Raw genomic sequence first — 62126 nt, forward strand, 5'->3', positions numbered from 1 at the left:
ACGGGGACTATAGTTAAAACTGTATTGCGTATTTGAAAGTTGCTAAGAGAGTAGATCTTGAAAGTTCTCATCACAGGAAAAAAAATTTTGTAACTATATATGGTGTCAGATATTAACTAGCCTTATTGTGATCATTTTGCAGTCTATACAAATATCAAATCATTATGTTGTATACCTGAAACTAATGTTATATGTCAATTATATCTCAATAAAAGAAAGCAAACAAGTCAATTAAAAAAATGGGCAAAACACCTGAACACCCCACCAAGGATGTACAGATGGCAAATAAGCATAGGAAAAGATATTCAACATCGTATGTCATTAGAGAATTGCAAATTAAAACAGCAAGGAAGTACCACTACACACTTATAAGAATGGCCAAAATCCAAAATACTGACAACACCAAAAGCTAGTGAGGAGGTGTAACAAGAACGCTCATTCACTGCTGATGGGAGTGCAAAATGCTACAGCCACTTTAGAAGACTGTTTGGAGGTTTCTTACAGAGCTAAACATACTCTTTGCATACAGTCCAGCAATGGTATTCCTTGGTATTTACTCAAAGTAGCTGAAAACTTATGTCCACAGAAAACCTGCACACAAATGATTATACCATCTTTAATCATAATTGCAAAAACTTGAAAGCAACCAAGATGTCCTCCAGTAGGTGGATGGATAAATTGTGAAATATCTGGACAATGGAATATTATTCAGCACTAAATAGAAATGATCTATCAAGCCTGAGAAGACATGGAGGAACCTTAAATGCCTATTGCTAATTCAAAGAAGCCAAGCAGAAGAGGCTATAGACTGTGTGATTCCAACTATAAGACATTCTTTTTTTTTTTTTGGGGGGGGAAGATTGGCCCTGAGCTCACATCTGTTGGCAATATTTCTTTCTTTCTTTTTTTTTTTTTTTTGCTGAGGAAGATTGGCCCTGGGCTAACATCCATGCCCATCTTCCTCTACTTTATATGGGACACCACCACAGCATGGCTTGAAAAGAGGTGCGTAGGTCTGCGCCCGGGATCCGAACCTGCGAACTCCGGGCCACTGGAGTGGAGTGCACAAATCCAGCTATAAGACATTCTGGAAAGGGCAAAACGCAAAACTATGGAGACAATAAAAAGATTAGTGGTTGTGAGGGGAGGAGGAGGGAACAAATGAATAGGCAGAGCACAGAGGATTTAGGATTTTTAAGGCAGTGCAAATCCTCTGTATGATATTATATATATATAATATGTATTATACTACTTCGATATATGTCATTATGTATGAATAATATATAATTATGGGTTGAGAAACTATGGGTTTATAATGACATACTTATGTCATAATGTGTATTATATTTAATAATATGTATATTATATTTAATATGTGTTATTATAATATGTATAATATATATTATGTATGTCATAATAAACCCATAGAATGTGCAACACCAAATGTTACTTTACCTGGTATTTCAAGCATACAGGCCAGTGGTGTGGCCAGGGCCCAGGCCCACTTCTGAAGGACCCTGCACAATCTAACCCTCTTGCTTCTGTTTGAGATATGCTCTTTACAAAATATGACTAAGCAAGCTCACCTCCTTGTGAGGGAGCACAGAATCCTCACTCTGCCTGACCATGGGTCAGGTATTTCCAATTTATTTGTTGCTTCCCCATGCTTATATTTGAAACTTGAAAGGGCGAGTTTAGATGTTTCCTTTTTTCTGTTTAACCTGACTAAAATGTAATGGATGCCTCTTGGCTTGTTGCTAAAAGCAGGAGTTTCTTCATTAGTGGAAAGAGCTGAAGGGAAATTTCATTGATAATTCATCATTATATTATCATCACACACATGGAATTCGTTAAGGATGCTAATGAGGAGATTGGGGTGACCTATTAAAAAGTATAGAGGATGCTCAACTGAGAAAAATGAAGCTACAGAAATTCATTATGAAAAACAGTGGAGCATGAAAATTCATCTATAGATTCAGGGCATGAAGTGAGTTAAGGGGAAAAAAGAGAAGTCATCAACATTTTATAGGTTATTTCATGCCTAATTATATTGAATCCCACTTAATATTAGAGATTAAATATAATATATAATTAACTGTTTACTGGAGAAAGGGAGTAGTTTATTGAGCATCTATTGTTAACCAAACATTCTGACTTCCACTTTTCATTTATCCTCTGATTCAATATGCAAATGCCCCAACTGTATAGTGTTCATTATCAATAAAATCTTGCAGTGAAAGTGACTGTTTTGTGGAGATGTAGGATATCACAGACGGTAGGCATAATCTGTTTCAGTAGTTCTGACTTCCATGCCAGGCATAAGATTCAGCTTTCATAATTACTGGAATGAACAATCTCTTCTATAACATTTTTTTCCTTTATACGCTTTTGAAATATCTTTGGTACATTTTGAAATATCTTTGTGATAATTTCTGGTGATGTAATTCATGTAGGAATTCAATATCCTGTGGAACAACTTAAATATTCCCTCCACCATGATACATTAATATTTTTTTCCTGTGTGCTTTCGTATATTGTTTTGTTTTTGGAGAGTGAAATCACATTAACTTAAATAAGGAGACAATTAAGAATCACTCAGTTTGCAAAAGGAATCCGTGAGTTTCATTACATATCTGGGTATGAGCATGGATGAGGTCAGTAAGAATCAGCTACTTATTTGAAAAACCTTCTAGACAGTTTAAAGGGTAGAAGTACCATCAATTTAACTAACAGGGCACCAAAATATCAGATAAGACAAAAATGTTTCAGTCTTTCAGAATAAAATTTTTAAAAAGAGATTTATGGTTAGTTTTATAAAGCTTTGCAATAATCTCTGGTTTTTAGGTATCCTCCAAATAAATTTCCAGGAATAATATATCATGAAACAGAGAATAAGTAATATTTATACACATCTTTTTATTGTACAAAATAAGGGTAGTGAGCCTCTTGTTAACGTTCTCTATTTGATACTTGAACAGACAGATTCTTTCAGCAGTTTATGATTCTAAACACTGCCTGACTGTGCTGAAAAGGGTTAACTCAGGCAGCTGAAATACTATACATTCTAAAGAAAGGTCTGTGTTCAGGACTGGACCTTTGCTGGCTCCTGGGAGATAACCTCTGAGTTCTTGGCATATCCGGCTTGATATTCTGTATTAGTTTAGCCAGCTAGTTTATGATAATGATGTGACTTATGGTGAATGCCTGTTTTTGTAAGCTTTGAGGCCCTGGGCCATGCTGTATCACTTTGACCTCTGTGGTGCTGAAGACTGAGTAGCTAAGTTTAGTAACTAAGGTCAGTGAAAGGGATGGTGCAGGCCTCTAAGACCCTGAATAAAAACCCTGCACACTACAGTTCTGATGAACTTCCCTGTTTGGCACTATTTTGCATAGGTAGTCATACATCATTGCTGAAGGAATTAAGCATCTCCATGTTACTCCACCGGGTTGACACCTGAAAGCTTTTGCCTGGTTTCTCCTCAACTTTGTCCATGTGACTTTTCCCTCTGCTGATTTAATCTGTATCTTTCAATGTAATAAACCTTAAGTCTGATTCTAGCAGCTCTTCTGAATGCCTCTTGAGTCCTCTTTATGAATCATAGGGCCTGAGAGTGGTCTTGGAGCCCTCTGGTGCACCTCTGTTCAAGATTATTGTTTCATTTCCAAATCACTAAAATGTACTTCTAGACAAAGTCACTGCTTTCCGGGGCGGGGGTCGGGGGTCGGGGGCCTGGGGGGATGGAACACGGATGACCAATTTCTATTTTGTTTACTAATCATTAAGGTCCAATTCTCCAGTTGTATTAATTGTTGACATATTTTAGCTTAAGGTTTGTTATATTATTAGCATTTTATATTGAATGCTTTTGCATTATTTTGTCATTTTTATCAGTGCCTACTAATTAACGCATTGAATAAGGTTCTCGGGATAGAGTGGTGAACAGAAACAAAGTTCTATCGTTTGTGAAAATAAATAAAGGAAACTCATTAAAATAGAGACGGGCAGCCCTGGAGGGGGAGTTCTCACATGCTACCTACCACTCACTGCCCCTTGCAGAAGCCAGCAGAAAGCAGGGTAGCCTGCATCCGCCAGCAGTTAAAAGCTTCTTCATTGAAATACCCCAGCAGGAGGAAGGAAGATCTTCTTGCCCAGCAACAGCCCAGCCAATGAGAAGCTGCCACAACCCCTGAACTCTCGCTCTCCTCCAATGGACTTTGGTTCTAAACAGCCCCTCCCAACTTCCTCCTTTCCTCCGTAAAAGAACACTCCTCCCCTTTGGTCTGTGGACTTGCCTATGGTTGGCCATAGTTTGCATGTTCCAAATTGCACAATTTCTCTCCTATTTCCAAATAAACTCAATTTTGATGGCTAAACCACTTACCTTTTTAAAGGTTGACACATTCATTCACAGTATCCTGAATACACTGAAGAATACCAAATTTCTAAACAAGAGATGATTTGTAACATCCCAAGGTTCTGATACACAGATGTTATGGACTGAATTATGTCCCCAAAATTCATATACTGAAGCCCTAATACCTATTGTAACTGTATTTGAAGATAGGGACTTTAAGGAGGTAATTAAAGTTAAATGAGGTCATAAGGGTAGGGTGCTAATATGAAAACTGTGGTGTTCTTATAGGAGGAAGAGACACCAGAGGTCTCTCTCCATGCACACAGAGGAAAGCTCATGTGAGGGCACAGTGAGAAGGCAGGTGCTTACAAACTAGGTGGACAGGCTGCACCAGAAATCAACCTTGCCAGCACATTATCTTCTAGAACTGTGAGAACATAAGTTTCTGTTTTTTAGGCTACCCAGTCTGTGGTATTTTCTTACGGAAGACTCAGCAGACTAATACAATAAGCATTTCATTATCATTCCTTGCTGAATAGTCTTTAATTTTAATTTTAATTTTGTATCTAATTCAAGACATATGAGAGTATAAATCTCCAAAGGAAGGTTAACAAAACATCACTAAACAGATTAATAACTGGAAAATGAATCTCTACAGTGGAGAGATCTGGTGGTCACCGTTATAACCAAGGGATAACATTTAGCACCATTAATATTGGGAAAACCCAACAGTATATGCTTTTTAATGTACATCATATCACCTATGAAGCATTCTTGCCTAAAATTCTTAAACCTAACAAAACCTCCAGATTTAACATCAAATTTACTGTAACTATGAAGATTAAGAAAACATAAAATAAGGAAGAATTAAACACTCCACAACAAAAGATAAAAAAATCCAGAATGTGAGGACATTCTCTAAGACAACTTTCGTGTACTCTTCACAAAGCCAAAGTCATGCTGCCTAAATAGAATAAGTTAGGGAGTGTTCCCCTCACTTCAGTCTTTTGGAAAAGTTAGAAAAAGACTGGTGTTAGTTCTCTAAATGGCTTGTTGAATTCCCCAGTAAAGCTATCCAATTCTTTGTCAGGAGATTTTTGCTTGCTGATTCAATCTCTAGGAATTTCTCCATTTCATCTAGGTTATCCTACTTGTGGGCACACAATAACCCATAGTACTCTCACAGTCATTTTTATTGCTGTAGAATTGGCAGTAACGTCACCACATTCATTTCTGATTTTAGTAATTTGAGTCTAATTTATTTTCTTCTTAGTTCATTTAGATAAAGTTTGTCAATTCTGTTGATCTTTTCCAACAACCAAATTTTGATTTTGCTTATTTTCTCTATTATTTTTCTATTCTCTATTTCATTTTTCTCTGCTCTAATGTTTTTATTTCCTTTTATCTACTAGCTTTGGATTTAGTTCTTTTTTCTAGCTCTTTAATTTGTAAATATAGGTTGTGCATCTATTTTTTTAATAGAGATCTTATTTTTTTAATAAAGGTGATAATAGCTATAAATCTCCCCCCACAGCACTACTTTTGTTGCATCCCCTAAGTATGGTTATATGTTGTTTTATCGTTTTCTTTCATCTCTGAGGATTTTCTAATTTCTCTTGTGATTTCTTTGATCTACTGGTTGTTTAAGATTGTGTTGTTTAGTTTCCAGAACTTTGTGAATTTTCCAGGTTTTCTTCTGTTGTTGATTTCTAACTTATCCCATTATGGTCAGACAAAATACTTAGTATGACATCTATCTTTTTAAAATCTATTGAGACTTACTTACTTTGTGCCCATCCATATGGTCTCATCTGAAAAATGTCTGATGTGCACTTGAGAAGAATGTGCATTATGGTACCAAAGCCAGATAAAGACACTACAAGAAAACTACAGATCAATATCCCTTAATGTTAATGTAAAAACCCTCAACAAAGTACTAGCACACCAAATTCAGCAGCATATTAAAAGGATTATACAACATGACCAACTAGGATTTATTCTAGGAATGCAAGAATAATTCAACATTCAAAAATAGATCAATGTAATATGTCACATTACCAGAATGAAGGGAAAAAACCACATCACCATCCTAATTGATGGAGGAAAAGCATTTGACAAAATTCAACATCCTTTAATAATAAAATATTCAACAAATTAGGAGTAGAAAGAAACTACCTCAAAATAATAAAAGTCATATATGAAAAACCCATAGTGAATCTCATACTCAATGGTGAAAGACTGAAAGCTGTTCCTCTAAGATCAGGAACAAGACAGGATGCCTGCTTTTAGCACTTCTATTCAACATAGTACTGAAAGTCCTAGTCAGAGCAGTTAGGCAAAAAACAAACAAAACATCCTAATTGGAGAGGAATAAGTAAAATCTGTTTGCAGATGATATAATCATATATGTAGATAACCCTAAAGATTCCACAAAAAAACTTACAATAAGCAAATTCAACAGTATAACAGAATACAAAGTTAACCTCAAAAATCAGTTGCATTGCAATACACTAACAAAGAATAAACTGAAAGGAAATTAAGAAACCAGTCCCATTTATAATGGCATCAAAAAAGAATAGAATACTTATGAATTAACCAAGGAGGTGAAGACTTGTATAATGAAAACTATAAAACATTTCTGAAAGATATTAAACAGACATAAATAAGTGGAAAACACCCCATGTTCATGGATTGGAAGATAATATTGTTAACATTTTAATATCCAGAGTGATCTACAAATTTAATGCAATCTCTATCAAAATACCAATGATGTTTTTTGAAGAAACAGAAAAACCTATCTTAAAATCCATATGGAATTTCAAAGGACCCCAAATAGCTAAAACAACCATTCAGATAAACAACAAAGTAGAACTCACAATTCTTGATTTCAAAACTTACTACAAAGCAAAAGTAATCAATACAGTGTGATACTGAAATAAAGACAGACATATAGACCAATGGAATAGAAGAGAGTTCAGAAATAAACCCTCACATATATGGTCAAATGATTTCCCACAAGGGCATCAAGACCATTCAACAGGGGAAAAAGACAGACTTTTCAACAAATGGTACTGAGAAAACAGGATAACCACACGCAAAAGAATGAAGTTGGATTCTTACCTAACACCATGTACAAAAATTAAATCTTTACAACAACATGGATGGACCTTGAGGGCATCATGCTAAGTGAAATAAGTCAGACAGAGAAAGACAAATACTGCATGATATCACTTACATATAGAATCTAAAAAAGATGAACTCATAGAAACAGAGTAGAAGGGTGGTTGCCATGGGATGAGGGAGTGGGGGAAAAAAGGAGATGCTGGTCAAAGGGTACAAACTTCCAGTTATAAGATGAATAAGTTCTGGGGATCTAACGGATACAGCATGATGACTATACTCACCTATATGCTTGAAAGAGACTGACTTATACTTGCTAAGAGAGCAGATCTAAGATGTTCTCACCACAAAAAAGAAATGGCAATTATGTGAGGTGATGGAGGTGTTAACTAACCCTACTGTGGTAATCACTTTGCAATATATAAGTGTACACACCTTAAACTTAGACAATGTCATATGTCAATTATATCTCTATAAAGCTGGGGGAAAAAAGAAAAACATTAAATCAAAATGAATCCATGATCTAAATTAGGAAGACCTAAAACTTTATTATAAAACTCTTAGAAGAAAATGTGGGGCAAAAGATTTACAACACTGGATTTTGCAATGATATGAAAGACACAGGCAACTAAAGAAAAAATAGACAAATTGAAATTCATGAATATTAAAAAATCTTGTACATCAAAACACACTGTTGAGAGCCCAGAAATAAAACCACACATCTATGGACAGCTAATTTTGGACAAAGGAACCAAGAACATATAGTGGAGAAAGCAAAGTCTCTTCAATAAATGATGTTGGGAAAACTGAACAGCCACATGCAAAAGAATGAAAGTAGACCACTGTCTTACACCATACACAAAAAAACTCAAAGTGGATTAAAGACTTGAATGTAAGACCTGAAACCATAAAAATTCTAGAAGAAAACATAGGCAGTATACTCTTTGACACCAGTCTTAGCAGTATCTTTTCAAATACCATGTCTACTCAGGCAAGGGAAACAAAAAATAAACAAATGGGACTACATCAGACTAAAAAGCTTCCACATGGCAAAGGAAACCATCAACAAAACAAAAAGATAATCCACCAACTGGGAGAAAATATTTGTAAATCATATATCCAACAAGGGGTGAATTTCCAAACTACATAAAGAACTCACACAACAACAAAAAAATGAACAACCCAATCAAAAAATGGGCAGAGGATACGAACAGACATTTTTCCAGAGATATACAGATGGCCTCCAGGCACATGAAAAGATGTTAAACATCACCAATTATTAGGGAAATGCAAATCAAAACTACAGGGGCTGGCCCAGTGGCCTAGTGGTTAAGTTCGGCACGCTCTGCTTCAGCAGCCTGGGTTTGGTTCCTGAGCCTGGACCTACACCACTTGTCAGTGGCAATGCTCTGGCAGCAACCCACATGCAAAAGAGACGAAGGTTGGCAACAGATATTAGCTCAGGGCAAATTTCCCTTAAGCAACAACAACAACAACAAAAGAGCAAGATTGGTGACAGATGTTAGCTCAGAGTGACTTCCTAAGCAAAAAGAGAAAAAAAGGAAACTACAATGAAATATCACCTCACACCCATCAGAATGGCTATAATTAACAAGACAAGAAATAAGTGTTGGGGAGGATGTCAAGAAAAGGAAAGCCTGGTACACTGCTAGTGGGAATGCAAACTAGTGTAGCCACTATGGAAAATAGTATGGAGATTCCTCAGAAAATTAAAAATAGAAATACCATATGATCCAGCTATTCCACTACAGAGTGTTTATCCAAAAAATATGAAATAAATAATTCAAAAACATGTATGTGCCCCTATGTTCATTGCAGCAGCATTCACAATAGCCAAGATGTGGTAGCACCCCAAGTGCCCGTCAACGGATGAATGAATAAAGAAGATGTGGTATATACACACAACAGAACACTACTCAGCCATAAACAAATACAGAGTCTTGCCATTTGCAATATGGATGGACCTTGAGGGTATTATGCTAAGCCAAATAAGTCAGTGAGAGAAAGACAAACACTGTATGATTTCACTCATATGTGGATGATAAACAAACAAACACAAAGATAAGGAGAACAGACTAGTGGTTACCAGAGGACAAGGGGGTGGGGGGGAGGGCGAGAGGGTTAAAGGGGCACATATGTATGGTGACAGATAATAACTAGACTTTGGTGAACACGATGCAGTCTATACAGAAACTGAAATATTATAATGTACTCCTGAAATTTACACATTATAAGCCAGTATGACCTCAATAAAATAATTCTAAAACAGCCACACAGTATTAACACAGTAAAATGGTAGAAAATATTTGTAAATCATATATTGATAAGGGATTAATATCCAAAATATATAGAGAACCCCTAAAACTCAACAAAAATCAAAAAAGAACCCAATTCATAAATGGGCAAAGGACTTTGGATAGATATACTAGTGGACATAAGTACATGAAAAGCTGTTTAACATCACTAATCATTAGGGAAATGCAAATCAAAACTCCTGTGAGATACCATCTCACACCCATTAGGATGACTACTAGCAAAAAAAATAAAATAACAAGTCTTCATGAGGATGTAGAGAAACTATAACCCTTTTGCACTGTTGGTAGGAGTGAAAAAAGGTACAGTCCCTGAGGAAAACAGTATGGTGGTTCCTCAAAAGATTAAAAATAGACTAACATATGATCCAGCAATTCAATTTCTAGTTATATGCTCAAAATCATTGAAAGCAAGGATTTGAAGAGATATTTGTACATCCATATTCATAGCAGTGTTTTTCACAATAGCTAAAACGTGGAAGCAACCCATGTGTATATATGAATGAATGGATAAGCCAAATGTGATCTATACATTCAATGGAATATCATTCACCCTTGAAAAGAAGGGAAATTCTGACACATGCTACAACGTGGATGAACCTTGAGGACATTATACTAAGTGAGATAACCAAGTCACAAAAAGACAAATACTGCATGATTCCACGTACATGAGATATTTAAGAATATTTAACATCACAGAGACAGAAAGTAGAATAATTTTTGCCAGCAACTAGGAGCAAAGGGGAATGATGATTTAGTGTGTAATGGATACAGAATTTCAATTTTGCAAGATGAAAAGAATTCTGGAGACAGATGGCAGTGCTGGCTACAAAAAATATGAATGTACTTAATGCCACTGAACAGAACCATTTAAAAATGGTTAAGATAGTAAACTGTATGCTATTTGGCATTTTACCAAAATTTTAAAAAATTGGTAAAAAGGAAAAGAAACAAAAAAACCTGGAAGAAGCGACTCATGAAAAATAAGTAACAAGGTTGCTGTAACAGTGGCAAATTTCATGAAACTGTTCATGAAACAAAATGAAACTCTTACACAAAATGTCAAGATAATATATATTATAGGTTTTCTTTGCTTTACAGTATCTGTCCCAACTCCTCAACTTCTTTTTTTTAAAGATTTTATTTATTTATTTTTCCCCCAAAGCCCCAGCAGATAGTTGTCTGTCATAGCTGCACATCCTTCTAGTTGCCGTATGTGGGACGCGGCCTCAGCATGGCCAGAGGAGCGGTGCGTCAGTGCGCACCCGGGATCCAAACCCGGGCCACCGGCAGCACAGCGTGCGCACTTAACCGCCAAGCCACGGGGCCGGCCCAACTCACTCCTCAACTTCTGATAGTAGCAAGAAAGCAGCTGTAGAAAACAAACAAATGAGCATAGCAGTGCTGTAATAAAACTTTACAAAAATGGGTATCAGGTTGCCTTTGGTTTGTGGGCCATGTTTTATCAGCCATTGTTTAGCAGATAAAGAGTCACGATAATCAAATAAACCTAGACTGGATACAAATTTGAAAATTAGTTATAAAAGACATTCCTGGTAAAAATTTTTAAATTTGAATATGGATTAAATATTGGAAGAGAAAATTATTACTCATTTTCTTATGTGTGATTTTATGGCAATCTGAGTAAGTAGGAAATTGTCTTTTTAGCAGATGCATTGATATATGAAAGGGAAGAAACATCATGTTCATAACACTGAAATTATTCAGTAAGATGTATAGGAAAGAGAAAGCTAATGTGGCAGTACATTAACATATATTTGTTGTACTGTTTTCATAACTTTTGTGTTTAAAATTATCCATAATAAAACATTTGAGAAAATTACAAAACGGATATCCTTTTCTTAATTTGTAATCAATTCTGAATGTGCAAAAGGAATGTAACTTACTTGCTATTTTCAAATTTTCAAAATCTATATATCTGAATTTCATTCCAAGATTAAGTGTTTGATGTACCTTAAGAGATCTGAATGAAGATCCTCTCATGTTTTTTACTTACAATCTGACTTTATCCATAATGAATTCTAATTCAAAAAGCGATAAGTAGTTACAGAAACTTTTAATTCAATAAACCTATAGGCCCTTTATCTCCTAAGAATCTATTAATAACATAAATAATGCTTATATTAGAAATAGTGGCTAATGTCTTTTGAATACAAAGTATATGCCAAATACTTCTCCAGGTTTTTTTCATGTACTACTTCATGTAATTCTAAGAACAGCAGTATACCGTAGGTACTACTATCAACATTTACAAATGATGCCCAAAGGGGATCAATACCTTACCCGTCACACAAGGTGTAAGGAGTGCAAACACAATCATGATGGTTAAGATAGGTACAGTGGCCAAAGGCTTCCCATATCTGTTACATTAATAGATGTTTTCTGTATTATGATTTTTCTCAAATTTAATAATTGATTGGTGCTAAAAAGGTCTTATACATAAAGTATAAAGAAAAAGGCTTTCCTACATTCTCTAAATTTTCCTCTAGTATGAATATTCTGATAATCCATAAATAGGGGAATGTTAAAAAGGCTTTCTTGTGATATATACTGTATGAGTTCTCTGAATTGAGCAATATTTTGGTCATAACTAAAAAACATCAAACATTATATACTTTCCATGGAGTTTGCATTAGTATGAATGGATGCCTTATAGGAACTGACCCATATCTAAAAGCTTTCTGACATTGTCTTCATTGAAACTGTTTCTCAGTGGTATAAATCCATCGACGTACAGTATATTGTCTAGTACATATATATGCCATAAAGTCTTTATCCAGTATGAATTCTCTCATGTACTTGAAGGACTGAATTAAGCCTGAAGGACCTCTTGCATTTGTTACATTCAAAGGGTTTCTCACCAGTGTGAAGTCTATGATGTACAGTAAGTTGATGGCTATTATTAAAAACTTTTCCACACTCGTGATATACATAGGGTTTCTCACCAGTATGAATTTTCTCATGTCTAACAAGATATGAAGCACAACGAAAGGCCTTCCCACATTCTTTACATTCATAGGGTTTATCACCAGTATGAATTCTCTCATGACTCACAAGATGTAAGGCATGACTAAAAGCCTTTCCACATTCTTTACACTGATAGGACGTTTTACCAGTATGAATTCTGTCATGTAGTACAAGGCTTGATGTTTGATGAAAAGATTTTCCACATTCCTTACATTTGTAGGGTTTCTCATCAGTATGAACACTCTGGTGTGTTTTGAGGGTTGAAATGAGCCTAAAACACTTCCCTCATTAGTTACATTCAAAGGGTTTCTCACCACTATGAATACTCTGATGCTGAGTAAGTTGTCCAAACACATTAAAGGCCTTCCCACATTCCTTACATTCATAAGGTTTCTCACCAGTATGAATTCTGTGATGTACAGTACGTTTATGCCTATAACTAAAAGCCTTGCCACACTCTTGACACACATAGGGTTTTTCATCAGTATGAATTCTCTCACGTTTAACAAGATATGAAGCACAACGAAAGGCCGTTCCACATTCTTTACATTCACAAGGTTTATAACCAGTATGAATTTTGTTATGATGTACAAGGTGTGCAGATTGACTGAAGACTTTCCCACATTCCTTACATTCATAGGGTTTCTGACCAGTATGAATACTCTGATATACTTTAAGGGTTGAATTGAGCCTAAAGAACTTCCTGCATTTGTTACGTTCAAATGGTTTCTTACCACTATGAATACTGTGGTGTCTAGTAAGTCATCTATACATACTAAAGGCCTTCCCACATGCCTTACATTCATAAGGTTTCTCAACAGGATCACATCTGCAATGTGTAGTACATGGATGGCTACTACAAAAACCCTTCTCAGACTCTCTGCATTCACAGGGATTCATACCAGTATGAATTTGCTGATGTACAATAAGTGCATAATTACTTCTAAAGGCCTTCCCACATTCTTTACATTTGAATGGTTTCTCACCATTCAGTGAATTCTGTTATGACATAAAAGTTGTGATTTTTGACGAAAGGCCTTCCCACATTCCTTACCTTCATTGGGCTTCTCACCACTATGAATAGTCTGATGTACTTTAGGGTTGAATTGAGCCTAAAGGCCTTCCCACATTTGTTACATTCAAAGGGTTTCTCACCAGTCTGAATACTGTAACGTCAAGTAAGTAGTCTATACACGCTAAAGGCCTTCCCAAATTCCTTACATTCATAGCGTTTCTCACCAGTATGAATTGTCTGATGTGTTCTAAGTCTCCCAGCATCACTAAAGGCCTTTCCGCATTCCTTACATACACAGGATTTCTCACCAGTATGAACTCTTCCATGTTGAGCCAAGTTTGAGGCACGACTAAAGGCCTTCCCACATTCTTCACATTCACAGGGTTTCTCACCAGTAGGAATTCTCTGATGTACTCTAAGATCTGGAAGATGACTAAAGGCCTCAAACTCTTTATGTTGGTCAGTTTTCTCACTACTGTGAATTCTGTGATGTAGAATAAGAGATGAATGTTTTCTTTTAGAAATGAACATTTTTCCATCCTTGATTATTTCATAACTTGACTCCCAATCTAAAATAAATAAGAAGATAAAACCATTTTCTTTCCAGGACCAGAAAAAGAAAATGTTCTATAGTAGAATTTATAGAAATTTCAAAATCTTCCTCATTTAGAGATGGTTGAGAGAACGCTACAGTACAATTATAATGTTTGAAAAATTGAAAGGAGAGCTCAGAAAATCATGAGTTTATGCAGTGAAGTGCTGATAAATGTTTAACAACCACCTCTACACACACAGAGAGACAGCCCTATTTTGTAGTGTTTGCCAGTGTCTATAGTGTAAACACTCCCATCATGGTCAATTTCAAGCTATCAATATAATTCAGTGAATACAGACTTAGAGAGAGATGTGCACAAGTTGGCTCTGGTGTAAGGTTACTGGTCAGCTCTAACACACCATTCCCATATATTTAAGTATATAACAAATATAAAATTTTAGAAAGGCAAATATCTATGCCTGATCATTCTGTAATTACAATTCCCCTAGAAAATATAGATGTCTCCACCACTGTGGTTCATTTTTTCCTATGGACGGCCATGTGTGCTTATCTTTATATATCAAATGAGATACTTAGAGTTTTTATTTAGTTATGTTCTCTTGAGATTTTACATTACTTACCCAACCTACAGATATTTAATCTGTTTTATTCCTTCATATCTTTTCTAAGGCCTGCTCTCAATTTCCCTTTTAACCAAGGCCAATCATTCTGGTCATCCCCAGAAGAGTATGTTGATGAAATTTCACACATGTATCAAATATAAACACTACTCTTAGGCAATTTTGAGCATTTAGGGTCTTTGGGCAATAGAGGGGACCTGAATTATATAATGTGGTCAACAGGAAGAATGGCAAGAACTATATGAAAGAGAATTGGCATAAGTGGGCTTCAGGATAACAGTCTATAGTCTATATAACGCAATAGCTTGAGCGAAATCGAAAGTGCTGAATTACCAGGACATGAGTGAGGGCAAAAATATCTACTTGTAACTAGAGTACGGCTTGTATACAAAAAGTTGAAACAACATAAACAACATTCTCCATGATAAAGTAATAATAGAAACTAATAATATCAAAAAACTAAGAGCCTTTTCATGTGGAAGAGAAATATCCTCTGCATAATAAATGTTAGGAAAATATGGAAATAAAAAACGGAAACAGAAGAATTTTAGTAAATCACAATACAGAAAATAAGTACACCTCATAATCTTGGGCATTTGATATCAACATTTAGGGAATTCAAAGACTAAAAGAAAATTAGTTTAGGATCAATAAATAGTTTAGCATCCAAAATTTAGGAAATAAACAACAAACTACAGGAAAGGAGAAAAATAATGATAAAAAGAGAATGTAATGAATTAGAAAACAGCATAGGATTAACAAATAAATTGAAGAGCTGGTACTTATAAAATAATAAAGTGAATTATTACCAAAATTCAGTCAAAAAAGACTAAAAAGAAATAAAGAATAAGAAGTTAAAAGGAGTAAATAAGAAACATGGAGGAATTTATTTAAATTATGAGAGTACTGTATAATGATACAATGGATAATTGACTGGAAAAATTAACCAAAATTGACCATAAAAGAGAAATCCAAACAGACCAATTACCTATATTGTAATTTCTGAATATATAGATCTAAAATATGAATATAGGATAGCTGGACAAAGAGACAATTCAAAAAGGGGGCTAGAAATGTAAGTCTTCAAGTCTTAAGCCAAAAATAAAGTGTTCAAAGGTTTATAGAGCTATGACCTCAAAAAAGTATGAAAATAGTACCATAAAAATTCTTGGGATTTAAAGACAGGTTTTGAAGACAGAAACATACTCAAGGATTTACTCAGGAAACTAGTTAAGTAAATTATAGTGGGAACTGGTTAAACAGTCTATATAAAGCTGATGCTTCTCAGTCTGATAGTAGAACTTCAAGTTAGCAGGGCAAGCAGTTGGGCAAGAAAGTTGTTCATGAAGTGAGGGAAGGACAAAGTGGAATCTTAGAAAATGAGCTAGGACCCATGAAGATGGACTGTAACTTGCAGTAACATCTAGTGTCCTCAAAGACTTCAACTTTGATGATGGGGGAATTCTGCAGGAGAAGCTGGCACCTTTCTTCATGGAGCTAATGACTTAACATGTCCCAAGAGGTACAGAAGCTAAAAGAGGAGATCTGGCAGGAATAGGGGAAACTAGGTTCAGCTGTTGACTCATGGAAACATGGTTAGCCAGCTGTTAAGTGATGACATGTGTGAGCTGTGAGACAATGTCCTGGCCTGCTCTGACAGTCCAAGCATAAGAATATGATTTCTGTTTCAATTTTACCTATACTAAATACTATATTAAATACTAAAATACTAAATACTACACTACACCTATAAATACCTATATTAAATACTAAAAAATACCGAATTGAACCAAAAGAAGTAGGGAAAGAGGAAATAAGTAATAATACAAGATGTAAATGTCAACCCAACCATATCTGTAACATTGGATACTCCAATTAAAAGATCCAAGTTGTTAAAATCAGCAAAACAAAAACAAAAAAAGGCTTAATTATATGCTATTTGAAACCCATTTTAAAGATAAAGATATTGACACAAACAAGTAGAAGAATGGTAAAAGATATACCATGCAAACATCTATTAAGTTATTTATAGGAAAATAAAATATGAAAAACTTTATGGCAATTTCAAAATTCAGATGAATATATACAAAATGAATATATATATATATAATATATACAGTTTAGATAAATATATACAAAATTTAGATGAAATATACAGTTCTTACAAATTTCAGAAATTGGCTCAAGAAGAAACAAAATCTGAATCATTCTGTGCCTATTTAATTACTGAATTCATAATTAAAAACCTTCCCACAAAGAGAACTTGAGGCAGAGAGTACTTCACTACTGAGTTGTACAAATGTTCAAGAAGAATAACGGGCTGGCGCCATGGCTTAGCGGTTAAGTGCGTGCGCTTCACTGCTGGCGGCCCGGGTTCAGATCCCGGGCGCACACCGACACACTGCTTCTCTGGCCATGCTGAGGCTGCGTCCCACATACAGCAACTAGAAGGATGTGCAGCTATGACGTGTAACATCTACTGGGGCTTTGGGGGAAAAAATAAATAAAATTAAAAAAAAAAAGAAGAATAACACTAATTTTACACAAACTCTTTCATTAAAAGGAGGAGGGAATAGGAGCCGGCCCAGTGGTGTAACAGTTAAGTGTGCGCTCTGCTTCGGCGGCCCGGGGTTCGCAGGTTCAGATCCCGGACGCGGACTGGTGCACTGCTTGTGAAGCCATGCTGTGGTGGCGTCCCATATAAAATAGAGGAAGATGGGCACAGATGTTAACCCAAGGCCAATCTTCCTCAGCAAAAAGAGGGTTGGCAACGGATGTTAGCTCAGGGCTAATCTTCCTCACCAAAAAAAAAGGAGGAGGGAATATCTCTCAACTCATTTTATGAAGCCAGCATAACCCTGATACTGAAATCTGATAAAGATAGTACATGAAAATGATACACCAATACCGTGAAAAATGTACACACAAAACTATTAGCAAATTGACTACAGCTATATAAGAACAGTAACTGCCAAGTGGATTTATTCCAGGAACAATTGGTTGGCATAAGATTTGAAAATCAAACATATTAGTAATCAAACTATAATGATAAAAGATAAAAACTATATGATCATTTCATCAAGGAAGAGATACAGATGGTAAGTAAGCACATGAAAAGCAGTCAGCACCATTAGAGAAAGGCTAATTAAAACTGACAAGAGCAAGTACCAGTAAAGATACTGACCAACTGGAAATCTCACACATTGCTGGTGGGAATGCAAAATGGTATAGGCGCTTTGAAAACAGTTAGGCAGATTCGTAAAAACCTCAACATACCTAAAATATGACCCAGCATTCCCAACCATAGGGACTTAACCCTAGAGAAAGGAAAATTTATGTTCATACAATCTATAAACAATATTTATAACAACTTTATTCATAATCACCAGAATCTGGAAACGATCAAAATGTTCTTCAATGGGTAAATGAATAAATTTTTGGTATTCCATACAACAGAATACTACTCAAGAATAAAAAGGAACAAACTGTTCATCCACACAACAGTATGGCTGAACCTCAAATGCCTCATATTAAGTGAAAGAAGCCAGACTCAAAAGGCTACATTTTGTATGATTCTATTTATATGATTTTCTGGGAAAAGCAAAACTATACAGACAGAGAACACATCAGTGGTTGCTAGAGGTGAAGGGTAAGATTATGGTTTGACCACACAGGGGCAGCATGAGGGAACTTTTTGAGGTGATAGAATTGTTCTATATCTTGATTGTGGTTGTAAGAAACTACATGCAGGCTCAAACCTCATAGAACTGTGTACCCACACAAAGTGAATTTTATTGAATGAAAAAAATTTTTAAATGACCATTTCAATAGATCCAGATAAAGCATTTGACAAAATTGAACACTCATTCATAGTAAAAACTTTCAGCAAAAGAGGAACACAAGAAAACTACCTCAATCCCATAAAGGTCATATATGAAAAACCTACCGCAAGCTTGCAGATTTACACTCCAATAAGTAAAGAGAGTGGGAGTCGTCACTCCTATAGTCACAAGAAGAAAGCTAAACCAACTGAAAAAACAACTCTTCTTACATTCCTTAGATAATCGTGGTTACAGGGCAAACTGCTGACCTGAAACCTGGAGAAACAGAGAATTATAGCCTCCCAAGAGCAGAAGCCAAGGAGTGGAAGCCCGCTGCTGGAGCCAGCACTACCAGGACACTTAAAATGTAATTGGCAAACTGCTGGAGTGTTGGCCTATTTGGAATGTTAAAAGCTCCAGCAGGGCCCGGTATTAGAGGGAACCCCACAATGTTGTGAACTGTACCTCTAAGAACCCAACCAGTTCTCACTGTGGACAGAGAAAAGTTGGCAAGGGAAGAGGACATAATCTCAGTGTTCAGTTTTTCCTTCTGTTCTCTTCAAGGAAAGTCAGCCCTCCACTACTATAATATAGACTTATCTGACCTGGGGAAGGGAAATTACCCAATTCTACCTCCTTCTAACCTTCCTTTCTCACATAAAGGGAGAAAAACAAAAAGGTTAAGAAATTCTTGTAAAGGTCACATGCCAAGGCCTCTAGCTCATGGAGGGTAGGGGGAATGCCCCAATCAGAAGATTATAGCATGTTTCCCTTCCCAAATACCTTACCTCCACATCAACAGGGCTACCATAAAATAACAGTGAATTACTTCTGAGAGAGCTGCAATCCACAGACTCCATCAAAGAAAGTTTCTAGGGACACCCAAACACAACAGGGGAGATAAAATCAAGGACACTAAAAGAAATTGAAGGCTGTGACACCTACAGCTATCTGTCTAGGAGTCATGCAGTGTTAAATGTTTGCTGTAAACTGAGATTTCTCAATAAATGCCTATTTACCTCATTGGCATTACCAGATACATCATGTCCAGCTTTCAACAAAAAAATTACGAGGTATGCTAATAGGCAAGAAAAAAAACCCCACACAATCCAAAGATCAAGCAACAGAACTAGACTCAGATATGGCAAAAATTTTAGAAAAGAAGAGCATTAGAAATGGAATAAATGAAGGTAAGGTTTAAAAACCTACAGTAAACATCAATCTTAATATTGAATTACTAATCAGGAATAAAGTAAGGATTATAGCTTTTAATATCTCTATTCAGGATTGTACTGGAAATCCAAGCCACCTCATTCAAGGAAGAGAAATTAAGACATAAAGATCAGAAAGGAAAAATTAAAACTCTATAAAAGATGATGTAATTTTTTACACATTAATCCTAAGCAATCTATAAAACCATAAGAACTAAGGAAGTAATTCAACAAGGTCATGATATAAAGGTTAAGACACAAAATCAATTATATTTTTACAGACTTAGCAGCAAACAGTTGTAAAATGAAATGTAAACAACAGCAATTCCATTTATAATAGCTTGAAAATATATAAAATATCTGGGAATAAATTTTACAGAAGATATGTTAGGATGTGTACAGGGACAACTGTGATAGATAACAGAAACAAATGAAAGACATACATAAAGAAGAAAGATAAACGTTATTTATGGGGCAGATGATTGAACACAGTTCAATTTTCAGTTATCCCCAAATTTATCTAACACGATCCCAATCATAATAAGTATGCTTTTTGTTTGTTTGTTTGTTTTTTGTGAGGAGATCAGCCCTGTGCTAACATTTGCCAATCCTCCTTTTTTTTGCTGAGGAAGACTGGCTCTGGGCTAACAACCGTGCCTGTCTTCCTCCACTTTATATGGGATGCCGCCACAGCATGGCTTGACAAGCAGTGCGTCAGTGTGTGCCCAGGATCTGAACCGACGAACCCCGGGCCACAGCAGCGGAGCGCACGCAGTTAACCGCTTGCACCACTGGGCCAGCCCCATAAGTATGCTTTTTAAATATAAATTGACAAGCTGATTGTAGGGAACTGTAAAGGACATAAGGATATCCAAAGCAATCAAGAAAAGAACAAAGCGAGAGGGTTCACAATACTTGTTTTTAAGACTTACCATAAGAATCATGGTGAGCAAGACAACGTGGTACTGGCATAGGCAGGAGTTTGCAAACTTTGGTGTGCCTAAGAATCACCTAGAGGTCTTGTGAAACAGAGATTTTGGACCCCACCCCCAGAGTTTCTAAATTACTAAGTGTGAAGTGGGAAAGGAGAATTTGCATGTCTAACAAATTTCCAGGTGATATTGATGCTGTTGGTAGGACACGGGGAAAGGATACTCTTTTTTAAAACTGGTGCTGGAATTACTGGATATCCATAGGGGGAAAAGATAAGCCCTGATCCCTACTCACACCATTACAAAAATTAACCCAAAATGGATAGAGATCTAAATATAAAAGCAAAAATTTTAAAAGGTCAAGAAAAAAATAGAGAAAAAGTCGTTGTAACTTTAGGAAAGTCAAAGATTTCTTAGATAGAATACAAAAACAAAAAATCCTAAGACAGAAATTTGGCATACTGGGGTTCATCAATATTAAAAATGTTTGCTCCTTGGAAGACATTGATAATAATATGAAAAAGTAAGCCAGACTCTGGGAGGAAATATTTGTGATATTAAAAAAGGACTTGTGTCCAAAATAAAGAACACTTCAAATTTAAGGCAATAATGTTTCCAAAGGGGAAAAGATTTGACCAAACACTCCAAAAGATATATATTATTAGTAAGTGCAGGAAAAGAAGCTCAGTATCATTAGCCACCATGGAAATGCAAATTAAAACCAACATAAGATACCACTACATACCAAACATAATAACTAAAATTAAAAGTGGGTGACAGTAACGAGTGTTAGGGAGGATAAGGAGCCAGTGGAACACTCAGATATTGCTAGTGGAAAGCTAGTGGAAATGTAAAATGGAACAACCACCTTGGAACTCTCTGCAAGTTCCTAAAAAGTGAAACATATACACCGACTACTCAAAATTCTGCTCGAGTACATTTACCTTATAAAAATAATAACATGTCCACATAATAAATTTTTTTATTGCTTGCCTTTGTCATGTGTGGTAAAATACACATGATGTAAAATTTACCATCCTAACAACATTTTTTTTTTTTGGTGGGGAAGATCAGCCCTGAGCTAACATCCATGCCAACCGTCCTCTTATTTTTTTGCTGAGGAAGACAAAAAAATAGATATTTTAGAAGGCTAAATAGATGTTAGCCCTGAGCTAACATCTATTGCCAATCCTCCTCCTTTTTTTTTTCCATTTTTTTTTCTCCCCAAAGCCCCAGTAGATAGTTGTATGTCATAGTTGCACATCCTGATAGTTGCTGTATGTGGGACGCCACCTCAGCATGGCTGGACAAGTGGTGCGTTGGTTGGCGCCTGGGATCCAAACCCGGGCTGTCAGTAGCGGAGTGTGCTCACTTAACTGCTAAGCCACGGGGCCGTTCCCCTATCTTAACAACTTTTAAACATACAATTTGCTGGGGCCGGCCCTGTGGCTTGGTGGTTAAGTGCGCACGCTGCGATGCTGGTGGCCCGGGTTCGGATCCCGGGTGCGCATCGAGGCACCACTTCTCCGTTCATCCTGAGGCCGAGTCCCGCATACAGCAACTAGAAGGATGTGCAGCTACGACATACAACTATCCACTGGGGCTTTGGGGGGAAAAAATAAAATAAATAAAATCTTTAAACATACAATTCGGTGTTATTAAATACATTCACACTGTTGTGCAGCCATCAATATCATCAATCCCCATAACTCTTTTCATCGTGTAAAACTGAAACACTACACCTATTAAATAGTAAGTCCCCATTCTCCCCTCCTCCAAGCCGCTGGCAACCACCATTATAATTTCTGTCTTTATGCTTTTGTTTACTCTAAGTACTTCATATAAGTCGAATCATACAGTATGTGTCTTTGTGACTGGCTTATTTCACTTAGCATAATGTCCTCATAATGTCCTTAGTTCATCCATGTTAGAGCATATCGCAGAATTTGGTTCTTTTTTAAGGCTTAATAATATTCCATTGTATGTATACACTACATTTTGATTATGCATTCATTAATCTATGGACACTTAGGTTGCTTCCACATTTTCACTATTGTGAATAATGCTGCTATGAACATGGGTGTACAAATATCTCTTTGAAACACTGGTTTCAATTCTCTTCGGTATATACCCACAAGTGGAATTGCTGGATCATATAAAATTCTATTTTTAACCTTTTGAGGAACCTACATATTCTTTTCCATAGCAGCTATACCATGTTATATACCCAACAACTATGCACAAGGGTTCCAATTTCTCCACCTCCTTGCCAACACTTGTTATTTTCTGGGTTTTGTTTGTTAGTTTGTTTGTTTTTTGATAGTAGCCATCCTAACAGTTGTGAGGTAGTAGCTCACTGTAGTTTTGCTTTGCATTTCCCTAATAATTAGTGATATTAAGCATTTTTCATGTGCTTATTGCCAATTCATATATCTTCTCTGGAGAAATGTCTACTCAAGTACTTTGCCCATTTTTGAATCAGGATGTTGCTTTTTTTGGTGCCGGATTTTAGAAGTTCTCCCTTATATTCTGGAAATTAATCCCTTATGAGTCATATATGATTTGCAAATATTTTCTCCTATCCTGTGGATTGTCTTTTTCATCTTTGGATAGTGTCTTTTGGGGCACAAAATTTTTTGATTTTCATGAAGTCTGATTTGTGTGTTTTTTCTTTTGTTACTTGGGCCTTGAGTGTCATATCTAAGAACGTAATGTCATGAAACTTTTGTCTTATGTTTTCTTTTGCTAGTTTTATTGTTTTACGTCTTACATTTAGGTCCTTGATCTATTTTGAGTTAATTTTTGTATATAGTGTTAAGTAAGGGTCCAACTTCATTCTTTAGCACATGGATATGCAGTTTTCATAGCACCATTTTTGAAAAAACCGTCCTTTCCTCAGTGAATGGTCTTGGCAGCCTTGTCAAAAATCACTTGAACATATATGTGAGGGTTTATTTCTGTGCTCTCTATTCTATTTGATTAATGTATATATCTGTCTTTATGCCAATACTACACTGTTTTGATTACTATAGGTTTGTACTAAGTTTTAAAATTAGGAAGTGTGAGTCCTCCACTTTTGTTTTTCTTTTTCAAGATTATTTTGGCTATATGGGGTCCCTTGAGATTTCATATGAATTTTAGGATGGGTTTTTATATTTCTGCAAAAAAACATCATTGGGATTTTGATAGCGATTGCACTGAATCTGTAGATCACTTTGGGTAGTACTCACATTTTACCTATGTTAAGTTTTACAATCCATGAACATGGGATGTGTTTCCATTTATGTCTTCCTTAATTTCTGTCAGCAATGTTTTGTACTTTTCATCGTATAAGTCTTTCACTTCTTTGGTTAATTCTTCAGTTTTGTTTTTTTTTTGATGTTATTGTAAGTGAAATTGTTTTTGAAATTACCATTTCATTTGTTCACTGTGTATAGAAATGCAACTGATGTTTGTATATTAACTTTGTATCCTTTTACTTTGCTGAATTAATTTTTAGTTCTAAAAGCTTGTCTGTGGTTGCTTTAGGTTTTTCTACATAGAAGATCCTATCATCTACAAACAGATAATTTTACAGCTTGCTTTCCAAATTGGATGACTTTTATTCCTTTTTCTTGCCTGATGGCTCTGGCAAGAACTTCCAGTACTATGCTGAATAGAACAGGTGGAAGCAGGCATCCGTGCTTGCCCTGTTCCTGATCTTAGAGGAGAAGCTTTCAGTCTTTCACCATTGAGTAGTATATTTGCTGTGGGTTTTTCATTTATAGTTTTTATTATGTGATGGTAGTTTCCTTCTATCCCTATTTTATTGCAAGTTTTTATCATGAAAGGGTGCTAAATTTTGTCAAATGCTTTTTATCTATCAATTGAGATAATCATGTGGGTTTTTTCCTTCATTTTGTTCATGTGGCATATTACATTGGTCAATTTTTATATGTGGAACCATCCTTTCATTCCAGGAATAAATCTCACTTTGTCGTTGTGTATAATCCTTTTAATATGCTGCTTAATTCTGTCTGCTAGTGTTTTGTTGAGGATTTTTACATTAATGTTTATAAGGGTTATTGGTCTGTAGTTTTCTTTTCTTGTAGTATCTTTGTCAGGCGTTGGTATCAGGGTTATGCTGGCCTCATAGAATGAGTTAGGAAGTGTTCCTTCCTCTTCAACTTTTTGGAAAAGTTTGAGAAGGGTTGGTATTAATTTTTCTTTAGAACTTTAAAGAAGTTTAAAGTTTAAAGAAGTGAATTCTTTAGAATTCGCCAGAGACGGTGTTGTCGTTTTCTTTGTTGGGAGATTTTTTATTACTGCTTAAATCTCCTTACTAATTATAGGTCTGTTCAGATTTTCTGTTTATGATTTAGTCTTGGTAGGCTTTGTGTTTTTAGGAATTTATCCATTTCATCTAGGTTATACATTTTGTTGGTGTACAATTGTTCATAGTACTCTAAATTTTTTTGTAGAATAATTAGTAATGTCCCCACTTTCATTTCGGATTTTAGTAATTTGAGCTTTTTTTTCCTTAGTCTAGCTAGCTAAAGATTTGTCAATTTTCTCAATGTTTTTGAAGAAACAATGTTTTTTTGGTTTAATGATTTTCTCTTTTCTATACTCTATTTCATTTATCTCTGCTCTAATCTTTCTTATTTCCTTTGTTCTCTTAAGCTTTGGCGTATTTTTGTTCTTCGTCTTCTAGTTCCTTAAATTGTAAAGTTAGGTTGACTTCATATCTTTCTTTTTTTTTTTAAAGTAAACATTTATACCTATAAACTTGCCCCTTGGCACTGACTTCATTGTGTCCCATAAGTTTTGGAATGTTGTGTTTTTGTTTTCATTTGTCTCTAAGTATTTTCTAGTTGTCCTTGTGATTTCATTTTTGATCTTTTGGTTGTGTAAATGTATATTGCTTTATTTCTAAAATTTTGTGAATTTCCCTGTTTTACTTTTGTTGCCATTTCTGGCTTGATCTTGATGTGGTCAGAAAATATACTTTGTGTGACATCTGTCTTTTAAAATCTATTGAGACTTGGGGCGGCTCCGTGGCTTAGCGGTTAAGTGCGCGCGCTCTGATGCTGGCGGCCCGGGTTCGGATCCCAGGCACGCCCCGAGGCACCACTTCTCCGTCCAACGCGAGGCCGAGTCCCACGTACAGCAACTAGAAGGATGTGAACCTATGGCATACAGCTGTCTACTGGGGCTTTGGGGGGAGGAAGGAGAATAAATAAAATCTTTAAAAAAAAAAAAAATAAAATAAAATCTATTGAGACTTAATTTGTGGCCTAACATATAGTCTGTCCTGGAAAACATCCCATATGTACTTGAAAAGAAAGTGTACACCATTGTTGTTGGGCAGAGTATTCTATGTATGTCTCTTAGATTTAGTTGGTTTATTGTCTTAAGTCCTCTACTTCCTTAGTTATCTTTTGGTTCTTCTATTCATTATTGTGAGTTGGGTATTGAAGTCTCCAACTATTTCTGTAGAACTGTCTACTTCTCCCTTCAATTTTGTCAGTTTTTGCTTCATGTAGTTTGATGGTCTATCATTAGGTGCATGAATATTTATAATGGTTATATCTTCTTGCTCTGTTGAACCTTTTATTAATATATAATGTTCTTTGTCTTGTTACCTTCCTTGATTTAGTCTATTTTGTCTGATATTAGTACAGCCACTCCCACTTTGTTTCAGATGCTACTTGCATGGAATATCTTTTCCATTCCTTCACTGTCCACCTATTTGTCTTTGAATGTCAAGTGAGTCTCTTGTAGACAGTATATAGTTGAGTCATGTGTTTTTACCCATTTTGCCAATCTGTCTTTTGATTGGAGAGTTTAATCCATTTACATTTAAAGTAATTACTGATAAGGATGGACTTACTTCTGTCATTGTGCTATTTGTTTTCTGTCTGCCCTATAGCTTTTTGTCCTCCATTTCCTGTATTACTGTCCTCTTTTGTAGTGAAATATTTAAGTTCCTTTCTCATTTCCTTTTGTGTATACTCCATAGCTATTTTCTTTGTGGCTACCATGGAGATTACATTTATCAATCTTCTCTGTATCTTTTCGATTTTACTATATGAGCTGCCAAAGTGGGCTCTCCACATAAGAATTTGTATATAAATGTTCATAACAGCTATACTCATAATAGCTTAAACTGGAAGCAGCCCAAAGGTCCATCAGTAGGTGAATGGATACAGAATTTGTGGTATATCCATACAATAGAAATCTATGCAAAATTTAGAAAAAAAAAAGAAGAGACTGTTGCCTGCGGGGCCGGCCCCGTGGCTTAGCGGTTAAGTGTGCGCACTCTGCTACTGGTGGCCCAGGTTTGGATCCGGGTGCACACCGACACACCACTTATCCAGCCATGCTCAGGTGGCGTCCCACATACAGCAACTAGAAGGATGTGCAACTATGACATACAACTATCTACTGGGGCTTTGGGGAGAAAAAGGGAGAAAAACAAAAGGGAGGAGGATTGGCATGGATGTTAGCTCAGGGCTGTGTTCCTCAGCAAAAAGAGGATTGGCATGGATGTTAGCTCAGGGCTGACCTTCCTCAAAAAAAAAAAAAAAAAGCTCTTGGGAGCAAAGGGATATCTGTATGGGAAAATTTTCCTTGGCAGAAATATGAATATAATACAGTGATTAATTTGAAATAGATCATAGACCTAAATGGGAAAGCTACAACATTAAATTTACTAGAAGAATACATATGAAAATATCCTCTGGCCCAGGACAGTTTTCTTAAAGAGACAGCTAAGAGCACAATCCACAAAAAAAATATTAATAATTTGGACTTCATTAAAATTAAGAACTTTTGTTCATCAAAAGACTCTATCAGGATGTGGAGAAACAGGAACCCTCATACACAGCTGGTGGGAATGCAAACTGGTGCAGCCTCTATGGAAAACGGTATGGAGATTCCTCAAAGAATTAAAAATAGAGATGCCCTATGATGCAGCCATCCCACTACTGGGAATCTATCCAACGAACCTGAAATCAACAATCCAAAGGGGCTTATGCACCCTTATGTTCATTGCAGCATTATTCACCATAGCCAAGAAGTGGAAGCAAACTAAGGGTCCCTTGACTGACAATTGGATCAAGAAAATGTGGTATATATATATACAATGGAATACTACTCAGCCATAAAAAAAGACAAAATCATCCCATTTGCAACAACATGAATGGGCCTGGAGGGTATTATGTTAAGTGAAGTAAGTCAGGAGAAAGACAAACACCGTATGATCTCACTCATATGTGGAATATAGACCAACACATGGACAGAGAAAACTGCATTGTGGTTACCAGGGGCAATGGGGGTGGTTGGTGGGGGGTGGGCACAAGGGGTGAAGGGAGTCATATATATGGTGATGGACAAACAAAAATGTACAACCCAAAATTTCACAATGTTAAAAACTATTAAAACATCAATAAAAAAAAAAAGACACTATCAGGAGAGGGAAAAGATAAACGACAGACTAGGAGAAGATAGTCATCATATATATATCTGATAAAAGACTTGTGTACAAAATATATCAGCTATTCCTACTGTATGTCCTGTATATTTCTTACCATTTACTGTGCGAAATGCTAATGTAATGTCTAATTTGTTGGGTTGAAAATAAAAGAAAAATATGTTTAGGAACTACACAATAGCCACGGTTGTAAGGGAGGATTTAATTTGAAGCATTTTAACAAATGTCAGGTGTATGGAAAATGGTAGAAATATCAATTAAAATTTGACTTTCTTAACTTAAAATGCTTGGTATATTTCTATGTTAACAGCCTACAAAATTGAGCAAGAATAAATATTTTCCAAAGTGATAGAAGAAAAAATGGGTTGAGAAAGAATAAGTAAATGTAACGGAAAACAAGAAATTAGGAGAAAAATACGGAAAGAATATTAGACAACTACAAATGAGTCGTGTTTATAAACAATCATGGTTAATTTAAATGTATTAACTCTTTTTAAATGTAAAAGAAGTTTAAACATTAATTTAAAAATGCAGGTATAGGTATTTAAAAGTGTCACATCTAAAGCTTAAGGAGAAAGAGAGGTTGCAACAGAAAAGATGATAAAAATTATACCAGTTAAACACTTAACAAAAGAGAGTTAATATAATTTGGGATCAGACAAAATAGGCATTAATTTATAATTTTTATTTATTTATTTTTTCCCCCAAAGCCCCACTAGATAGTTGTATGTCATAGTTGCACATCCTTCTAGTTGCTGTATGTGGGACGCGGCCTCAGCATGGCCGGAGAAGCGGTGCGTTGGTGCGCGCCCGGGATCCGAACCCGGGCCGCCAGCAGCGGAGCACGCGCACTCAACTGCTAAGCCACAGGGCCAGCCCGAAATAGGCATTAATTTAAAAACATGAATGTAGACAAAAAAATCCCTATATATTGATAAAACACTTAATTCAATAGGAAGATGTAACAGTTCTGAAACTGTATGTATCTTATTTTATATCCCAGTAACATATAAATAAAATGGGCAAATCTATGAGGATAAATGGACAGTTTTGACATAAAATCATGTTATTTAAGGTTCTCCTTAAATCTCTCTCAGTCATTGAGAGCTTAAAACAGCAGAGTAAGTAAAAATAGGGAAAATTTAATGACAATGAAAGCTACATGCCAAAAATTGATAACATTGTTTTTTTTTGCTGAGGAAGATTCGCCTTGAGCTAATGTCTGTGCCAATCTTCCTATATTTTGTAGGTAGGTCGCCGCCACAACATGGCTGCTGATGAGTGGTGTAAGTCCATCCCCAGGAACTAAACCCAGGCTGTCAAAGTGGGGTGTGCCGAACTTAACCACTAGGCCATGGGGCCGGCCCCGACATTACTTTTTAAATGTAGAACTAATTTTAGACTTTGCAACAGCACAGTGGCAAAAATACTACAGAGAGATCAATGAAATAGATGTAAGAGTCTGGAAATAAACCCTCACATTTACAGTGATTGCCAACAAAAGTGCCAACACAATTCAAGTGGGGAAAGAATAGTCTTTTCAAAACATGGTGCTGGGACACCTGGATATCCTCATGCAAAAGAATGAAGTTAGATCTCTAACTCACACCACACACAAAAACAAATTCAAAATGGGTTAATGACCTATATGAAAGGGCTAAAACAGCAAAGCTCTTAGAAGAAAATGTAGACATAAATCATAATGACCTTGGATTAGGCAATGGTTTCTTAGATATGATACCATAAGCACAAACTACAGAAGAAAAAAATAGATAAACTGGATATCATCAAAGTTTATTTTCCTCAAAGGACACCATTCTGAAAGTGAAAAGACAACTGAATGGAAGAAAATATTTACAAATCATTTATCTGATGAGTAGCTTGTATCTGGAACATATAAAGAACTATTACAATTCAATAAAAATAAGACAAATAACCCAACTAAAATACGGGTAAAAGATCTGAATAGACAGTTCTCCAAAGGAAATATATAAATAACCAATAAGTACACAGAAAGACGCTCAACCTCATTAGCCATCAGAAGAATGGAAATCAAAACCACAGTGAAATACTGTTTCAAAGCCTCTAGGATGGCTATAATTTAAAAAGACAAACAACAACAAATGATATTTATACAATCTGTAGCCCACATACACAGCTGGCAGAAATGTAAAAAGGCACAGCTACTTGGAAAACAACACGGCGACTCTGCGAACAGTTAAACATGTGGTGACCATATGACCCAGCAATTTTACTCCTAGGTATACGCCCAAAAGAAGTGAAAACAGATGTCCACATAAAGGCTTGTACACAAATGTTCATAGCAGCATTAGCCATAAGACCCCAAAAATGGAAACAACCCAAATGTCCGTCAACTGATGAATGGATATAAAAAATTTGGTATATCCACACAATGGAATATTATTTGGCAAGAAAAAGAAATGAAGTACTGATACATGCTACAATAGAGATAAACCTTGAAAACATTATGCTGTGTGACAGAAGTCAGTCACAAAGACCACAAATTTTACCGTTCCATTGATATGAAACGTCCAAAACAGGCAAATCTAAAAAACATGCAAATCAAAGTTGATTAGTGGTTGCCTAGGGCAGGGGAGGATGCAGGTGACGGCTAAGAGTTGTGCAGGTTTTTTGGAGGAAGTATTGAAAATATTCTAAATTGACTGTGGTATTGGTTGCACAAATCTGTGAATATGCTGAAAGCCATTGATTCCTACACTGTGAATGAGCAAATTGTATGGTATGTGAATTACATCTCAATAAAGCTGTTAAAAAATAGTAGAGTTTCTGCATATCTTTCACCCAGCATCCCTAATACATCTTACATAACATACTACATAAACATCCTACATAAACGTAGTACAATTGCCAAAACCAAGAAATCAACTTAGTATAATATAATTAACTAAATCATAATCTTTATTCACATTTCAGCAATTTATCCATTAAAGTCCTTTTTCTCTTCAAGAATTCAAATAGCATCCCACATTACATTTATCTGTCATGCCTTCTTAGGCATCTCCAATCTGGGACAATGTTTCATTCTTTCCTTGTTTTCATGATGTTGACACTTTTGAAATACAGGTATTTTTTAGAATCTCCTTCAATTTTTCTAATGTTTTCTCATGAATAGATTGAGATTTTACATTTTGGGGGAAGAACCACAAAGGTGATGTGCCTTCATCAGTGCATCATATCAGGGGATCCATGAGGTTAATATGTCTTTTTACTGATGATGTTAACTTGAATCATTTGGTAAAATTGGTGTCAGCCAGATTTCTCTCTTGCTGTTGTTGTATTTCTTGTTTATTTTATTTTTTTACTTTATTGAGGCCACATTGGTTTATAACATTATGTAAATTTCAGGTGTACATCATATTTCAGCTTCTGTATAGATTGCATCATGGTCACCACCAAAAGTCTAGTTTCCATCTGCACCATACATATTTGTCCCTCTACCCTTTTTGCCGCACCCCCCTTCCCCTCTGGTAACCACCAATCTGTTATACTTATGCATGTGTTTGTTTGCTTGTTTATCTTCCACATATGAGTGAAATCATACAGTGTTTGTCTTTCTCTGCCTGACTGATTTCACTTAGCATAATACCCTCAAGGTCCATCCACGTTGTCACAAATGGCATGATTTCTTCCTTTTTTATGGCTGAGTAGTATTCCGTTGTATGTATATAACACATCTTCCTTATCCATTCATCTGTTGATGGGCATTTGGGTTGCTTCCAAGTCTTGGCTTTTGTAAATAATGCTGTGGTGAACATAGGGGTGCATATGTCTTTTTAAATTAGTGATGTCATGATCTTTGGATAGATAGTGGAATAGTGGATCATATGGTATTTCTATTTTTATTTATTTATTTATTTTATTGAGGTCACAATAGTTTATAACATTGTGAAATTTCAGTTGTACATTATTATTTGTCAGTCACCATACATATGTGCCCCTTTACCCCTTAGGCTGACCCCCTAACCCCCTTCTCTCTGGTAACCACTAATCTGTTCTCTTTGTCCACATATTTGTTTATCTTCCACATATGAGTGAAATCATATGCTGTTTTTCTTTTTCTGTCTGGCTTATTTTGCTTAACATAATGATAGGTTCCCTCCTCTGGGCACGCCGGGTGACCTTGGGAACCCGGGGCAGAGGCAGGGACTCAACTGGCACCTTGTGGGCTGTGAGGGGCTCTACCTACCAAGCTAGGGGGAGCTTACCAGTGGAGATTCAAGGAGTCTTAAATGAGAGTCCAGACCCAAGTAGTGTGGTGCAACCCAGTCAGTGGCCTCGGCAGGGGGAGGCAGAGCTGGAGGACCGAGGAGCAGCTGCATCACTCAAGGTCAACTCCAGAAGTCTGCCTCCCCGAGCCTTGGTGCGCTAGGGAATTTATTGAGTACAGACGCTTTCCGGGAGGGAGGGGGAGGAAAGAGTTGGGGAGGGGCATAAGCAGCAGTGTGAAGTCTTCTTTTGTGGTCAGCTAGGTGTTAAGTCTTCTTCTGCAGTCGGCTAGGTGTTAAGTCTTCTTTGCTCTAATATGTGCTCTCAGCAAAACAAGCAATATAACGTCCATAAAGTCAGGTCTCTCTGGGTCAAAAAGGGCAAAGAGAATGTCTAAGACCCCTCTAACTTGAGCCCGGAGCTCTGGTTCCACATCCGGTGGTCCTTGGTTCTTGGGCCATCCACTCATGATGCCCTTACAACATAACACCCTCAAGATCCATCCATGTTGTCGCAAATGGGACAATTTTGTCTTTCTTTATGGTTGATTAGTATTCCAAAGTATTTATATACCATATCTTCTTTATCCATTCATCAGTTGATGGGCACTTGGGCTGCTTCCACATCTTGGCCATTGTGAATAATGCTGCAATGAACATAGGGGTGCATAAATCTCTTTCAGTCGTTGATTTCAAGTTCTTTGGATAAATACCCAGTAGTGGGATAGCTGGATCATATGGTATTTCTATTTTTAATTTTTTGAGAAATCCCCATACTGTTTTCCATAGTGGCTGCACCAGTTTGCATTCCCACCAGCAGTGTATGAGGGTTCCTTTTCTCCGCATTCTCTCCAATTTTGTTATTCTTTGTCTTGGTAATTATAGCCATTCTGACAGGTGTAAGGTGATATCTCATTGTAGTTTTGATTTGCATTTCTCTAATAATTAGTGATATTGAATACCTTTTCATGTGCTTATTGGCCATCTGTATATATTCTTTGGAAAAATGTCTGCTCATATTCTCTGCCTATTTTTTGATCAAGTTGTTTGTTTTTTTGTTGTTGAGTTGTATGAGTTCTTTATATATTTTGGAAACTAACCCCTTGTCAGATACAAGATTTGCAAATATTTTCTCCCAGTTGTTGGGTTGTCTTTTTGTTTTGTTCATTGTTTCCTTTGCCTTGCAGAAGCTTTTTAGTCTTGTGTAGTCCCATTTTTTAATTTTTTCTTTTGTTTTCCTTGCTGAGTAGACATGATATTTGAAAAGTTGCTGCTAAGACTGATGTCAAAGAGTGTACTCCCTATGTTTTATTCTAGGAGTTTTATGGTTTCAGGTCTTACCTTCAAGTCTTTAATCCATTTTGAGTTAATTTTTGTGTATGGTGTAAGATAATAGTCTACTTTCATTCTTTTGCATGTGACTGTCCAGTTTTCCCAAAACCATTTGTTGAAGAGACTTTCCTTTCTCCATTGTTATGTTCTCGGCTCCTTTGTCAAAGATTAGCTATCCATAGAAGTGTGGTTTTATTTCTGGGCTTTCAATTCTGTTCCATCCATGTGTCTGTTTTGGTACCAAGATCATGCTGTTTTTATTACTGTAGCTTTGACATATATTTTGAAGTCTGGGATTGTGATGCCTTCAGCTTTGTTCTTTTTTCTCAGGATTGCTTTGGCTATTCGGGGTCTTTTGTTGTTCCATCTGAATTTTAGGATTCTTTGTTCTATTTCCATGAAGAATGTCATTGGGATTCTGATTAGAATTGCATTGAATCTGTAGATTGCTTTAGGTAATATGGACATTTTAATTATGTTTATTCTTCTAATCCATGAGCATGGAATATCTTTTCATTTCTTTATATCTTCTTTGATTTCTTTCAATAAGTTTTATAGTTTTCAGTGTGTAGGTCTTTCATCTCCTTGGTTAAATTTATTCCTAGATATTTTATTCTTTTTGTTGTGATTGTAAATGAGATTGTATTCTTGAGTTCTCTTTCTGCTAGTTTCTTATTAGTATATAGAAATGCAACTGATTTTTATAAGTTAATTTTGTACTCTGCAACTTTGCTGTAGTTGTTGATAATTTCTAATAGTTTTCTAGTGGATTCTTTAGGGTTTTCTATACATAGAATCATGTCATCTGCAAACAGCGAGAGTTTCACTTCTTCCTTTCCAATTTGGATACCTTTTATTTCTTTTTCTTGCCTAATTGCTCTGGCCAAAACCTCCAGTACTATGTTGAATAAGAATGGCAAGAATGGGCACCCTTGTCTTGTTCCTGTTTTCAGAAAGATGTTTCAGGTTTCACCGTTAAGTATGATATTGGCTGTGGGTTTGTCATATACAGCCTTTACTATGTCAAGGTACTTTCCTTCTATACCCATTTCATGGAAGGTTTTTTATCACAAATGAATGCTAGATCTTGTCAAATGCTTTCTCTGCATCTATTGAGATGATCGTGTAATTTTTATTCCTCATTTTTTTAATGTGGTATATCACATTGATTTGTGGATGTTGAACCATCCCTGTGTCCCTGGTATAAATCCCACTTGATCGTGGTGTATGATCCTTTTAATGTATTGCTGTATTCGGTTTGCCAATATTTTGTTGAGGATTTTTGCATCTATGTTCATCAGTGATATTGGCCTCTTTTTTTCTCTCTTTGTGTTGTCCTTGTCCGGTTTTGGTATCATGGTAATGTTGGCCTTGTAGAATGAGTTAGGAAGCATTCCATATTCTTCAGTGTTTTGGAATAATTTGAGAAGGATAGGTATTAAATCTTCTTTGAATGTTTGGCAGAATTCTCCAGAGAAGCCATCTGGTCCTGGACTTTTGTTTTTGTGGAGGTTTTTGATTACTGTTTCAATCTCTTTACTTGTGATTGATCTATTCAGAATCTCTATTTCTTCTTGACTCAGTTTGGGTGGTTGTTTGAGTCTAAGAATTTATCCATTTCTTTTAGGTTATCCAATTTGTTGGCATATAGTTTTTCATAGTATTCTCTTATAATCCTTCGTATTTCTGTGGTATCCGTTGAAATTTCTCCTCTTTCATTTTTTTTTTTTTTGTGTGTGTGTGAGGAAGATCAGCCCTGAGCTAACATCCATGCCAATCCTCCTCTTTTTGCTGAGGAAGACCAGCCCTGAGCTAACATCTATTGCCAATCCTCCCCCCTTTTTTTTTTTTTTCCCTTTTTCTCCCCAACGCCCCAGTAGATAGTTGTATGCCATAGTTGCACATCCTTCTAGTTGCTGTATGTGGGATGCCGCCTCAGCATGGAGGGACAAGCGGTGTGTCGGTGCATGCCTGGGATCCAAACCCTGGCTGACAGTAGCAGAGCGCACACACTTAACCGCTAAGCCACAGGGCCGGCCCCTCCTCTTTCATTTTTAATTTTATTTATTTGAGGCTTCTCTCTCTTTTTTTTTCTTAGTCTAGCTAAGGGTTTGTTAATTTTGTTTATCTTCTCAAAGAACCAGCTCTTAGTCTCATTGATCCTTCCTACTATTTTTTTAGCCTCTATTTCATTTGTTTCTGCTCTAATTTTTATTATTTCACTCCTTCTGCAGACTTTGGGCTTTGTTTGTTCTTCTTTTTCTAGTCCTGTTAGCTGTAGTTTAAGATTACTTATTTGAGATTTTTCTTTTTTATTGAGTTGGGTCTGTATTGCTATAAATTTCCCTTTTAGAACTGCTTTTGCTGCATTCCATAAGAGTTGGTATGTTGTATTTTCATTTTCATTTGTCCCCAGGTATTTTTTGATTTCCCCTCTGATTTCTTCATTGATCCAGTGGTTGTTCGGCAGCATGTTGTTTAGTCTCCACATCTTTGTAACTTCCCCAGCTTTTTTCTTATAGTTGATTTCTAGTTTCATAGCGTTGTGGTCAGAAAAGATGCTTGATAGGATTTCAATCTTCTTAAATTTATTGAAGCTTGACTTGTTTCCTAACGTATGGTCTATTTTTGAGAATGTTCCATGTGCACTTGAGAATAATGTATATTCTGTTGGTTTTCGATGGAATGTTCAATATATATCTATTCAGTCCATCTGCTCTAGTGTTTCATTTAAGGCTACTCTTTCCTTGTTGACTTTCTGTCTGGATGACCTATCCATTGATGTAAGTGGGGTGTTGAGGTCCCCTACTATTTTTGTGTTGCTGTTAATTTCTCCCTTTAGGTCTGTTAATAGTTGCTTTATATACTTTGGTGTTGCTGTGTTAGGGGCATATATGTTCATAAGTGTTATGTCCTCTTGGTGGAATGTCCCTTTTATCATTATATACTGCCCCTCTTTGTCTCCTATTCTCCTATTGTCTTTTTTATCTCGAAATCTGCTTTGTCTGATATAAGTATGGCAACACCTGATTTCTTTTGCTTGCCATTTGCTTGGAGTATCCTCTTCCATTCCTTCACCCTGAGCCTTTCCTTCACTCTGAGCCTATGTTTGTCTTGAGAGCTGAGATGTGTTTCCTGGAGGCAACATATTTTGGGGTCTTGTTTTGTAATCTGTCCAGGCACTCTACATCTTTTGATTGGAGAATTCAATCCATTTACATTTAGAGTGATTATTGATATATGTGGGCTTAATGCTGCCATTTTATCTCTTATTTTCCTGTTGTTCTATATTTCCATTGTTTCTCTTCCCTTGTATTTCTGACTGCCATTTTAATTTGGTTGTTTTTCATAGTGGTTTTTTCAGTTTTCTCTTTATTCATGATTTGTGACTCTGCTCTGATTTTTTGTTTAGTGGTTACTATGAGGTTTGTATAAAAGATCTCGTAGATGAGATACTCTATTTTTTTTTTTTAAAGATTTTATTCATTTTATTTTTTCCCCCCAAAGCCCCAGTGGATAGTTGTATGTCGTAGCTGCACATTCTTCCAGTTGCTGCATGTGGGACTCGGCCTCAGGATGAACGGAGAAGTGGTGCCTCGATGCACACCCGGGATCCGAACCCGGGCCACCAGCATCGCAGCGCGTGCACTTAACCACCAAGCCACAGGGCCGGCCCTGAGATACTCTATTTTCTGATAGCCTCTTATCTCCATTAGCCTAAGCAGGTTCTATCCTCTTCCTTTTCCCCTCTGAGTTATTGTTATCACAAATTATTCTGTTTTGTCTTGTGAGTTTGTGACTAAATTGAAGTGTTTAGAGTTATTTTTGATGATTTCTTTCCCTTTATCTTTTATGTTATAATTATTTGCTAACCTGTTCTGATAGCTGCAATTTTCTGATTTTGTCTGTCTATTTATCCCATCTTAAAGCTTTGTAAACCTTTGCCTTTTTGTTTCCAGTATGAGGGCTTCTTTCATAATTTCTTGTAAAGGAGGTCTAGTGGTGATGAACTCCCTCAGCTTTTGTATATCTGGGAAAGCTTTTATTTCTCCATCGTATGTGAAGGACAGTTTCGCTGGATAGAGTATTCTTGGCTGAAAGTTTTTGTCTTTCAGTATTTTGAATATATCATTCCATTCTCTCGTAGCCTGTAAGGTTTCTCCTGAAACCCTTATAGTGGTTCCTTTGTAGATTGTTCTCTTCTGCCTTGCAGCCCCTAATACCTTTTCTTTGTCATTGACTTTTGCCAGTTTTACTAATACATGCCTTGGAGAAGGTCTTTTTGCATTGTTGTAATTAGGAGTTCTATTTGGCTTCATGTACTTGTAAGTCCAGTTCCTTCCCCAGGTTTTGGAAGTCTTCAGCTATTATTTCTTTGAACAAGCTCTCTGTTCCTTTCTCCCTCTCCTCTCCCTCTGGAATACCAATAATCCTTATGTTGCTTTTCATAATTAGTCAGATATTTCTCGAATTTCTTGATCTTTTAAAAATCTTAATTCTCTCTCCTCCTTCACCTGAAGCATTTCTATATTTCTATCCTCTAAATCACTAATTCTGTCCTCCATAACATCAACTCTATTTTTCAAGGATTCTAGATTATTATCTCATTAATTGTGTTTTTTTTTTTGTGAGGAAGATCAGCTCTGAGCTAACATACATGCCAATCCTCCTCTTTTTTTTTTTTTGCTGAGGAATACTGGCACTAGGCTAACATCTGTGCCCATCTTCCTCCACTTTACATGGGATGCTGCCACAGCATGGCCTGACGAGCGGTGCATTGGTGTGAGCCTGGGATCCGAACCCAGGCCGCCAGCAGTGGAGCCCGTGCACTTAACCACTACGCCACGGGGTCAGCCCCTAATTGTGTTCTTCATATCTAGAATTTCTGTTTGGTTTTTTTGGAGTGTCAATCTCTTTGGTGAAGTATTCCTTCTGCTCATTAATTTTATTCCTGAGTTCACTGAACTGTCTTTCTGAGTTTTCTTGTAACTCATTGAGTTTCTGTATGACAACTATTTTGAATTCTCTGTCATTTAGATTGTAAATTTCTGTGACTTCTGGATTCGTTTCTGGAGACTTGTCATTTTCTTTCTGCCCTGAAGTTTTGCCATAGTTTTTCATGGTGTTTGATGAACTGATCTTTTGCTGGCGCATTTGTGGTAGTATCAGGTCACAGATTCCACCTGCCACCACTGAGGGGAAACAGAAGCTATGTTTCTGATCCCGCCCTCTCTGCTGTAAGTTTTGTGGGTACAGCTGCTCTGCATTTGCACAGGCTGGCTACAGCCACTTGGTGGGTCGCTCTTATGGAGGCGGGGCCTCTGTGCTCAGGGGGTGGGTTGCACAGGCATGGGCCAGCACTGTGCTCACTGGTGGTTGGCTGAGCTGCTGTGTTTGGTGGGTGGGACTCCTTCACGGAGGCTGAGATGTGGCCACTGGTGGGGGGAGCATTCCCACTGGCGGGGCCACCGTGGCAAGGTGGGTGCTCCCATAGGCCAGGCTACCCCTCCAGTAGCATTGGCATGCAGGCTGGGCTGCTCCTGACTCCTCTTAGAGTCATGCTGGCCGTTGTGTGAGGCTCTGTAACCTGGCTCGCTGCTTCTGCAGAGCGGGAGGGGTGCACTCACCTAATTCCACTGCTTCCTGGGGATCCAGTCCAGCCACCTTCAGATGTATAGCTGTGTGGGTCTCTCAGGCTTCCTGTTGTGCTGTGTGGGTGTCCTCTGTTGGTTAATGAATGTTTGTTTAGTTGTAATTTAGAGGAGGAGAGACAAAGGGAAGAGCTCACTCCGCCATGTTGCTGATGTCACCCTCAAGGCTCATTTTTAAGCTTTGTTAGGCAAGATCAGAACAGCTTTTAAAAAGTCAAGGGCTTTTTTTTTTTTTTTTACTGTCATAGGACTAAGTTTTCCTCCCTATTAAGGCAGTCCACTTTTGAATACTCTACCCTGGGTCCCACGTATTATGAAGTTTTCCCACTCTAGCTATTGGTAACACCAACTATTCCTGGACCTATTTGAACTATGAGGATTATTCTTTCTACTCATTTCAAGTGGTTCTTTCCACAGCTTCAGGGTGTTTTCTTCACACACATGAACTGATCAATACTCAGCTGAAGATTCTAGGTGACTCCCTGGCAATTGTACAGAGCGCTCTCTCTCTATACAGTTCTTTCCTGTCTAGTACTCTGTTTTTCGTACCTTGGCTTCCCAAAATTCCCAACTTTGTGTTTCAATTCAGGAAGAACACTGGGCTCTGCCTCTGCTAACCCTCCCTGTGCTGTGACCTGGAAATCTCCAAATATTAAGTTGAGAGAAATAATAGGGCTCACCTTGATTGTTTATGCGATCAGGGATCATGGTCTTGGACAGTTGTCTAATGTCTGAGAACTGTCATTTCACACATTGTTTTCTACTTTTAAATTGTTTAAGGTGAAAGGGTACTTCCTATCGCCATTACTCCATCTTACGGGAAGCAAAAATCTAAAACTTTATCTTAATGGATCCCAATAATGCTTCTTTAAGAAGAAAATAAAGGAAAGACATTTAGTGACTCTGCCATAAGGTCACCGAGACCTGGGCCCCGATCAAGAAATATCTGGTTGATAAGCTAGATCCTAAAACGTTCTCTTTTTGCGATTACACTTCATGTGTGTGTCTCTCAGGTAAAAACATGGAAACTGCAGGAATTATCTATAATTGTCCCATTACCAAAATCATAGGGGAAAAATGGTAAGAAATAAGAATATGAACAAGTATAAACATAAAAATAGTAATAAACAAAATGTAAATCAAGTTTTTTTTCCAATTTACTATTTTTTAAAACATTAGAATATTTTTTGCATATGTTTCTACTAGAAAAGAATTAAGATACTTTCAAATATCTGATAAAGATTTATGCTTTTTAATATATAGCCTTAAGGTACTCAATTAGTTTTACAAATGTTGAATAAAAGCTTGGCAATTTTTAATTTGTTAAATCCATAAGATTCTCTTTATTTATGTAAGTAGAATGTAGGTATTCAGAATATTCCTATCTGATAGAAAGTTTTATGATGATAGAAAACTTCTTTATTTGTAAAGTCCAATACACATGGCTATTGAACACTTGGTTATTGGCTAGTTCCAGGGATGAATCTAATTTTTAATTTTAATTAACTTTAAATTTAATTAGCCACAAGTAGCTAGTGGCTATTGTATCTGACAGTGCAAATCTAGAGGAATGCTGACTGTTTAATGAAATGATAATTATTTGACAAATTGTAACTTTAAGCATTGCCTATTAAACAAAGTAAAACTATTAGTGGATATTTCTCACCCTGCTTTAAAACCCTTCATACATTAAAGAATCTACACTATCGTTAAGATTGCTGGTAAGTATCCAAACATAGCTAAGCAGCCAAACGGCATTTTATACTCTTGTAGAAGAGGCCTGAGCTCCAGTGTGTTCTTGGCCAAGAACACGTTGACACTTGATTTTCACTGTGGGGCTCATTTAGGGATGCTCCTTTTATGTGGGATCCAGTGGTACTACCAAGATGGGAAGTGCTCAGAGGAATGGTGCTGGGGCAGGTAGTCAGGTAATCTGCTGCGTTCAAACAAAGTAGAAATGGAAATACTAGCGTGTCAGATGAATTTGGGAAAGTAGTTAACACTCTAATATTAAAACCACATGAAGGAAAATGAAATGAAACACAGGATCATATGAGTTTAGAGGCAAGTTCTATCTAATTTTTAATGAACATATAATGGCAATAACAAAAAATTAAGAATATTAATTTCTTAATTTTGAATGTTAATATACAAACATCAATATTAATATCAACTTTGTATATTTCTACAAAACTTCTGAACAAGTTAGTCACAAGAAAAACTGAGCAGTTTATCAAAAGAATAATATGCCATGGCTGAGCACGTTATATTCCAGAAATGGTTTAAAACAACAAATCAGTATAAATTATCACATTAACATGTTAAAGGAGAACAATATAGGAACACAGCAAAAGATGCAATGGCGTTTGAAAAAAATAAGAATTTAGCCCTAACTGTAGAACATTCTTGGATATAACAAAGCAAATATCAGTTTAATCGTAAAATATTGGTAATGGTAAAATATTACCCAATTTCCATTAAATTGGGTAAAGGATGAGTTTCTGGCTAATACTCCTAATTTTCAACATAATGATATTTATTTTAAGAAAAGTAAAGAAATAATAAGTATTTGAAAAGAAAAATTCATTTTTATTCATAGATATGACTGAATACTTAGGAATCCCACATTCTATTAAAAATATAAATAGATTAGCAGTTTTTGGTTAGGTTGAAAATATCCAAATATAATATGATGGTACAAGGGGGGAAATTATCAGTATGATAAGATAAATCATGAATGTACTTTAAAAACTCACTCTAGGAAAAAGGCACCATACACAAGAAGGAAAGAATCAAGGTCCAGGGTATATGTGTATATTCTATAAATCAGTAAGTTGAGAAAATGGGCAAAAGAAACAAACAGGAAAGTCACAGAAAATAAAACGATTGGCCAATAAATACATATACAAGATACTTAACGGGCTAGTTAAAAAAATAAATATATTTTTAAGTAGACAAGTAGACTTACAGGACATTACATTTTCAGTTATCAGATGATAAATTACAACAGTAGAGAGCAGCATTTAGTAAAGGCCCTAGTACATATAAGCTACGACTGTGCAATTACAGACTGCTAATTACAGACTGCTGTTTACAAACTCCATCTGAAACTCACAATATTCAAGCTAGAGTTTGACTTAATAGTGAAAAATTATCAGTAGCCTCAATATTGATCAATTGAGTTTTAAAACATTTAGGAATATTCCAGCTTCAGCTGGAAGGTTTTTCCTTTTGTAAAAGGTAACAGTACTATGTGTACAGAAAAAGGCAGCTAATTGCATGTCTTCACGTGAGGTGACTGCTGACCCACTAGGGCTCCTTCACATGACACAGTGACTGAAGTTCCAGTTTGAGAGTCACCCGTTTAGGTTCTGGCAGCACTTCAGCATATGGTTTCACATTCAAATTTTAGCAGACATGGGGAATGGAAGTTCCAGTGTATCTAATATTTAGATACACTGGGTGATGACAAGGCTTCAACACAGCACACACTCCGGTCTTTTGAGAGGCTGACCATGTGCTTTTAAAGGTTGTTCCAAGAGCAGGATTTAGTATTCAGTGCTTCATTGACTTATCTGAGAATACAAACCATTTTTCAAGTACCATCAAGTACCAGTGGTATTCTGACCTATAGCAAAACCATTCTGCATTGTGTTACGTGTATACACAATCCCCTTACAATTGCATAGGGGAAATGATGTCAAGGAATGATTCCCTGTGTGAACACAAGGGGTCTGGATGAGCAGATTATAATAACTGATAACATTAACACTACAGACTTTTGGCTGACAATGCATAATGTGAGATGTTCGTTAGTTTGTAAAGGTAATGATTCTTTTATAGGGCTGGAAGTGATTTTAGGTAGCTAACAACTGTAAGCTGCATTTCTAGTTCCAAAATGTTAAAAAATAATTCCATCAATAAAATTGATGGAATCATATATATATAATTCATCCCATTTGCAAAACAACATATAAAGCTTAGAAAAATCAAAAGAAAAAACAGGGAGTTAGACCAATGCTCCTTTTCTTTGTCTAGAATATATTGATCCAGAAGAGTTCCAAATTGACTGTTTCAGAAAAATTACTTTCTGTTGCACAACTGTTTTAAAGTTAAAGAGCTACTGTCAAAATGTTGTGACAAAAATTCTATTAAACATGTAACAATGGATGAAAATTTTTATTAGGAATAAAATCTTCCTTGATATTTTTATTGAGGAGCCGTTAGTTAGACTGTACATTTTAAGCACAGAGATCTTGTTTTCAGTTGTCTTTTTAAAATTCAGATTTCCTGCATCATGTAGGGTCATGTTTGATAAACAATACTCTTTACAAATATAATTCATCTAAAAACGTGTTAGAGATTTGTAAATATTTTGGTATAAACATGCGTTAACTTTTAATTTAAAAAATTTCCTTCATCTCTCTATCTATCCTTGTTGTTAGTCATGATTCTATAATGGTGTCATCTTTTAAAATTTTTCTTGACTTTATTTACTGATTTAGTTCATGTTCCACAGAAAGGGCAGGGGGTGGGTGGGTTAAGTAAAAACTACATTTTTATTTCCAAATCATTAATCTCTATATCTAGTTTTATTGATTTTCTTAATATTGTTATGGAGTTTATTTTGCTTTCTTCTAGCCTCATAAGTTAACTATTGCTTCTATCCAAAGCTTTATTAACTATCTCTAGCCTTTAACAGGCATTGTATAGATGCCATGGATAGATGAACAAAATAAAATTTTGTTTCAATCCTGATTTCCTGCATGCATTAAAGGGATTATATTTTCAAATGAATGTATCAATGTAACACCAATCAAGTTTCTAATTGCAAAATGGATCTTTTCAATGGAGAGCTGGTAGTTGCCACCTTAGTATAAATAATAATGTAAAAAACTGACATTTGTGCTTTCAGAAGTATGCAGCATCAATCATGAAATGTTCTGGCCCAAAATGTTTAATCTCAACTTAATGAAGTCTCTGGACATAATTTCCAATTTATAGGAAAAATAAGGGACATATCAACGAGTTAAACCATACCATGAGGATACAAATCAAGAATGTGGGCACTCTTTGGACAGGTTAGAAAAAAATCAAAGACATAAAGAAAATGGTGGTACTACCCTAGAGGAAAAAAAATAGGAAAAAAACCCCAAATGCAATATATTAACCTAGAGTAAATACTGATTAGAAAATAAATATTTATATTACAAATTTTGGAAAATCTCCAAAAGGACAATTAACTTTTTCCTATTCCATTATTAACTCCTACTTAATGTTAAATTGTGAACAGAGAATATGAATTGATGCTATTATCAAAATTTTTACACACACTAAATCATATACTTATTTCCAAAATTATTTAAAATTTAATAATAGATGAGTGGCTTTGAGAAGCTGTTCTAAATTAATTAAATCATTAGAATCTTACTCATAAAAATTAACTATCAGTAAAACAAATAATGATGGTAATACAAACAGCTCATGTTTATTGAACATAGGCTACACGCCAGATAATCTTCCAAGGTTTCACAGGTACTACTGTAATTAATCCCCATTACAGGACTATCGCGTAGGTTCCTGATGAGCACTTTACAAATGATGCCTAAAGACGATAAATATCTTGGCCAATGACACACAGGTAGTAAGATGGTAGAACAGCAATGATGACAGGTAAGGTATGTTATGGTTAAAAGCATTTCTGCATACATAACATTAACAAGTTTATCAGTATTAATTTTTGAGAGTTTTAACAATGATTGAGTGGTGTTGTGATTAAAAATATGTCTGCAAATGGTTTGACATTTCTTCCTTCGAAAACTGAAGCTGAATTCCTCTCCTACTGAATGTGGGCTGGACTTACTGACTCGCTGCTAATGAACAGAATGTGGCAGGGGTGACTCCAAGGCTAGATTGTAACAAGGATCATTTCTGAGAAAAGCCAATTATCACGTCCCAAGGACTCACACACGACACATGGAGAGGTCCTATTGGAGAGGAAATAACTTGCCAGTATGAACTTCCCAGCCACATAACTAAGCCATCTTTGACAGCAGATCTTCCAGCCCCACTCAAGCCTGGAGATAACTGCAACCTCAGGAGACCCCTAGAACCGCCAGCCTGGCTGCTCCCAAATTACTGACCCACAGAAATGCGAGAAAAATACACATTTATTCAGATTTTAAGCCACTAATTTTGGGAGTACTTTGGAATGCAGCGAGAGATAACTGACACAGATTTTGGTGCCTAGAAGAGGATGCGAGTGAAACAAAATAAAACGTCAGGGTGGCTTTGGGTTCACAAAGTGGGTGGAACCTAGAAGGGCCTTGAAGATACTGTTAGCAGACACTTGGAGGCTTCTGTGGAGGCTACTAGTGAGGGCTTACAGAAAACTGAGAAAAATGTCACTGGAGACGGGGGCAAAGGGATCCTTGCTGTGTAGTAGCAGACAGTCTAGTGACATCATCGCATGTGGTAACGTGAAAGTAGAAAATATACCTCATGAACTGGGTGATTTAGCCAAGGAGACATCCAGGCAGAGTGCTGAAGGCGCCATCTAGCTTCTTGCTGCCTCGAGTAAAGTGCAAAAAGTTAGATCAGGTGAAGAAGGTCTGGTAAACACAAGTAAACCAAGACTGCTGGTTTTGGAAATTCTCAGCCTCTTCAGAAGGCAAATGATGCTAAACTTTAGAAATAGTCTTTGGACACAGATCAAATCCGGGGCTCTGTTAGGAAAATATAACCTAAAGGTACGAGAGGGTGTGTGTTCACCTGGGTCCTCTGAAGAGCAAACAACTCAGGACCAGATACACACAGGAGACTGGGGTAACTGCCTAGAAAGGGAAAAGAGGAGAACCAGGGAGGCAGTGTGAGTCTTCAGGCTCTGATGAAGTCTGACAACCCTGAAGAAGAGAGGACGAAGGGAGATTGTGTAGGAAAAAACTATTCAAGTGCTTGCAGTTCTAAGACATGCGTTCCAGCCAGGCTAATGGGGAGTTCTTGATCCGGTTGCACAGTTGAGGAGGTCCAGATCTCACAAGAATTGACCTGCATTAGTACCCCACTGTTCTCAGAAAACTGGCTGGGGGCAGCCCGTGACAGCCTGGCCTCTACATTAACATGGTGGTTACTTCAGACAGGGAGCAGGTGGGGATATCAGTCAATTATACTCCTCCCAGCATGATCTGGCCTCCGTAGAGTAGGACTATAAAAAACCCTTGGTTAAGACCGCAGAAGTGATACCCAAGAGAATCAACATTCAGTGAAATTCTCTTTTATAAAAGGGCCTGTCAGAAGCCTCAGCTGCTATTAGAGATGAGCTGATCTGACTGAGCGAGAGAGTGAATGAGCAAGTGAGCATGAGCACCAGGAGAAAGCTCTCGTGCACATTCTGTTCATTAGAAGCAAGTGACTAGGTTCAGCTCACATTTAAAGGAAGGGGAATTAGGCTTCAGTTTTGAAGGGTGCAGTTTCAAATAATTTGTGGATATATTTTTAAAACATCACCACTGGTTCTCAGAGTACGAACTGTTTATATTCTTACCTCATGTAAAATAAGCTCAAGAAGCCCCAGAGTCTCATCCATTTACAGCCTCAACTCCAAGTCCAGGATTTCCTCATCTGTATCAGGTCCACTGTGGATGAGGATGGCTTTCTCCTGATTCTCTCTCTCTCAGCCCACAGCCAATGTGAGTGAGCCCCCTTGGGGCAGATCCTTCAGTCCCTAGTCAAGCCTTCAGATGACTTCAGTCTCACGAAAAACCCAATCCAGACGCACTCAACCAAGTCACCTCTGAGTTTCTGACCCACAGAAACTGTGAGAATTGTTTATTGTTGTGATAAGCCATTAAGACATGGGGTAATTTGTAACACAGCCATTGATAACTAATACAGAAGGCTTTTTTTAAGCCATGCATGAAATTAACAAATTTAATTAAAAATTCCATGCCATGCATGTTGTAGGCATGAAGAAATTGGGATTCCCATTTTTTTCTTTTTTTTTTTTTTTTTTTAAAGATTTTATTTATTTATTTTTCCCCCCAAAGCCCCAGTAGATAGTTGTGTGTCATAGCTGCACATCCTTCTAGTTGCTGTATGTGGGACGCGGCCTCAGCATGGCCGGAGAAGCAGCGCGTCGGTGCACACCCGGGATCCGAACCCGGGTCGCCAGCAGTGGAGCGCGCTCACCTAACCACCAAGCCACGGGGCCGGCCCTCCCATTTTTTTCTTAATTTGCCATTGTTTGAATAGTCAGATATTCCATTAAAACAGGAGTGGCACTGAAGGCTTTCTAAAGTGGCATGAACTGCATTATGAATTCTCTTGTTTGGTAAAGACATACCTCAAAGACTAACTTTCAGTCATTTCTTACCAGTGTGAATTGTCTGAGGTTAACAAAGCTTGGGCCATGCCTAAAGGCATTCTCCTATTCCGTGTGTTCTTAGAGTCTCATATCTGTATGACTTCCCTGATGTGCTTTAAGGGCTGAACCATATCTGAAGGCCTTCCCACACTTCTTACACACATATGGTTTTTCACCAGTGTGAATTCTCTCATGTTGAACAAGGTTTGAAGCACGACTGAAAGCCTTCCCACATTCCTTACATCCATAGGGTTTCCCACCAGTATGAATTTTCTGATGTTGTGTAAGGTATCCATACATTTTAAAGGCCTTTCCACATTCCTGACATTCATAGGGCTTTTGGTCAGCATGAATGCTCTGATGTGCAGTAAGGTGTGAACTACGTCTAAAGGTCTTCCCACATTCCTTACATTCAAAAGGTTTCTCATCAGTATGGATACTCTCATGCAGAGTAAGATTTCTATAGAAAGTAAAGGTTTTTCTACAAACCTTACACTCATAGGGTTTCACGCCAGTATGAATTTTCTGATGTTGATTAAGATACCCATGCAAGCTAAAGGCCTTCCCACATTCCTTACATTCATAGGGCTTCTCACCAGTATGAGTTTTCTGATGCTGAACCAGGTTGGAGCCAGTACTATAGGCCTTGCCACATTTCTTACATTCAAAAAGTTTCTTACCAGTGTGAGCACTCTGATGCCGAATAAGATTTCTATACAAGGTAAAAGTTTTTTTACACTCCTTACACTCACAGGGTTTCACACCAGTATGAATTTTCTGATGTTGATTAAGATACCCATGCAAACTAAAGGCCTTTCCACATTCCTTACATTCATAGGGCTTTTCACCAGTGTGAGTTTTCTGATGTTGAAAAAGTTTTGAGCCAGTAGTATAGGCCTTCCCACACTGCCTACATTCAAAAAGTTTCTCACCAGTATGAATATTCTGATGCCGAGTAAGATTTCTATACAAGGTAAAGGTTTTCTTACATTCCTTACATTCATATGGTTTCCCACCTTTATGAATTCTTTGATGTAGAATAAGGTATGAGGCAGTGGTATAGCCCTTCCCACATTCTCTACATTCATATGGTTTTTTACCAGTATGAACACTCTGATGTACAGTAAGTTGATGACCTTTTCTGAAGGCCTTCCCACATTTCTCACATACATATGGTTTCTCAACAGTATGAATTTGCCTGTGTTCAACAAGGTTTGAGCGCCTACTGAAAGCCTTCCCACATTCCTGACATTTATAGGGTTTCTCGCCAGTATGAATTCTTTGATGAATTCTAAGGTGTCCACCTTGACTAAAGGCCTTCCCACATTCCTGACATTCATAAGGCTTCCCCCCAGTGTGAATTCTCTCATGCTGAACAATGTGTGAGGCATAAATAAAGGCCTTCCCGCATTCCCTACATTGATAGGTTTTCTCACCAGTATGAAATCTCTGATGTACAGTAAGTTGATAACCACTTTTAAAGTTCTTCCCACATTCTGTACATTCATAGGGTTTCTCACCAGTATGAAATCTTTGATGTAGAGTAAGTTGATAGCTACTACGAAAGTTCTTCCCACATTCTTTGTATTCATAGGGTCTTTCACCAATATGAAACCTGTGATGTAGAATAAGTTGATAGCCACTACCAAATTTCTTCTGACATTTCTTACATTCATAGTGTTTCTCTCTGTTATATATGCTCTGATGTTTGGTAGAAGATATATCTTTTTCATAAGTGGGCATTTCTATATAGCTGATTACCTCACACTGTAAATCCAAATCTGAAACAAAAGAAGAAAACAAAAAATATTTGTATTTCTTATACCAGAGAATATGAAACTTCTATGAAAGAAATAAGAACCAACACTCATAATAAGTGAAGGGCTTACGGAATTCTAAAACGTAGTTATGAAATTTTAAAAAGGCCAAGAAGAGTTGAGAGGTATATGAGAAGTTATAGAAGATAGTGAAGTTACTGAAATTTAGGTGTGGGCCAGAATCTTTGGCAAGCTTGTTATAAATCTGGTATCCTGGCACTGTCACAGACCAAATAAATTAGAATTAAGAGGAAAAAAACCTTTATTTTGAATCTTTCTGTCACTGATTTGGTTGCAGATCAAAGTTTAAGAACTCATCCTAAGTTTCTCTAGTGATTTCTCTTTACTCTCAGAATACAGTCCAAATCTCTTTCCAAAAACAGCTGGACTCCTGCTCACCTGTATGGCTCCATGTCAAATCACTGACCCCTTTGCTCTCTATCTCCTTTCACATCCCCTCTGTTCAGCACTTAGAATGTGGTACAACCTTCCCAATCACTTAATGCTTTCCATAGACTATTTCATCTAGCCCGAGTCCTTGGACCTGGGCACTCTCTAGGCTGGATCCTTCTCATCCTTTAGGTCTCAGGATAAATATCCCACCCCTTAGAAAGGCTGACCTGTGCTAACTCTAAGTATGTCCATGTCTCTCTTTTTTTTAATATATTCTAGCACTTCATTCCTTCCACCATACCTTTGTTTTCAATTATGATATCATTCATTTCCTTATATGATATTCTCTTGATTTACATTTCCCTAAACTTCCCCCAAAGCAGACACAATCCTTCATTGTTTCATCACTGAATTACAAGGTCCTGATATATCATAGGTGCTAAATAATTTATTGTTCTTATTTATCTTCAGTTGAGTGTTATTATTCCTCATATTCCTCGTATTCCTCATTCTAAATATGCTAAATCTGTGTTTGTTCATACCTTTTCCCATGTCCTCGCTTCCTTTCCTTTATTGTCAAAGCCAACCATTCTTGTACTTCCCAGATGAGTATTCTGATGCTTTTTCAGACAATTCACAGAAATGTATTTGAATGAAAAACCTTAAGAAATTCTTTCCATTTGGAGATGCTGGAGAGCATAAGGAAACTATAATATGGGGGAAAGTTTTGGAGTACCAGAGTTCCTGGGACTGATTAAAGGGAAATATTAGATATAAGCTGGAAGATGGCAATCCAGATTCAGGAAGAGACTAAGGAAGATCAGTACAGAAAGAGGGGGACATGAGTCAAGGGCAAAGAGTATTTTCTGTGACAACTGTGGGATGTGTAAAACAAGTGAGATGATACAAACATTCTCTGACCTCAAAAAATAACACTGAAAATAACAGTAACATCAGAAAATAAAAAGCATTCTATCTAGAAAAATAAAGGCTCTCTATTAACAAAATACCAGGGCAATTAATGTAGTGGACAACCAGCAGAGGTAGGATGGATGCTCACACAAAATCTGACTTGGATATACATACATCAAGAAAGTATGAAAAAATTTATTATTCTTACAATGAGGCTTCCTGGAGAGAGTAGGGTGGTTCCCAGGTAGGTCTGAAAATGACTTGAGAGGTTGGGAAAAGAGACTGACTTAGGGTTTTTTATGGTGGTTAGGGTGTGGCACAGGGCTGAGGGGTACCTGTGCACGGGACGGGGTTTGCATGGTTTGAACTTCCCACTGGCACCAAAGGCTTTTTATCAGCTTGCCCAAAAGTGGGGCAGAAGGAGAGGTGGGGCTTGAAAGCTGTCAGCAGTCAAAAATCAAAAATAGAGTCAGAATCTTTATTATACTAAGGAAATAAACAGTAAAACTAAAGAAACACAGACACGCAAAAAATGAAAATACTACATTTCAGAAGGTACACCTTCCAGCTATAATGCTCAGAGAAAAGCTGTTACCTCAACACAAATTAAATAAACAATTTACTAAAACATTTAGAAAAAACATCAAAGTAAGCTAAAGGAAAACAGAAAGAATAAAGATAAAACCCAGAATATAATGGTTTGGGAAAAGAACAGTATTAATACATAAATAAAAAAAGGTACCTCTCTAAAAAAAATCAATGTGCTATGATATACTAACTAAACTATCAAGAAAAGGGGAGAACAAACAAAAAACTAAGAAATTATGAAAGTTAAAGACAAACACAGGAAAAAAACTGATCAAAACTGACCCTACAAAAGACAAAAATCTTAAACAGATTAATTTCCATAGAATAGAAAAAATGTCAAAAAGGCCAGTAGCAATAAGCACTCGGATCATTTACATTGTCATTTCTAAATATTTACCACTATTATGGATCAGAAAATCCTTGAAGAATGTTCAATTTCAAGAAGGGGACAGGGAAGATACAGGATAATTCTCACCAACCTTGGGCCAAAAAAGTAGGGAAAATTTAAAAGATTTATGGCTTTGTTAAAAAACGTATGTGTCTGAGTATTAAGCTATGTATGGCCAATACTGTGAAAAAGAGGGCAGAAAAATTGATTATATTGGATTAAACATATTAAGTAAATGAAAGATAAATAAAATGTAATGATTCTTTAGAGAACAGAAACCATTTCTCAGTTATGTTTTTCATTAAACAATGCGTTGTCAGTACAAAATCAAATATATTTTCCTGCCCATTCCGATCACTTTATATTTCAAAGTAACCAAAAAGCCTGTTGATCAAATCATGTCAATAAAAAACTGTAGAAATCATGATAGAATTTTTTAAAAATCCACCTTGAAATTCCTAATCTTATTAAGATCAGTATAAATAGTGTCGTTACAACCACTACAGAACTGACTGGTGCCATAATGCCAAAGCAAGATCAGAGGGACTTCTATTCAGTTATAACATGAAAAATAGAATTGAACAATGGGGGAATCAGACTGTTATCTTAATTGAGTTTTAATCTTCCAAAACTAATGGTGCGATCTAATATATATTGTATCTTTTGATAAAATACACATAACCACATATGATGTACTTCACACAGATGTTTAACATGAATCCCTCAAGAGTGAAAATAATTTCCAATTTACAAAAAAACAGAGTAGACAATAAGCTAAATTATACCATGGACAATACCCAGACAAGTTCAGAAGACGGCAAATTTTGCAATATCAGTAGTCTTGTCTCATAAAAATGTCAGTGTCATAAATAAAGGGAATGTGTTAGATTAAGGGGAATTTCAGTGATTTAGTAACCAGACAGAATGCATAGTCTTGCACTGGGATACTGAATTGAACAAATCAAATTGGGCCAAATGGGGTAATATGAATAGAATTTGGGTTTTGAAGATGTAATAAAGTCAAAATACAATAGAAATATAAAATAGAAAAATTATTGACAAGGGCAATCAGGTTATAAAACAGTAAGAATGTGGTGTCCCTTTGGTAAAAAGAAAAACATGTATATGGATGTTTGTATGTACATCCACTAAGGTGTTTTAAAGTGGTAGGAATATAAGATTTTAATATTTTGAAAAAATTTTTACCTGTCTCTATTTTCTAATTTTCTATAATGAACATGGAGGATTCCTTAAAAGGGTTATTAATTCTGTATTCATCTATTAACATGGCATGAAATAAATACACCAAATATTGACACAATTTAAAGTCTGAGTGGAACATTTAATCAATAAGGATCTAGAACTTCATGGATATAAGCCAAAACTGCAGAATTCAATTCCTTTTCAGTCACAGACAAATTACTTATAAAAATAGACCATAAGCTGAGCTATAAAGCAAGTCTCAACATATTTCAAAGGATCGAAATCACACAGAGTATGTCTATCATCTGATCACAAAAAAAGTTAACACTAGAAATCAATATTACAAAGACAACCAGACAATCAACATATATTTGGAAATTAAAAAGTGCTTATAGTTGATCAATATACCAAACAAACTGTGCCCTATGATATAATAATTACAAACTTTGGAAAACGATGTTTTGACTGAAAATTATAAGGCAAAAGCAAGTGTACATAAACACTACTTGAGTTAGTAAATTTGTTTCTCATGGAGGTACAGGTTGGCTATTCTGAAACTATGTCACCTGTACACTGGGGTTGAACAAGTAAGTAAATGGATGATGGATGGTGAGAGCCAGTTTTCCCCAGTGTCAAAGAAAAAAGTTACAGATAAACAAGACAGGAAGGCTAGAATGCACACTGTGGTACTGGACGGGAGTCGGAGGCATCAGTATGAACTCGTGTTTAGCTTGATATAGATACAGATGGATACATAATAAAACAGTTATAGATATATGTAAGTATACATGGGTGAGTATGCATACATTTATTACCTAGAGAGGTCGTTGAGAGGGCACAGAAGCAATGACATGTCAGTAGCAATGAGTAGACCCAGCACCCAGACCGTGGTTTCTAAATACCATTCTCCAATAACAGGAACCAGGGGTCCTAGGAGAAATGGCTGATTCTAGGACCAGGGAAGGGTAAAGTCAAGATGAATCTGAAAGTAGTACCAGGAAAGAAACCCTCAAAAAACAAAAGGATGGGGATTTTAAGTGGACACAGGAATCAACCTAAAAGAGCCACCAATGTCCAAAGCAAAAGAAATAATGTAACATTTGATGATAACTCAAAGTGTAAAATAAATATACAAGTTCACACTGAAATAAATAAGTGGGAAAGAGACAATTCTTTCTTATACAAGAATTCCAGATAAAATATACAGATTTTCTATCCTATAGAAGGTGGAGCTTAAATCCCAATCCTGCACCCCTGCCCTCAGGGTGAGCTACACTTAGTGAGCTGCTTTTAAAGAAGAGAGTCTGGAAAAGGAAAAACAGTAACTTTAGAGAGGAGAAACCTGGCAGACACCACCTTAGCCAAGTGATCAAGGTTAACATCACTAGTGGTGTCACATGGATATCACGTACCCAGATATGATGGGATGAAAAGGACATTTCACCTCCTCTTTCTAAAAGCTTGTATCTCCAGTCTAACCATGACAAAAACAACAGACCCAGATTAGGGGATATTCTACAGGACACCAGGCAGAGTCTGTCAAGACATCCAAAGTCATGAAAGACAAAAAAATATTGAAAAACTGTCACAGACCAGAAGAGACTGGGAGACGTGACAAATAAATGCAGTGTGGTACCCCAGATTGGATGGATCCTGGAACAAAAAATGACTTTAATGGAAAAACTGGTGAAATACAAATAGAGTCTAGAGTTTAGTTAATACCAATGTCAGTTTCTTACTTTTGACAAATGTATCTGAATGATGTAAGATGTTAACAATGATAGAAATTAGAAGAGGTGTACACAGGAACTCTCTGTATTATCTTTGTAACTTTCTGTAAATTAAAATCATTATGAAATAAAAAGTTTATTTAAAGAAAGATAATTACACACCACCTCTACAGTATTCTTGGCAAAAATGTTTAACCTTATTCTAATCATGAGGGAAAACTTCAAACCTAGAAAGCAGACATTCCACAAGAAAACTGAAAACTTCAAAAAAACCAAACTCACAGGGAAATAAGTGGTAGGATGACACTAAGATAAAAAGCCCAACATCCAAATGCAATGTATGAATCTAGAATGGATACTAGAAACATATTTTACAAATGGCATTTTTAGAAAAATTATAAAAATTTAAATACGGACTCTGTATTATATGATAAGACTGAATTATTATGATAATAATATTGTGGCTATGTAGGAGAATGTCTTTATTCTTAGGAGATGCACATAGAAGTATTTGAGAGGTGAAATTTAATGATAACTGCTACTTACCATCAAGTAGGCCAAGAAGAAAGGTGCATATAAAGAGAAAAAGTAAGGTAAAATGTTAATAACCAAAGTTAACTCTACGTGAAGGGTAATTAACTACATATATATTTTTAATATTCTTGTTTGGCTTGATAATTTTCAAAAATAAGAAGTTGGGAGAAAGAAGGAAAAAGCATACCTGGATCTAAGGCACTATTTTCTAAATTTCCATATAGAAATTATCTTAAACTGAATCATAATATGCTTGCATCCATTTATGTTTAATGCAGTTAAAGAAGTACAAAAAATTTACATACGTAAATACATATGAGTATAGAAGAAAACCTAAAAATTAATGATCTAAACATTCATCACAAGAATCTAGAAAAAAGCAACAAACAAAAACGAATTAGAAAGAAAAGAAAAATGTCCAGTAATTTTACAAAATAAAGTCCACAAACACCACAGAAGATCCACCTGCCAAATATTTTATTTTAAACCAGTGTTACTAATATAATTCTCTCAAGATTGATAAAAAAGAGAATCTAACGTTATTCAATGCAGGAATGCTAAAAGGGACCTCACATAGGCCCTCCACACCTCACAAATGCAGGACATCATGAAAAAAAAACATTATGTAAATAGCCTGCATGAAATGCATAAATCTCTAAAAAAAATAGGTTCTACAAAATCAACACACAGAAAACTTCAAAAATTCTATAAGCATTACATAATTTGAATAAGTTAAAAAAAATCGACAATGGAAACTCAAGGCCCAGATGGTTTTTCTGGCAGGTTTCTTCAAACATGCCATTCCAAGATGGGGGAAGGGTATATCCTCCTCAACAGATTTATGAAGCTAATGAAACTTTTATATCCAACCTTAAAGAGGATAATAAAAAAGGAAGATTATAGGCCAATCTCATTCATGAAACCTAAAGAAAATATAAAAAATTCAAATCTAAAAATATTGAAAAGGGATAATATATCAACACACCATGACCAAACTGGATTCCAGAATGCAGGGTTAGTCAATAAAGAGAATTCAACAAATGTAGTCACAGAACAGTGGAGGAAAAAAATCATATGATTACGTCAGTAAATGCAGAAAGAATGATTCCTGAGGAAAATTTTAGCCATTACGTAGAACAGAACCTCCTCTGTGTGAAAAATATTTATATAAACTTTTAAAAACACACCCTTATTTGTGGAAATATCCTTATTTTTAAGAGACACTTACTAAATGGTTAGGGGTCAAGTCATGAGGTCCAAGACACAGTTTCAAAGAGCTCGGTAAATATGGTATTGAGAGAAATAAAGCAGATACGGCAAAATCTTATCAACTGGTGAAACCAGACGAAGGTCACCTCACTGCAGTGTTCTTTTGATACTAATTAATTTCATTATTAAAGAACGAGGAGAACTGCCTTCACTGGGGGAGTGTCTCCTGGGATTTGCAATTTTAGTCTTTTTCTTACATATGCTGGGAACTTTTGATATCCTGCCTTTAAGTTATGCTAAGGATGTGGATTTTGTCTAGATTTACTACTCTATCATTCCTTTGTTCAATATTCTTTTTGGAGGAAATATTGGGAGACAGATAGCAGAAGGCCAGGACTGCTTTTAGCTGTAGTGCTAATGCTCTATAAATTGTTCCAGGGCATTGAAAATGAAGGAAAACTTCCTAATTCTTTTGTAATTTTTAGGAAAAAATATAATATTGACATCTCAACCTGATAAGAGACATTAAAAGAAAATGTGAACCAAAAAACTTATGAATATCAATGGAAAATATGTAAAATATTAGCAAAGAAGAATCTAAGCAAATAGGAGCTGAGGGATACTTCCCTAACAAAACACACACACACACCCCTTATTTCTAAAGGTAGTATCTTATTAAGTGGGGAAACACTACAGGCACTTCTGCTAAGATGAAGAACAAATCAAGGATGCCCACTATCTCTGCAACTATTCAAGACTGTACTAAAGATATTAGCCAATTCAATTACACATGATAAATCAGTTAGAGGTAGAAGAAGAAGTAAAACTAGGGCTATTTGTAGGTGATATGATAGTACACTAGGATATAAAATCAACTCACTAAAATCAGGAGTTATCAATCCAAAAACAAAATTAAGAAAGAAATTCCATTTACAATAGTATCAAAAAGAATAAAATATGTAGGAATAAATTTAACAAAAGAAGCATGAGATCTATACACTGACAAGTGAAAGACACTGTTGAAAGAAATTAAATACCTAAATAATATTAAGACTACGATGCTCCACAAACTGATCTAAAGATGCAACACATCAATATCAAAATGTCAACTGCCTTTTTTGCATAAAATGACAAGTTGATCATATGGAAATACAGGAGACTCCAAATAGCTTGAAAAAATAAAAAAGGACAAAGTAATAGTATTCGCATGTCCTGATTTCAAAACTTACTACAATGCTACAGTAAATTAAGACAGTATGGTACTGGCATAAAGACAGATAGACAGATTAATAGAATAGAACTCAGAGTCAAGAAATAAAATTTTGAATTTATGGTCAATTCATTATCGAAAAGGGTGCCAACAAAATTCAATGGAGTCCTTTTAGCAATAGTGCTGGAACAACTGGACATTCATTTGCAAAAGAATCTACACCTACACATACGAAAATTAACTCCAAACAGATCAAAGACCTAAATGTAAGAGCTAAAACTAGTAACTCTGTGGAAGAAAACACAGCAGTAAATTTTTGTGACCTCGGATTACACAGTGGTTTCCAAATGGATTAGGGAGTTAAATGTAAAAAATAAAACCATACACATAATAGAAAAAAATACATATATTTAACTTTGAGATAGTTTCTAACCATGACACAAAATTCAGAGATAAGATTGATGAATTTGACTACGTTAAAAAAAAAATAAACTGCCATAACCAAAGTAAAAAATCAACTGAGAAACTAGGAGAAAATGTTTGCAAAATATATTTCAGACAAAGGGCTAATATTCCTAATATATGAAAACACTCTTAAAAATTGAGGGACAACGGATGAAAAACCAGATAGAAAAATGGGGGAATGACACGAACCCAACAATTCAAAAAATATAGAGAAATGGCTCTTAAACATAGGAATAAATGTTCACTCTCATTCAAAGAAAATGCAAATTAAAACAACGAGATACCATTTCTCACCTATCACATTGGTGAAAATTAAAAGTTATGACAACACATTCTGTTGTTGAGCTTTCTATTGGAGAATGCTATTTCTCCAAGATCCGAGCAGCAGGTTTGTTCACTGCTACTGGGATACTCTCATACACGGCTAGTGGAAATGCAAACTGGTACAACCCTGCTGGAGGGTGCCTTTGGCAATATCATCCAAAAATACATATGCAATTACCTTTTGAACCAGCAACCATACTTGTAGGAATCAACCCTGAAGCTACACTTCCAACAACAGAAAAATACATATGGACAAGGCTATTCATTGTTGTGTTATTTATAAGTGCAAAACATTGAGGGAACAATCTAAAAGCCAATACATAGGAGAGTCACTGAATAAACTATGGTACATGCACACACAGGAGTACTAAGCAGTCATAAAAACAATGAGGAAGACCTCTGTGAACTGTCTGAAGTAATTTCCAGAATAAACTATTAAGTGAAAACAGCAAAATGCAATTCAGAATCTAAGACAGCTCAAGTACATGTAAGAATGGGATCTCATATACAGGTTTGTGTAAACTAAATCAGGAGGAATAAACTGGAAACTGATGAGATCACTTACTTAGAAGGAGTGACTGGGAATGGGGTGGAAAGAATGGGAATAGGGTATTAAAAATGAGGGGGTCATACACTGCTGGTGGGAGTGCAAACTGGTGCAGCCACTATGGAAAACAGTATGGAGATTCCTCAAAAAATCAAGGATAGAACTACCATATGATCCAGCTATTCCACTGTTGGGTATTTATCCAAAGAACTTGAAAACACCAATTTGCAAAGGTACATGCACCCCTGTGTTCATTGCAGCCTTATTCACAATAGCCAAGACTTGGAAGCAACCTAAGTGCCCATCAAGGGACGAATGGATAAAGAAGCTGTGGTATATATACCCAATGGAATACTACTCAGCCATAAGAAACGACGAAATCCAGCCATTTGTGACAACATGGATGGACATTGAGGGTATAATGCAAAGTGAAATAAGTCAGAGGGAGAAGGCCAAATACCGTATGATTTCCTTCATTAAGTAGTAGATAATAACAACAATAAACAAACACATAGGGACAGAGATTGGATTGGTGGTTACCAGAGGGGAAGGGGGGAGGGTGGAGGGTGAAAGGGATAATTCGGTACATGTGTGTGGTGATGGGTTGTAATTAGTATTTTGGTGGTGAACATGATGTAGTCCATGCAGAAATAGAAGTACAATGATGTACACCTGAAATTTTTGCAATGTTATAAACCAATGTTACTGCAATAAAAAAAAAATAAATAAAAATAAATAAATAAATAAATAAAAAAAATAAATAAATAAAAATAAAAATGAGGGGGTAACAACACTTCACTGAGAATTCTTTTCTATATGGTTCTCACTCTTAGAACATTAATAATATTTCACATATTCCAGAAATAAATAAATAAATATCAAACAGGATGTAGTCCAGGAGAGGGAGCTCCTAAAATAACAAGTAAAGCTAATTCTACTAAAAATGAATAATATAATCACTCTGAAGAGGATGAAAAGAACTAAGCAATTTTAGAACACATTATTTTCACTGGACACTGTAATGCTAAAGGCAAAGAGAACTGTACAAATGTTATATTGTAGATAACAAATTTGCTTCTCACAGAAAAAGTGGTTGGCAATTATGAAACGATTTTATGGGTTTACTAGGACTGAACAAATAAGGTATTAAGTAAGTAAGTAAGTAACAAGTGTGGAGAAAGAGAGGGAGGTCTTTCAATGTCAGAGAAAGTACAAATAAGGAGAAAAGAAAGGCTAAATTGAACCCTGTGGAGTTAGGTTAGAATTGGAAGTAAGAGTATGACTTCATGGTTTTTAATATGTATAAAAATGTCTACACACACACGTACATCGATGCAGCTGTATATAAGCATTTATTATCATTCCAGCAATGATACCCCAGTAGCAGTGAGCTCACCTATACCCAGATCTTGGTTTCTAAAAATTATCCTCCAGTCAAAGGAACCACAGCTTCTTGGAAAGCTGGTTGATTCCGGGGCTGGAAGCAGGGAAAATAAAAGATGAACCTGGAGCCTGAAAGGAAGAAAATTCTCAAAGAATGATGGGTACATATCAAAAGGACACAAAAGCCAACCCTGTCGAATGCCCAAAGCTGAGACAATTTGACCAACAAAGTAAATGATAATACTGGATTATAACCCACAGAATAAAATAAATATCCATGAGTCCACATTAATATAAATAAATAATTGAATAATTAAATAAACAGAGACGATAACACCTCTAGCTTACAGTAGAATCCCAATTAATAATTAATTGTAAAAGAAACGATGGAAATAGAAAAATCACCATTAACAAACACCACAATAATAAGTGTGACAGAGAAGAACCAATGCTAGATCTTAAGAGTGGCTGAAAGCATGATGCCAAACAGGAGATGTGTAGTCTCAAAGTCACAATATACTTATTAATTACAAAGGTAAAAATAGTAACTTTACAGTGGAGAAACTTAACACCACGTCAACCAAGTGATCAGAGTTAGTGTTACCAGTATCGACATCACAGAACCTGATATGAGGCAGTCAGAGGGCACACTCCATCTATAGTAATCTTTCCCAAAATGCAGAACTCCAATCTCATCATGCGAAAACATCAGACAAAGTCCAGTTTTGGGACACTTTACAAAATAATTGACCAGCACCCTTCAAAGGTGGTGAGGTCATTAAAAACAAACAAACAAAAAGACTGAGGAATTGTCACAGACTGGAAAGACAAACATGCAATGTGAGATCCCAGTTTGGCTCTCTGATCAGAAAAAGGACATTAGTGAGAAAAATGGTGAAATTTCAATAAAGTTTGTAGATTGGTTAATGGTATTGTATCACCATTAACTTTCTGATTTTGATAGCTAATACTGAGATGCTGACAGAGAAAGCTGGAAGTAGGGTATATAGCAATTTTCTTTGTAACTTTTCTGTAAGTCTAAAATTATTTCTTTTTTTAAAAAAGTGAATTTCAAATGGAAAAGAAAGCTAAGAGAAAGAAACAGTAAGGTACCATGTGCCTATAAGATTAGCAAATTATGAAGTCTGGGAAGTTGACATAGATGTGCAGTTAGTGAAACTCTCATATACTGCTTTTGGGAGTGCAAATTGTTACAATTTCTTTAGAAAACAGTTTTAAATCATCTACAAAAGTTGATGTAATCAGTAATTTCACTAGAGAATAGAAGCACAGACATTTGCAACAGAATTAATTTACAATAATGTTAATAAGAGCATTGTTCATAATAACCAAAACTGCAATGAATATAAATGTCAATCAATGATAGAATAGAAAGTATATTGTGG

At 36.1% G+C, this 62126-nt stretch overlaps 2 protein-coding genes across 2 annotated transcripts; both read right to left on the reverse strand.

The window, feature by feature from the left end:
- Positions 1–12601: 12601 nt before the first annotated feature.
- On the reverse strand, positions 12602–40363 carry LOC101405201 (uncharacterized). The gene is given in 4 exon segments (XM_087421948.1): positions 12602–13786; positions 13789–13895; positions 13898–14380; positions 40336–40363. Coding segments are annotated over 4 exon segments (1803 nt in total).
- A 4585-nt stretch (positions 40364–44948) lies between these two features.
- ZNF573 (zinc finger protein 573) lies at positions 44949–59412 on the reverse strand. Its single transcript, XM_087422120.1, has one exon. The coding sequence runs from the start codon at positions 49758–49760 to the stop codon at positions 48096–48098; it is 1665 nt and encodes a 554-aa protein (XP_087278246.1). The 5' UTR covers positions 49761–59412; the 3' UTR covers positions 44949–48095.
- Positions 59413–62126: the final 2714 nt, after the last annotated feature.

The sequence above is a fragment of the Ceratotherium simum genome, chromosome 33, assembly GCF_057802395.1.
Source record: "Ceratotherium simum simum isolate JZ-2026a chromosome 33, ASM5780239v1, whole genome shotgun sequence".
In the NCBI taxonomy this organism is placed as follows: Eukaryota; Metazoa; Chordata; class Mammalia; order Perissodactyla; family Rhinocerotidae; genus Ceratotherium; species Ceratotherium simum.

Bases quoted from the DNA above. Each gene is read 5' to 3' on its own strand.
- ZNF573 (XM_087422120.1), bottom strand. From the start codon at position 49,760: ATGCCCACTTATGAAAAAGATATATCTTCTACCAAACATCAGAGCATA.